Source organism: Triticum urartu, chromosome 4, assembly GCF_003073215.2.
Source record: "Triticum urartu cultivar G1812 chromosome 4, Tu2.1, whole genome shotgun sequence".
Lineage (NCBI taxonomy): Eukaryota > Viridiplantae > Streptophyta > Magnoliopsida > Poales > Poaceae > Triticum > Triticum urartu.
In genome coordinates, this window is record NC_053025.1 from 575,865,988 (window position 1) to 575,938,076 (window position 72,089).

General features: G+C 44.9%; 2 protein-coding genes across 2 annotated transcripts; both read left to right on the plus strand.

Moving 5' to 3' along the window:
- Positions 1–24,916: 24,916 nt before the first annotated feature.
- Positions 24,917–25,884, plus strand: LOC125552821. The gene has a single exon (XM_048716510.1). It carries the CDS (start codon positions 25,182–25,184, stop codon positions 25,569–25,571), a length of 390 nt encoding a protein of 129 aa, XP_048572467.1. The 5' UTR covers positions 24,917–25,181; the 3' UTR covers positions 25,572–25,884.
- A 22,026-nt stretch (positions 25,885–47,910) lies between these two features.
- Positions 47,911–50,198, plus strand: LOC125552822 (cation/calcium exchanger 4). Its single transcript, XM_048716511.1, has one exon. The coding sequence runs from the start codon at positions 48,095–48,097 to the stop codon at positions 50,003–50,005; it is 1,911 nt and encodes a 636-aa protein (XP_048572468.1). The 5' UTR covers positions 47,911–48,094; the 3' UTR covers positions 50,006–50,198.
- The last annotated feature ends 21,891 nt before the right edge of the window (positions 50,199–72,089 follow it).

The following is a 72,089-nucleotide window of genomic DNA, read 5'->3' on the forward strand; positions in this document are numbered from 1 at the left end:
AGAGAGCCAGTGATCATCCCAGAAAGAGGTCGTCCGCCAATCTCCGATGATCACCTAAGAGAGAGCGTAGTAAGTGGGGAGCAACGCCCACAGGTGCTCCCAGTGCACGCCATAGAGAACGGGTGCACGAGGAACGTCAGCAGGTGGCCACCAAGCGAGATCCACACCCAAGATGCCCAACGCGATGGAGACGCGTTGTGCAACCGGCTCAACATTTTCAGAAGAAAGCAGTCGTTCTGGACGGCGAGGTCACGCACCCGCAGCCCACCCTCCTATTGATAACAAGATGCACACAACATGAACAGTCTAACAGAAACAAGAAAAATAAATAAAGGGCATGGTATGACATTAAGAGAAGAAAACTAAAATCCTCGGGCCCTTGTCATCGCTTAGGTTCCAGGTTCGCTCTAGAGCTTCCCATTCGAGCCAAGGCCACCGAAGTGCACGGACGAATTTTTGGAGGGGCAAGATTCCAAGGCCGCCAAGGTTAGTGATTGTCACACCAAACTTTTGTTCAGGTTTGCTCTAGACCTGTTTCACGCCCTAACAAAGGTTACCACTGGTGATGGCGACATGGGTAGCTACTGGGATTCATCCATGAGCTTCAAGGACACGCTATGGAGAATCTGAGTACCACCTAAATGTAGATTTTTTTTTTTGCATGGTTGATCCTGCAGAACCAGGTATGGACAGCCAACCGCCTCACTAAACGTGGATGGCCCAATTGTGGAAATTGTCCCCTTTACAACAGAGTGCCCGAATCCACAACACACTTTCTCTTCCGGTGCATATTTTCCATTGCGGTATGTACCATGGTCAAAGATTGGATGCACATGCAGAGGTTTCACCCTGACACATGGCAAGGTTTGGAAGACATCAATTTTTTGTGGTTTGCCATCGTGCACGACGACCTTGGTAGCCAGAGGACCACGGCTTCTCTTACTATGCTTGTGACATGAGAACTTTCGAGCAAGTGCAACGCAAGAATATTCAACAACAAGGTCACTACGCAGGCCATCATCATGTCCAAGATCCAGTGTGGGGCCAAGACTCGGAGGCTAGCGGGTGCAACTCATTTGTGTAACTTGATGCTGTGAGAGTAGTTTTATGTTTTGTGTTTGATTACTAGCCCTCGGCCCCCAAAATTGGTCTAAACTCTCTCGCTTAATTAGTGAACGTGGCAAGCATTTTGCCCTTTGAAAAAAAGCCTAGGGCGTTGAAAGGCCCATCCGTACACTAAACCGTCGACCACACCGAGTAACAACATGCTCCAGCTAGATAGACACCGAATAAACAATGAGTGCAGCGATTCGATGCCTAGGTTCATCTACATCTGATCAGAAAAAAATTCGAAAAAAATGCTAGAAAAATTCAAAAAATTCCAAATTTTATTCCCATGGTAGACAATTTATTGTGTGAGGTTCGCTTCAAATATTAGCTCATTTGGACATCTGCGTAACTCTCAGCAAAAAAGACAAATCGAATCAAAACAGTATGTGAATAGTAAACTGTTTTACAAACCACAAATTTGTCTTTTTTGCCAAGAGTTGCTTAGTTGTCCAAATCATATGAAAAATTGGTCGGACCTCACACACCAAATTGTCTACCATGGAAAAAAATTGGATTTTTTTTAAATTTTTCTAGTATTTTTTTGAACTTTTAATTCAACACGGGTGCAAATGAGCACATGCTCAAAAAAGAATTTTTGATAAACAACTTCATATTTTCTCAACATCTACAGAGTAGACCAAGTAGTGAGCCAATGTGTGGAATAACCTACAAGAGACGAAACTTTCCGAGTGAAAACCACATCTAACCCCCCTAAAATCTAGAATGTCAAGTCCGAAAATAAATGAGATGACAGCAATGTATATAAAACCATCGTCACACATGTTGATGACATATTACTATGGTCCATATTAAGGGCATCTTCATGGGCAACCCAAAAAAACTCCCGCATCCGTCTACGGACAGTGGGGGGCCAGTCCATGGACACGGATACGGGAGGTAGCCAATCCAATGCTAGCCACATACATTTTTCACAACAAGTTAAACCAACCGGACGAAATTCGTGCAAATACGGTCGGATTTCATGCAAACATGACAGATTTCATATAAGAAACGCAGATTTTCATATAAATATGACGGATTTCAGTACATTTACATCGACGGTGCTAGTCCGACTCTGAAGGTATAATTAATATCTAATCTAAATCGCCGCCCGCGGATCCCTTTGTCTTCCCCATGTCCGGCAGCCCGATCACCGGACTGCCGGGACACCCAGAGGTATATGCTTCAGCGCAAAGGACGGCTCGTTTTTCCGCCACTTCTTGTAGTGGAACCCCCGGCTGATGCTTCAGCAGGAGGAGAAGGCGCTGGCTCTGCTTCCGTGAAGCCCGTGTGGGATCAACGAAGGTCCTCGAAAGAGAAGAACCGGGCAAGACACCGGTTGTGTTCGCCGGTGCCACCTAGGCAGTGGCCTTCGTGGGACCCAAGTGGCGGCGTACTCCCGTGTTGTACTTCTCCCCGATGATGGCGGCGGACGCGGAGGCGCCGGTCACCGACTCGTCGCTCTTCGCGCACCCAGCTTCTGCCTCTGGCTGCATGGCACGGTCGCAGGCACAGGAGGCGCAATCAACGACAGCAGCGATGATGCCCGTGCTGCAGTGCTCCCCGTTATGCCGTGATAACCCACAAGTATAGGGGATCAATTGTAGCCTCTTTTGATAAGTAAGAGTGTCAAACCCAATGAGGAGCTAAAGATAGAACAAATATTCCCTCAAGTTCTATCGACCACCGATACAACTCTACAGACACTTGACGTTCGCTTTACCAAAAACAAGTTTGAAACTAGAAGTACTTTGTAGGTGTTGTTGGATAGGTATGCAAGATAATAAAGAGCAAGTAAATATAAAGTAGGGGTTGTTTAGATGAAAACACAACTAAGTTAGTTTTATTAAAGAGCTTTTGTCAACAAGAAGGTTATTTGTCCCTAGGCAATCGATAACTAGACCGGTAATCATTATTGCAATTTTATATGAGGGAGAGGCATAAGCTAACATACTTTCTCTACTTGGATCATATGCACTTATGATTGGAACTCTAGCAAGCATCCGCAACTACTAAAGATTCATTAAGGTAAAACCCAACCATAACATTAAAGCATCAAATCCCCTTTATCCCATACGCAAATAACCTACTTACTCGGTTCTGTGCTTCTGTCACTCACGCCACCCACCTTAAGCAAATCATAAGCATATTGCAAACCCTATAGCGGGAATCCCTCACGCTTGCGCGACACGGAGAGCACCATAGGACAGCACTAATAATAAAACATACAACTCAAACCAATCACGATCATCAAATAGCCATTAGGACAAAACAGATCTACTCAAACATCATAGGATAGCCATACATCATTGGGAAATAATATATAGCGTTGAGCACCATGTTTAAGTAGAGATTACAGCGGGTAAGAGAGAGGTTACACCGCTGCATAGAGGAGGGAAGAGTTGGTGATGATGGCGGTGAAGTTGTTGGTGAAGATCGCGGTGATGATGATGGCCCCCGGTGGCACTCCGGTGCCACCGGAAGCGAGGGGGAGAGAGCCATCCTCCTTCTTCTACTTCTTCCTTGACCTCCTCCATAGATGGGAGAAGGGTTTCCCCTCTGGTCCATGGCCTCCATGGCATGGGAGGGGCGAGAGCCCCTCCGAGATTGGATCTGTCTCTCTGTCTCTCTCTGTTTCTGCGTTCTCTTCTGGCTCTGTTTCACCGTTTCGTGTATATATGGAGATCCGTAACTCCGATTGGCCTGAAACCTTCGCCGTGATTTCTTTTCCGAAAATTAGCTTTCTTGCGGCAAAAGAAGAGCGTCAACCGCCTTACGGGTGGCTCACGAGGGTAGGGGCGCGCCCAGGGGGTCAGGCGCGCCCCCCTACCTCGTGACCACCTCGGGCACCGTCTTGCATGGATTTTTCTTCCGGAATTTTCCAAATATTCCAAAAATAAGCTCCATCCGTTTTTATCCCGTTTGGATTCCGTTTGGTATGGATATTCTGCGAAACATAAAACATGCAACAAACAGGAACTGGTACTGGGCACTGGATCAATATGTTAGTCCCAAAAATAATATAAAAAGTTGCCAAAAAGTATATGAAAGTTGAATAATATTGGCATGGAACAATCAAATATTATAGATACGACGGAGACGTATCAGCATCCCCAAACTTAATTCCTGCTCGTCCTCGAGTAGGTAAATGATAAAAAAGATAATTTTTGATGTGGAATGCTACCTAGCATAATCTTGATCATATGTCTAATCATGGCATGAATATTAAGACACGAGTGATTCAAAACAATAATTTATCTTTTAACATAAAGACAATAATATTTCAATCATACCAACCAAGTAATTATGTCTTATTGAAATAACATAGCCAAAGAAATCTCATCCTTACAAAATCATATAGTCTGGCTATGCTCCATCTTCACCACACAAAATATTTAAATCATGCACAACCCCGATGACAAGCCAAGCAATTGTTTCATACTTTTGACGTTCTCAAACCTTTTCAACTTTCACGCAATACATGAGCGTGAGCCATGGACATAGCACTATAGGTGGAATAGAATATGATGGTGGAGGAGACAAAAAGGGAGAAGATAGTCTTACATCAACTAGGCGTATCAACGGGCTATGGAGATGCCAATCAATAGATATCAATGTGAGTGAGTAGGGATTGCCATGCAACGGATGCACTAGAGCTATAAGTGTATGAAATCTCAACAAAAGAAACTAGTGGGTGTACATCCAACTTGCTTGCTCACGAAGACCTAGGGCAATTTGAGGAAGCCCATCATCGGAATATACAAGCCAAGTTCTATAATGAAAATTCTCACTAGTATATGAAAGTGATAACTCAAGAGACTCTCTATATGAAGAACATGGTGCTACTTTGAAGCACAAGTGAGGAAAAAGGATAGTAGCATTGTCCCTTTTATTTTTTTTATTTTTTTATTTGGCCTTCCCTTTTTTTTTCTTTTTTTGGCCTTTCTTTTTTTTTCTGGCCTTTTTTTGGGATAATGCTCTATTAATGATGATCATCACACTTTTATTTACTTACAACTCAATATTACAACTCGATACTAGAACAAAGATATGACTCTATATGAATGCCTCCGGCGGTGTACCGGGATGTGCAATGATCTAGCGTAGCAATGACATAAAAAAACGGACAAGCCATGAAAACATCATGCTAGCTATCTTACGATCATGCAAAGCAATATGACAGTAAATGCTTAAGTCATGTATATGATGATGATGGAAGTTGCATGGCAATATATCTCGGAATGGCTATGTAAATGCCATAATAGGTAGGTATGGTGGCTCTTTTAAGGAAGGTATATGATGGGTTTATGGTACCGGTGAAAGTTGCGCGGTACTAGAGAGGCTAGCAATGGTGGAAGGGTGAGAGTGCGTATAATCCATGGACTCAACATTAGTCATAAAAAACTCACATACTTATTGCAAAAATCTATTAGTCATCGAAACAAAGTACTACGCGCATGCTCCTAGGGGGATAGATTGGTAGGAAAATACCATCGCTCGTCCCCGACCGCCACTCATAAGGAAGACAATCAATAAACACATCATGCTCCGACTTCGTTACATAACGGTTCACCATACATGCATGCTACGGGACTTGCAAACCTCAACACAAGTATTTCTCAATTTCACAATTACTCGACTAGCATGACTCTAATATCACCACCTTTATATCGCAAAATTATTGCAAGGAATCAAACATATCATATTCAGTGATCTACAAGTTTATGTAGGATTTTATGACTAACCATGTGAATGACCAGTTCCTGTCATCTCTCTAAATAGATATAAGTGAAGCAAGAGAGTTTACTTCTTTCTACAAAAGATATGCCCGTGCTCTAACAAATATAAGTGAAGCAAAAGAGCATTTTACAAATGGCGGTTGTCTATGTAAAGAGAAACAGGCAATCCAAACTTCAAATGATATAAGTGAAGCACATGAAGCATTCTATAAAGTCATACTTAAAAGATATAAGTGAAGTGCAAAGAGCATTCTATAAATCAACCAAGGAACATCTCATACCAGCATGGTGCATAAAAGAAAAGTAAAAACCTAAATGCAAAAGATGCTCCAAGACTTGCACATATCGCATGAACGAAATGAATCCGAAAACATACCGATACTTGTTGAAGAAAGAGGGGATGCCTCCCCAGCATCTCCAAGCTTAGACGCTTGAGTCTCCTTGAATATTTACTTGGGGTGCCTCGGGCATCCCCAAGCTTGAGCTCTTGCCTCTCTTCCTTCTTCTCACATCAAAACCTTCTCAATCATCGAACACTTCATCCACACAAAACTTCAACAGAAAACTCGGTAAGATCCGTTAGTATAATAAAGCAAATCACTACTCTAAATACTGTTGCAAACCAATTCATATTTTGTTTTTGCATTGAGTCTACTGTAATATAACTTTTTCATGGCTTAATCCATTGATATAAATTGATAGGTTCATCAAAACAAGCAAACTATGCATCAAAAACAGAATCTGTCTAAAACAGAATAGTCTGTAGCAATCTGAACATTCACCATACTTATGATACTTGAAAAATTCGCCAAAATTAGGAAAAATAAAAAAATTGTATAGGAATACAGTGCAAAAAGAATCAGAACCATTCGAGTTCCAGCTAAAAATATAAAACCACGCACTACAGCCAAAGTTTCTGTCCTGCACCGTACAAACCATCAAGCAAATGTAAACATCCTAAAGGCAAACCTTGGCACATTATTTTTATAATACAATGGAATTGTACAAGATTCACAAAGTTCCCATGGGCATGAACAAAGTTCAAGGACGTCCCCCACTTTCACAATGCTCGTCTCTCTCACTTTCACTTTTCTTTTAGAAAAAGTTTTGGGTTCCCCTCTTTATTTTTATAGTTTTTAAACTATATGAAAGCACTCAACAGAAATAAATGACTCTCTAAAACTTCCGGGTTGTCTCCCTGGCAGCGCTTTCTTTAAAGCCATTAGGCTAGGCATATAGTGCTCAAGTAGTGAATCCACCCGGATCCCAAGGTATATCAAAGCCAATTTTAATTAACAATGATTTGTAATTTAGTAGTGAGCACAAAGCAACATATATCAAGCAATGACGAAGTCTAACTCTCTTCCTATGCATCGGCATGTCATAAAAGAACAATTCATGCACACTTAGTAAAGGCCAATGCATAGTATAAACAGTTTCTTGCAATTTTATCATGTTGGAAACATAGAGAGGTGGAGATATAGTTCCTCTCTCATAATAATGCAAGTAGGAGCAGCAAGCACATGCATATTATATTTATCAAAATCATCATGTGCAACGGTAAAAGGCAACCCATCAATATAATCCTTAATAAGTGCAAACTTCTCCGATATAGTATAATCGGGAGAATTCAAAAAGATAATAGGACTATCATGCGTGGGTGCAATAGCAACAATTGCATGTTTAACATAAGGAACTAGAGCAAGTTCATCTCCATAAGCATAATTCATATTGGCATCTTGGCCACAAGCATAGCAAGCATCATCAAAAAGGGTTATTTCAAAAGAATCATGGGGATCATAACAGTCATCATAGCAATCATCTTTCGGTAAGCACGAAGGGGAATTAAACAATGTATGAGTTGAAGAGTTACTCTCATTAGAAGGTGGGCACGGGTGATCAATCCGCTCTTCCTCCTTTTGTTCTTCGCTCTCCTCCTCATCTTTTTCATCCAATGAGCTCACAGTGTCATCAACTTATTCTCCCATAGATTCCTGCAAAATATTAGTCTCTTCTTGGACAGCGGAGACTTTCTTAATAAGTGCATTAATTTCATAATTGTATTCATAATTCTCATAGCAATATTTGAGGATAGCTAAATTTTTAGATCTATAACAAGCATCATCAATATCATCAAACTCTTTAAACATAGATTCAATTTCATAAGCACCCATAAAAGCAACAAATTCTTCTATTTGTTCCACATCATAGTAATCATATATACCTCTAGCATAAGAAGCCAAGGTTTCATTATCATTAAATTTGCATGAAAAGGGGAGGTGTGGAGAATTCATCCTAGAGCAACAAGTATAATCATATTCTGAGCATAGTTGTCTAGCATACCACTTCAATATATAAATTTGATCCCATAATAGTTTCCCTTTTTGTGTCAAGCGCTAATCCCTAAAGTATTCACGTTGATCCAACGTTACTCCCATTAGATAACTGAATGGGGTTTTCTCAGGATTATTAAAGTAGTACATAATATCTTTCACATAACCAGCATCAAGGGTTTTAGGAGGTTCCCCATCTCCATGAGCAGAAAGTACATCTATTTTTTTGGTATTTCGTGTTCCATATCCATAACTAAAGATAGAGAACAACTAAGAACAGCAAATAAAAATTACTTAGTGATAAAGCAAACAAGCACACACGAGAATATTCACCCCACGCTATTGATCCCCGGCAACGGCGCCAGAAAAAGATCTTGATAACCCACAAGTATAGGGGATCAATTGTAGCCTCTTTCGATAAGTAAGAGTGTCGAACCCAACGAGGAGCTAAAGGTAGAACAAATATTCCCTCAAGTTCTATCGACCACCGATACAACTCTACGCACACTTGACGTTCTCTTTACCAGAAACAAGTTTGAAACTAGAAGTACTTTGTAGGTGTTGTTGGATAGGTATGCAAGATAATAAAGAGCAAGTAAATATAAAGTAGGGGTTGTTTAGATGAAGACACAACTAAATTAGTTTTAGTAAAGAGCTTTTGTCAACAAGAAGGTTATTTGTCCCTAGGCAATCGATAACTAGACCGGTAATCATTGTTGCAATTTTATATGAGGGAGAGGCATAAGCTAACATACTTTCTCTATTTGGATCATATGCACTTATGATTGGAACTCTAGCAAGCATCCGCAACTACTAAAGATTCATTAAGGTAAAACCCAACCATAGCATTAAAGCATCAAGTCCCCTTTATCCCATACACAAACAACCTACTTACTCGGTTCTGTGCTTCTGTCACTCACGCCACCCACCATAAGCAAATCATAAGCATATTGCAAACCCTATAGCGGGAATCCCTCACGCTTGCGCGACACGGAGAGCACCATAGTACAACACTAATAATAAAACATACAACTCAAACCAATCACGATCATCAAATAGCCATTAGGACAAAACAGATCTACTCAAACATCATAGGATAGCCATACTGTTGGGGATCGTAGCAGAATTTTAAAATTTTCTACGCATCACCAAGATCAATCTATGGAGTCATCTAGCAATGAGGGAGAGAGGAGTGCATCTACATACCCTTGTAGATCGCTAAGCGGAAGCGTTCAAGTGAACGGGGTTGATGGAGTCGTACTCGTCGTGATCCAAATCACCGATGATCCTAGCGCCGAACGGACGGCACCTCCGCGTTCAACACACGTACGGAACGGAGACGTCTCCCGCGCCTTGATCCAGCAAGGAGGAGGGAGAAGTTGAGGAAGAGGGCTCCAACAGCAGCACGACGGCGTGGTGGTGGTGGAGCTGCAGTACTCCGGCAGGGCTTCACCAAGCTCTTGCGGAGGAGGAGAAGTGTTGGGGAGGGGAGGGGCTGCGCCAGGGATGTCATCTGCAGCCCTCCCCTTGCCCCTCTATTTATAGGGGAAGGAGGAAGGGGGCCGGCCCCCTCTAGATGAGATCTAGAGGGGGGCGGCGGCCAAGGGGAGGGGGCTTGCTCCCCAAGCAAGGGGGGCGCCCCCTTTAGGGTTTCCCCCCCCCCCAACCCTAGGCGCATGGGCCCAAGGGGGGATGCGGACAGCCCATGTAGGGCTGGTTCCCTTTCCTCTACAGCCCATTAGGCCCTCCGAGAGAGGTGGCCCCTCCCGGTGGACCCCCGGAAACCCTTCGGTGGCCCCGGTACAATACCGATATGCCCCCGAACCTTTCCGGTGACCGTATGACAACTTCCTACATATAAATCTTCATCTCCGGACCATTCCGGAACTCCTCGTGACGTCCGGGATCTCATCCGGTACTCCGAACAACATTCTGTAATCACATACAAGTCTTCCTAACAACCCTAGCGTCACCGAACCTTAAGTGTGTAGACCCTACGGGTTCGAGAGACATGCAGACATGACCGAGACGACTCTCCGGACAATAACCAACAACGGGATCTGGATACCCATGTTGGCTCCCACATGTTCCACGATGATCTCATCGGATGAACCACGATGTTGAGGATTCAATCAATCCCGTATTCAATTCCCTTTGTCTAGCGGTACAATACTTGCCCGAGATTCGATCGTCGGTATCCCCATACCTTGTTCAATCTCGTTACTGGCAAGTCTCTTTACTCGTTCCGTAACACATCATCCCATGATCAACTCCTTGTTCACATTGTGCACATTATGATGATGTCCTACCGAGTGGGCCCAGAGATACCTCTCCGTTTACACAGAGTGACAAATCCCAGTCTCGATTCGTACCAACCCAACAGACACTTTTGGAGATACCTGTAGTGTACCTTTATAGCCACCCAGTTACGTTGTGACGTTTGGCACACCCAAAGCACATCTACGGTATCCGGGAGTTGCACAATTTCATGGTCTAAGGAAATGATACTTGACATTAGAAAAGCTTTAGCAAACGAACTACACGATCTTGTGCTAGGCTTAGGATTGGGTCTTGTCCATCACATCATTCTCCTAATGATGTGATCCCGTTATCAACGACATCCAATGTCCATGGTCAGTAAACCGTAACCATCTATTGATCAACGAGCTAGTCAACTAGAGGCTTACTAGGGACATGGTGTTGTCTATGTATCCACACATGTATCTGAGTTTCCTATCAATACAATTCTAGCATGGATAATAAACGATTATCATGAACAAGGAAATATAATAATAACCAATTTATTATTGCCTCTAGGGCATATTTCCAACAGTCTCCCACTTGCACTAGAGTCAATAATCTAGTTCACACCGCCATGTGATTAACACTCACAGGTCACATCGCCATGTGACCAACATCCAAGAGTCTACTAGACTCAATGATCTATTTCACATCACTATGTGATAAACACTCAAAGAGTTCTGGGTTTGATCATGTTATGCTTGTGAGAGAGGTTGTAGTCAACGGGTCTTGCCATATTCAAATCCCTATGTATTTCGCAAAACTTTATATCGTAGATGCTGCTACCACATTCCACTTGGAGCTATTCCAAATTATTGCTTCATTATACGTATCCGGTATCTCTACTCAGAGCTATCCGGATAGGTGTTAAGCTTGCATCGACGTAACTCTTTACGTCGAACTCTTTATCACCTCCATAACCGAGAAACATTTCCTTATTCCTCTAAGGATAATTGGACCGCTATCTGGTGATCCACTCCTAGATCACCTTTGTACCCTCTTGCCAGACATGTGGCAAGGCACACATCAGGTGTGGTACTCAGCATGGCATACCGTATAGAGCCTATGACAAAAGCATAGGGGACGACCTTCGTCCTTCCTCTTTCTTCTGCCGTGGTCAAGCTTTGAGTCTTACTCAGCTTCACACCTTACAACTCAGGCAAGAACCCCTTTTTTGACTGATCTATTTTGAACTCCTTCAAAAACATGTCAAGGTGTGCGTTCTTTGAAAGTATCATCAGGCGTTTTGATCTATCCCTATAGATCTTGATGCCCAATATGTAAGCAGCTTTATCCAGGTCTTCCTTTGAAAAACACTCTTCAAACAACCGTTTATGCTTTCCAGAAATTCTACATCATTTCGAATCAACAATATGTCATCCACATATACTTAACAAAAATGTTGTAGTGCTCCCACTCACTTTCTTGTAAATACAAATTTCTAACAAACATTGTATAAACCTAAAAGCTTTGATCACTCCATCAAAACATATATTCCGATTCCGAGATGCTTGCTCTAGTCCATAGAAGGATTGCTGGAGCTAGCATACCTTTTACCATCTTTAGGATCGACAAAACTTTGATTGCATCACATACAACTTTTCTTACGAAAACTAGTAAGAAAACTTGTTTTGACATCCATCTGCAAGATTTCATAATCGAAAAATACAGCTAATGCTAACATGATTCCGGCGGACTTAAGCATCGCTACGGGTGAGAAATTCTCATCGTAGTCAACTCCTTGAACTTGTGAAAAGACTCTTTCCCACAAGTCGAGCTTCATAGACGGTAACATTACCGCCCACGTCCGTCTTCTTCTTAAAGATCCATTTATCTCAATGGCTTGCCGATCATCGGGCAAGTCCACCAAAGTCCATACTTTGTTCTGATACATGGATCCTATCTCGGATTTCATGGCTTCTAACCATTTGTCGGAATACGGGCCCACCATCGCTTCTCCATGGCTCGTAGGTTCATTGTTGTCTAACAACATGATATCTAAGACAGGATTACCGTACCACTCAGGAGCAGTACATATCCTTGTCGACCTATGAGGTTCGATAGCAACTTGATCCGAAGCTTCATGATCACTATCATTAACTTCTTATTCAACAGACGTAGGCTCCACAGGAAACATATTTCTGTGTTGCATCACTCTCTGGTTGAAGTAAAGGTTCGACAACCTCATCAAGTTCTATCTTCCTCCCACTCAATTCTTTCGAGAAAAACTCCTTCTCGAGAAAGGACCCGTTCTTAGCGACAAACAATTTTCCCTCGGATTTGAGATAGAAGGTATACCCAACTATCACCCTTGGGTATCCTATGAAGATGTGTTTGTCCGCTTTGGGTTCGAGCTTCTCCGGCTGAAGCCCTAAGCATCGCATCCCCAAACATTAAGAAACGACAACTTTGGTTTCTTGCCATATGACGTCGTCTCAACGGACTTAGATGATGTCCTATCTAAAGTGAATGCAGCTGTCTCTAACGCATAACCTCAAAATGAAAACGGTAGATTGGTAAGAGACATCATAGATCGCACCATATCTCATAAGGTTCGATTACGACGTCCAGACACACCATAACCCAGTGGTGTTCCAGGTGGCTTCAACTGTGAAACAATTCCACAATGTCTTAAGTGTTTGCCAAACTCATAACTCAGATATTCTTATTGATCAGATCGTAGGAATTTGGTCTTCTTATTATGATGATTCTTAACTTCACTCTGAAATCACTTGAACTTTTCAAACGTTTCAGACTTGTACTTCATTAAGTAAATATACCCATATCTACTCAAATCGTCAGTGAAGATGAGAAAATAGTGATATCCACCGCACGCTTCAATTCTCATTGGATCACACGCATCAGCATGTATGATTTCCAACAAGTCACTTGCCCATTTCATTGTACCTGAAAGCGGGGCCTTAGTCATCCTGCCCATGAGGCATGGCTTGCATGTGTCAAGCGATTCAAAATCAAGTGACTCCAAACATCCATCGACATGGAGTTTCTTCATGCATCTTACGCCAATATGACCTAAGCGGCAGTGCCACGAGAAAGTGATACTATCATTATTAACTCTACATCTTTTGGCGTGAACATGTGTATTACCACGACCGAGATTCAATGAACCATTCACATAGGGTGCATGACCATGAAAGGTATTATTCATGTAAACAGAATAACCATTATTCTCTAACTTAAATGAATAACCGTATTGCAATGAACATGATCTAATCATATTCATGCTCAACGTAGACACCTGATAACATTTATCTAGGTTCAATACTAATCCCGAAGGCAGATGGAGCGTGCGATGGTGATCTCATCAACTTTGGAAACACTTCCAACACACATCGTCACCTCGCCCTTAGCCAGTCTCCGTTTAGTCCGTAGCTTTTGCTTCAAGTCACCAATAATAGTAACTAAACCGGTATCCGATACCCAGGTGCTACCAGGAGTACTAGTGAGGTACACATTAATAACACGTATAAATTTTGTTGAAGTTTCCAGCCTTCTTATCTACCATGCATTTGGGGTAATTCCGCTACTAGTGACCGTTCCCCTTACAATAGAAGCACTTAGTCTCGGGTTTGGGTTCAACCTTGGGTTCCTTCACTGGAGCGGCAACTGGTTTGCCATCCATGAAGTTTCCCTTCTAGCCCTTGCCTTTCTTGAAACCAGTGGTCTTGTTAAACCATCAACACTTGATGCTCCTTCTTGATTTCTACCTTTTTGCAGTCTTAAGCACCACGAACAGCTCCGGGATCGACTCCATCCCTTGCATGTCATAGTTCATCACGAAGATCATCCTTTCGAGTACTAAAATGCAAGAAATCTCGTCGTTGCTACTACTTCCCGAATTCCAGTTGGCAAATACAATTATAGTTTGGAAGATCGCCTGAAGGTGTTAACTCTGAACCTGAAGAAACAGAGCAGGCAAGTTCAGAAGCAGAGAAGAGTCAAAGTAGCTTAGTGATAGTGGCTAGAGAACTCTATCAATCACTATCTTACCTGGAAGTTTAACTCCCACTAGATTTAAGTGATTGTAGCACCCAGACATTCTGAGCACATGCTCACTAGCTGAGCTATTCTCCTCCATCTTGTTGGCAAAAGAACTTGTCAGAGGTCTCACACCTCTCAACACGGGCATGAGCCTGAAATCCCAATTTCAGCTCTTGGAACATCTCATATGTTCTATGGCGTTCAAAACGTCATTAGAATCCCGATTCTAAGCCGTAAAGTATGGTGCACTAAACTATCAAGTAGTCATCAGGACGTGTCTGTTAGGTGTTCACAACATCCACAGACGACGTTGTAGGGGTTTGCACATCGAGCGGTGCATCAAAGACGTAAGCCTTCTGTGTAGCAGTGAGGACACTCCTCGGACTACGGACCTAGTCCGCATCATTGCTTACATATCTTTCAACTTAATCTTTCTCTAGGAACGCATTGAAACAGAGAGCTACAACGTGAGCTATTTATCTACAACATATTTGCAAAAACAATTTAGACTATGTTCATGATAATTGAGTTCATCTAATCAAATTATATAATGAACTCCCACTCAGATAGGCATCCCTCTAGTCATCTAAGTGAAACATGATCCGAGTCAACTAGGCCGTGTCCGATCATCACGTGAGACGGACTAGTCAACATTGGTGGACATCTTCATGTTGATCGTATCTTCTATACGACTCATGCTCGACCTTTCAGTCTTCCGTGTTCCGAGGCCATGTCTGTACATGCTAGGCTCGTCAAGTCAACCTAAGTGTATCGCGTGTGTAAATCTGGCTTACACCCGTTGTATTCGAATGTTAGAATCTATCACACCCGATCATCACGTGGTGCTTCGAAACAACGAACCTTCGCAACGGTGCACAGTTAGGGGGAACACTTTTCTTGAAATTTTAGTGAGGGATCATCTTATTTAAGCTACCGTCGTTCTAAGCAAATAAGATGTAAAACATGATAAACATCACATGCAATCAAATAGTGACATGATATGGCCAATATCATTTGCTCCTTTTGATCTCCATCTTCGGGGCTTCATGATCATCGTTGTCACCGGCATGACACCATGATCTCCATCATCATGATCTCCATCATCATGTCTTCTTGAAGTTGTCTCGTCATCTATTACTTCTACTACTATGGCTAACGCTTTAGCAATAAAGTAAAGTAATTACATGACGTTTATGTTGACACGCAGGTCATAAATAAATAAAGACAACTCCTATGGCTCCTGCCGATTGTCATACTCATCGACATGCAAGTCGTGATTCTTATTACAAGAACATGATGAATCTCATACATCATATATATCATTCATCACATCCTTTTGGCCATATCACATCACAAGGCATATGCTGCAAAAACAAGTTAGACGTCCTCTAATTGTTGTTGCAAGTTTTTACGTGGCTGCTACAGGTTTCTAGCAAGAACGTTTCTTACCTACGCGAAAACCACAAAGTGATATGCCAATTTCTATTTACCCTTCATAAGGACCGTTTTCATCGAATCCGATCCGACTAAAGTGGCAGAGACAGACACCCGCTAGCCACCTTATGCAACTAGTGCATGTCAGTCGGTGGAACCAGTCTCACGTAAGCGTACGTGTAAGGTCGGTCCGGGCCGCTTCATCCCACGATGCCGCTGAATCAAGATAAGACTAGTAACGGCAAGTAAATTGACAATATCGACACCCACAACTGCTTTGTGTTCTACTCGTGCATAGAAACTACGCATAGACCTAGCTCATGATGCCACTGTTGGGGATCATAGCAGAATTTTAAAATTTTCTACGCATCACCAAGATCAATCTATGGAGTCATCTAGCAACGAGGGAGAGAGGAGTGCATCTACATACCCTTGTAGATCGCTAAGCGGAAGCGTTCAAGTGAACGGGGTTGATGGAGTCGTACTCATCGTGATCCAAATCACCGATGATCCTAGCGCCGAACGGACGGCACCTCCGCATTCAACACACGTACGGAACGGAGACGTCTCCCGCGCCTTGATCCAGCAAGGAGGAGGGAGAAGTTGAGGAAGAGGGCTCCAACAGCAGCACGACGGCGTGGTGGTGGTGGAGCTGCAGTACTCCGGCAGGGCTTCACCAAGCTCTTGCGGAGGAGGAGAAGTGTTGGGGAGGGGAGGGGCTGCGCCAGGGATGTCATCTGCAGCCCTCCCCTTGCCCCTCTATTTATAGGGGAAGGAGGAAGGGGGCCGGCCCCCTCTAGATGAGATCTAGAGGGGGGGCGGCGGCCAAGGGGAGGGGGCTTGCCCCCCAAGCAAGGGGGCGCCCCCTTTAGGGTTTCCCCCCAACCCTAGGCGCATGGGCCCAAGGGGGGATGCGGCCAGCCCATGTAGGGCTGGTTCCCTTTCCTCTACAGCCCATTAGGCCCTCCGAGAGAGGTGGCCCCTCCCGGTGGACCCCCGGAAACCCTTCTGTGGCCCCGGTACAATACCGATATGCCCCCGAACCTTTCCGGTGACCGTATGACAACTTCCTACATATAAATCTTCATCTCCGGACCATTTCGGAACTCCTCGTGACATCCGGGATCTCATCCAGGACTCCGAACAACATTCTGTAATCACATACAAGTCTTCCTAACAACCCTAGCGTCACCGAACCTTAAGTGTGTAGACCCTACGGGTTCGGGAGACATGCAGACATGACCGAGACGACTCTACGGTCAATAACCAACAGCGGGATCTAGATACCCATGTTGGCTCCCACATGTTCCACGATGATCTCATCGGATGAACCATGATGTCGAGGATTCAATCAATCCCATATTCAATTCCATTTGTCTAGCGGTACGATACTTGCCCGAGATTCGATCGTCGGTATCCCCATACCTTGTTCAATCTCGTTACCGGCAAGTCTCTTTACTCGTTCCGTAACACATCATCCCGTGATCAACTCCTTGGTCACATTGTGCACATTATGATGATGTCCTACCGAGTGGGCCCAGAGATACCTCTCCGTTTACACGGAGTGACAAATCCCAGTCTCGATTCGTGCCAACCCAACAGACACTTTCGGAGATACCTGTAGTGTACCTTTATAGCCACCCAGTTACATTGTGACGTTTGGCACACCCAAAGCACTCCTACGGTATCCGGGAGTTGCACAATCTCATGGTTTAAGGAAATGATACTTGACATTAGAAAAGCTTTAGCAAACGAACTACACGATCTTGTGCTAGGCTTAGGATTGGGTCTTGTCCATCACATCGTTCTCCTAATGATGTGATCCCGTTATCAACGACATCCAATTTCCATCGTCAGGCAACCGTAACCATCTATTGATCAACGAGCTAGTCAACTAGAGGCTTACTAGGGACATGGTGTTGTCTATGTATCCACACATGTATCTGAGTTTCCTATCAATACAATTCTAGCATGGATAATAAACGATTATCATGAACAAGGAAATATAATAATAACCAATTTATTATTGCCTCCAGGGCATATTTCCAACACATACATCATTGGGAAATAATATATAGCGTTGAGCACCATGTTTAAGTAGAGATTACAGCGGGTAAGAGAGAGGTTACACCGCTGCATAGAGGGGGGAAGAGTTGGTGATGATGGCGCTGAAGTTGTTGGTGAAGATCGCGGTGATGATGATGGCCCCCGGTGGCACTCCGGTGCCACCGGAAGCGAGGGGGAGAGAGCCCCCCTCCTTCTTCTTCTTCCTTGACCTCCTCCGTAGATGGGAGAAGGGTTTCCCCTCTGGTCCATGGCCTCCATGGCGTGGGAGGGGCGAGAGCCCCTCCGAGATTGGATTTGTCTCTCTGTCTCTCTCTGTTTCTGCGTTCTCTTCTGGCTCTGCTTCACCATTTCGTGTATATATGGAGATCCGTAACTCCGATTGGCCTGAAATCTTCGCCGTGATTTTTTTTCCGAAAATTAGCTTTCTTGCGGCAAAAGAAGAGCGTCAACCGCCTTACGGGTGGCTCACGAGGGTAGGGGGCGCGCCCCCCTACCTCGTGACCACCTCGGGCACCGTCTCGCGTGGATTTTTCTTCTGGAATTTTCCAAATATTCCAAAAATAAGCTCCGTCCGTTTTTATCCCATTTGGATTCCGTTTGGTATGGATATTCTGCGAAACATAAAACATGCAAGAAACAGGAACTGGCACTGGGCACTGGATCAATATGTTAGTCCCAAAAATAATATAAAAAGTTGTCAAAAAGTATATGAAAGTTGAATAATATTGGCATGGAACAATCAAAAATTATAGATACGATGGAGACGTATCATGTCGGAGTCGAGCAACTGGCCACTTCTCGTCGAGTGGGCCTGGAGCGGCGAGTTGTTGAACCACGCGGCGGTTTGGGGCGGCAACTTGCTCCCTCGGGTGAGGCTCGGGAGATGGAGTAGCAAGCTGCCTCGCTCGTATCCGGTCGGCTAGGCGGGCCACCCAGCCAGCTTGTATGCTGGAGAACTACTCTTTGGAAGCCATCGGAAGAGTGGTGGAGGAGGAGATTAGGGAAGCGGCGGAAGGGGTGTGGTTCTTGCCCGATGTCTGCCGTCGTTTAAATAGAGGGCGGACAATAGGAGCTCGACCGGCGTTGCGTTTAATGTCGGCCCGCTCATGAACGGACGTGTGGCCGGAGTAGGTTTCTCGGCTTTCACTCGGGGTTAATGGGGGTGTATGAATGCAGCGAGTAAGCGTATTCAGCCGAGCGTGCAGCAGGCGGCGCCATCGGTCGGCGCACCGCTTCAATGGCGGAGGCAGCGAGAGGTCGTGTCTGCCCTGAACCTTCTTCAATGTAGAGCGGCGCGCTCTACAATGGCATGAATGCAGGCAAGTGGCACCGGGCGGGAGCGTGCGCTGCAGGGGGGATTTTGGTGGGCCAGGGCGGTCAGAAGCAGGCTTGGGAGCGGTCCGGACTCCCGCAAAACTCCCTAACTTTTGTCTCCTGTTTGTAGGAGAAAACGCGTCCGAACCGCTCCGTGTATCGATACAGGTCGGCGTTAGATGGCTTCCGCGGTCCGAACGGTTGCAGGAGGTTTGCGGGTCTGCCTTGAAGATGCCCTAATGGGGACCAAAGTGTGGCATGTTAAATCCAGGCTCCCTGGAGCCTCATAAAAACAGTTTTGGAAGTTTAAACAATTTAGAATTTTTTTATCACATAATACATCAAGGTCTTCTCTATATAATGTAAAATTTATTAATACTCATCTATGCAAAAAAAAAAACATGAGTGATCCATAATACAAAATGGTATATCAATTATTATTATTATTATTTGTGGGGTGTGGTATATCAATTATATATATACACATATGTGAATTTACAATTAGGGTGATGAACAACTATACATACATGAAAAATTGGACTAACTTATTGAAACTCTCAAATGTGTTCTTCAAACTTTTCAAAAAGTGGGCTACAGTAGCCCGGGATCTATTCATGTTTTCCACAATTTATGGCTCTTTTAGAGCAGTATGTATATTGGCTTGGGAGCTCAGTGGTTTTTAACATTTCAGCTTTTTAGAACCAAAAAAAATGCATTTAGATTCTTTACTTTGGTATACTATTTCCTTTTTTCATATTAGTTATCGCTCAAGCAAATGCATTTAGTATTGAAATTACGTCTATAAAACGGATGGAGTACAATAGTTTCCTACGTGGGGCGGGAGGACAATATGAGTCTTCAAAGTTCTGCGGACTATTTGTGATAAAAATAACTTTATGGAAAACTCTCCAAGTTTTTGAAATTTCATAAATTGGGCTCCAAAGCCAGGCTCAATATCTTTGTGTGATTTGCACTATGAATTTCTCCAAGGACGGCCCGATCACCATCTTCTTCCTTCAAACGTTTTGTTTATCTTCTTTCTCGTATCCGATCAACGCGTGACCCACTACCTCTACTCTAGTAGCCACCATGAGCAGCGTCCTGTCCGAGTCCTCATTGGTGATGTTGTCGTATGGCTCCGTCTGATCTGACTGGAGATCAATAGTATACACTGGCACTATTAGGAAAATACTTATAGGTAGACATTTAGCAGTAGCGTTGGTTAGAGACTCCACGCTACTACTATTTAACAGTAGCGCCGGCCAGCACCAACGCTACAAGCGCACGTTAGCAGTAGCGCTGTATTTCACGGCCAGCGCTACTGCTAATGGACCACGCTCTCGGCCCCCTGTTGCAGCTTTAGCTATAGCGCTGGGCCTCCCTCCCCCCCCACGCTGTCGCTAGGCCCACCTCTGCTTCCTCTCCCTCGCCGGCCCGCGCGCGCACCCTTCTCCCCTCACTCACACTCACACGCTCACACCAGATCGAATCCCTCCCCCGATCCGGCCGCCGCCCCCGCGTCCTACTCCCGGCCGTCCTCCCCGCGTGGGCCCTCTTTCTCCATTGGCCGCCCTTCCCCGCGCCGGCCCTCCTCCACTTCCTCCTCCTCCCACCCTCCCTAGTTATAGTTATTAGAGAGTAGTTAATTATTTTGAATCCTAGTTAAAAAAATGTAGGTTCTTAGAATAATGTAGGTGTTTTAGTTGAATTTGTAGGTGTTTTAGTTAAATTTGTAGGCGTTTTAGTTAAAAATGTAGGTTTTTAGAATAATTTAGGTTATGCATGATCGAATCCTTGATTGGACAGATTAGGTATGAACCCTAGTTAATTCGTATGAACCCTATGTTTTTAAATGTAGCTAGGTTTTAAAGTTAGGATAGAAATTTAGCTAGGTTTTTAATTAGGTGTAGTTAATAGAATTTAGGTGTTTTAAGTGTATTTAAAAAAGTTTTAGGTGTTTTAGTTGTTTTAGGTGTAGTTAACAGAATTTTAGGTGTTTTAGTTGTTTTAGGTGTAGTTAATAGAATTCTGGGTATTTTTTAGTTAAAGCAATTGTTGTTATTTTTTTAGTTAAAGCAATTTTTCCTGTTAATATGCAAATTTGCAATGGACATGTCATGCATATTTTGAACATGTCACATTTTGGACATGTCATATTCTTTCGAGTGGCCTATGTTTTGCCAAAAATGTCAATTCGTTTACGTTCTGGCAAATTTCAGGCACTCGATATGTCCTGTTTTTAGTGAAGGTCATGCCAAATTTTGTTAAGTGTTTATTAATTTTGTTTTCATAATTAAGCATTTTGTTCTCGACGTCGACGATGCCTATCCCACATCCTCGTCGTCGACTCGGCGGAGGACTCCTGGTTGAGCCGAGGGGCCATGTCCGGGACTGGGCTCCGCCGGGCTGGTACTGGGTTGTGCTACCTTCTGGTGAGCGCAGCTTAGTGAGGAGCCAGCCCGTCGTCGACCCGGAGCTTCTTTGGTGGCGGTCACGTGGGGCTACATCGGTGGAGAGGCTTGAGTCCCCTGCGCAGGTGGTACAGCACCGTGTCATGGAGGAGAACGCACACGTCCAGCGCTACTTGGTTGCGTTGGCGAACGGCCGGTTCTCCAATACCTGGCAGATTCTTTGGGGATCTCATCGGAGCTATGATCCGGTGATGGTTCCTTCTCTTTGGGTGTCCACCGCAGCCCACTGAACCTAGAGGAGCTATTATTCGAGATGTATTAGTGATATTATATGATGATCTTTGCTACAAACTATTATATATGTATTCGATGATGGATTATTAATTACCTATTAGTTATTTGCTTATTGAATGCAAAAGATGAGCGCGGTTTGTGCTACAAACTACTATATATGTATTCATGATGGATTATATGATGATCTTTGCTACAAACTACAAATTTTAGGTGTTTTAGTTGTTATATGATGATCTTTGCTATAAACTACTATATATGTATTCAATGATGAATTATTGATTACCTATTAGGAAATGTCTGACGACGAAAGGGAATTTGCTATGTGCGACTACTGCAAAGATGAGCGCGGTCTGTGCGACAGGTCTCACTTGGTAGAAGGTCGGCGCTTCAGCATCAAGCTCCAAGAGACCTTCGATGTTGAAACGGTACGCAACGACGACAAGTGTTTTTCTGTTATTTTTTGCACGACTTCTCTGCTTCTTCAACGTGAAATTTCCGTCTTTTACAATTCGACTAGCTTATCCCATGCCATGCAAGACGCTATGTCTTGGAGAAGATGGGTTTTGAAGATCATGAAAGAATGGAGACAAAGATAATTCAACTAAGGACCCATCATGGTTATGATTTTGCTGTAAATCTATACAATTCTATGAACTCATCCAATTTTGGTTGCCTGAATTGGGAAGCCATTTGCAAGGCGTATGATTTTCATGAGGATATGCTTCTTACCTTCGATCTTGGTGATCCTGACATCGACGAAAATGATATGACCATTTGGGTCCTTGTTGACACGCTTCCAGTTCTACCGCTGTGTGAGTTTCTTAAACATATTTACTAAGTAATTTATATTGTTTATTTCAAAATATTTGACAGTTTATTTCCATTGACAGCTTATTTTTATTCTTCAAAAAATGTACAGAAAATGCTAGAGAGAACCTACTACTACAATGATGAAGCACAATTAACTTATAAGAAGCAAGATGGTCTTATCGCATTTTTTACTGATATTGAGAATTACAATAGCTATTATCAAACTTCTCCAGATTATGATCAATACGTGCCACTAGTGCACGTGTTGAACTACGGTAACATCAATGGAGATATCATGGTAAGATTTTCTACTATTACGACATCTGTGCATCTTTTGCATAAATTCTTCTAAAACTAAACTATATTGCTAACTACCAAGTTATTACTATGTTTTTGAACAGAAAATCCCGATGGATTGTGTGCCTCATCTGATGTTGATGAGAGGTCGCGTTAATGTTATGAGCTTACGGCCACCACGGCCAGGTCAGCCGCAGTATCCACATCACTCCTGTCCATACCGGATTTCTAAAAGCGAGGAAGCCACGATAATAGATGATTTCAAAAAAAAATTAAACCATCGTAGAGAGCTACTTGGAAGCAACATTGTGCATAGGCCAAGACTTGGAGACAAGATGATATCCGTTCTTTATTATGGAGAGTCAATTTTCCTTAATGCGGCGTCAATGCCTACCTTGTTTTATGATATTTTACCTAAGAGAGGGTAGAGTAGGTCCTATGAGAGGAGTAGGTCGTAGATAGAATGTGTTATTATGTACTACAATGTGTTAGAGTTGATGATGATGATGAGGAGGAGTTGTGATTATGACTAGTGACCAACTTGTTATATGATGTCTCATTGACGAACATTGTTTGATGGTGATGACAAGTGGTAATGAATATGCTATTTAAACAGACTAATTCATGATAAGTTATTATTGTATAAAAGATATATCTATTTAAACATGTACATCGCCAAAATGCTAAAAAAAAGCATAAATGTTAGCAGTAGCGCGGGCCTGAAAATGCACTACTAGTACTTGAACTTACCAGTAGCGCTGGCCTAAAAACGCGCTACTGCTACAAAATAGCTATAGCGCCGTAGCAGTAGCGCTGGTGCCCGCGTTACTGCTAGCTCAAAAACCAGCACTACTGGTAAGCATTTTTCTAATAGTGTGGTAACTCTTAAGCCTCGGAGTAGCCTCCGCATTTGACAATGTGATGAACCACAATGGTGGCGGCTCTGGCTCGTTCCCGGCTTAGCCTCTCTGCCGTCCTCATGCCTCGCCAGCGAGCACCACGACGCCCCCGATTTGGCTTTGGAGCTCCACCTTTCCTAAGTTTCTTCCCCATAAAATCAACTTATTCCAATTTATTTTTAGGAAACTTACCAATAGCAAATGCCCTAAAAAGGCTAATGTTAGCCAGCGAGCGTCAATTGAGAGGGCTGGCGAGCGAACTACATTTGATGGCAGTTTTAATTGTTAGGAAAGATCAAACGGCGGCGGTTTTAAAACAAAAAAAATCTTCTCTAAACAAACTGTCATGTGGCACTGAAGAAACTACCATCCCTTCACAACTACAAAACCACCTAAAACATTCGCAAATGTCACCCTCCCTGAGAACAAACGTTCGCCAGTTAACAGGGCCCTTCAAAAAAGAAATGGATGTGGTTAGATCTCAATTGACTAAGATTTAATCAAGTATCAGTCAAGTGACAAACATGTAAGAAAGAAAAAGAAAAAGAAATTGTACAAATCTCAATGTAAAATCTCACGAATGTAGCGTCGACCGAGACTTCGTTAAATCTCAGTCGACTGATATTTAGCAAGACTGAAAAGCAATTTAATACCTTACCAAAATATCCACCGGATTCTCGAACTTTATATCGTGGGCTAGATTAGCATCTCCCCGGAAGTGCTACGTAGATATCACTGCCAGCTTTTCTCAAAAACAAAAAAAAAAGATATCACTGCCAGCTAGACGAAGCACCGCATCGAACACCCAAAGCGATACCTCAATGATTTGGCTGGTGGGCCCACCCCACCTCACCCCGTCCCCGGCCCGCCATTTGAACCCGCACTACACGTCACACTCCCCCCCGTCCAGCTCGTCGCATACAAAAGACGCGTCGCGGAGCGAGCTGCTCCACCAGCCCGAGCTCCTCCGATGTCACCCACCTCCTCCACCTCGTCCATGGACGACCAGCCGCTCCTCCCCCTCGCCCGCGGCGACTACCGCCTCTTCGTCTTCCTCTAACGACACCGTCCAAGCACGAGAGGCGACAGGAATCAGCGTCAGGGCCTTGATCTAGAGCCGCCCTCGACCAAGATCCAAGAAGAGGGAGGTTTTATTTCCACCGTGGTGGCATGTCGGCGGTGGTTGCGCAGGACGTCGCGCCGCCCATCGAGGCTGCCTCGGCGGCCGAGGTGGAGTGGGCGGCCTGCGCGTGCTGCGGGCTCAGGGAGGAGTGCACTGCGGCGTACGCGGCCGGCGTGCGCGCGCAGTACGCCGGGCGGTGGCTGTGCGGCCTCTGCGCCGACGCCGTGGGCGAGGAGCTCGCCGCCTGCGGTGTAGTGGAAGGAGGATCGGCGTCGGCTACGGCGGAGGTAGAGGCAGCGATCGCGAGGCATGCCGCCTTCTGCCGGTCGTCACCCGCAGCGGCCGAGCGGCTCATCGCCGCGGTGCGGCGGCTGCTCCGCAGCCAGAGCGGGAGCAAGCCGAAGGCCGTGGTGGTGCTGGAGTTCCAGGACGCCTGAACCTGAAGCAGATCGAAGATCTGTTCGTCCAGAAGCTAGCTTAAAAGTCTCTTCATCTACAGTACAATTCAGTATGCTCTCGTAATTTATATACATATATTTAGTTTGTGAATACTATCTAGACGCTTAATTTGGAGACCGATTCTGCAACATCTTCATCTTTGTGTAAACCTGATGACATGATGGAAGTGAAAACCACATTGTAGATGACACGAGAAAAATGTATAAACGGGGCTGAGATCGAATAATTCCAATTTAAGAAGCGTCAAACTATTGAATCAAATAATGGCAAAAGTATTGCATTATGGATTTCTTTGACCTGGCACTTTGGGACTTCAGACTTTGCGGAATCTGGCATATGCCAGGGGCATTCAGACAAGCATGCCAGAGCATTTTAATAGCAGCTGTCTTTTTCTCACCCGTAGTTCTAAAATTTACAAGCAACAATAATGCAAGATTATATATGCATATATAGTCTCGAAGGGTATCATTCACGACAAACGAGTAGACCCTTTCCAGATCACGCGGGCAGATCGATGCATCTATCTATCCAACGGAGTCACTGTTGTGCTTCCTTATACGGTAGCATCATATATAGTGCAACTTGCAGGTGTGCCAGCGACTTGAAGTAGAAAGCAATACAGTAACAAGTTGTTCATTGCAGTGAAGTTACTTAAAGTGGAAAATGTATCCACCTGAGATTGTTGTAAGCTCTTGATCGGAATGCAAAGTGTGTCCAGCTAAGTTACTTGAAGTGGAAAACAAGAACTAACTTGCACACTGTAAAGGAAGAAGACATGAAGTGTGAAGCAAGAACAGATGTGCAATTTTGCCAATTGCAGCAAGTAAGCAAGATGTGTTCTTATCTGCTAGCTGGCCTGCCAATGGGAACCATGCATGTTCTGATGCTCCCTCTCAATTGTTTGATTAATCATGAAACAGGAGACCTAATTTTGCCGATCGAAGTCAACTTTTGCTCACAAACAAAATGCAAAGCTTGCAACAGATTGGAAGCCACCGGCCAATAATTGCAAGTTTGCAACTACTGTAAGGTGCTTTCGACCTGATGTTGATCAGGGTGGTTGTGTTGATTGTAGTCGTGGAGATGCCAATCTTCCACCAGTGATTTGGTATGACGTACGCACGTTGATCCTTCGCCGGAGCGAACATCAACTCCGGCGCGCCCAACGCCAGAATGAACTGAAAAATATCATCCCCGATCGGGCTTGGTCCTGCCACATGAAATTGTCACCATCACTACACGCATGCAATCGAGTGAGTGTTGAAAAACTGTCGAATATTTTTGCTGCATATATCATGCACCAGGTTTCACTTTCGCTCGACAGTAGTGGGAGGCTAATCGAGTGTAATCAACTCAGCACCGGCGAAAGATTAGCTAGCTAACAGCCAAGAACTGCCCTCGGTTGCGCCCGAATCTTCCTCGCGCGACGTAATCATCGCCTCTTCCATTTCCTAATTAGCCGCCAATCATGTCCCCTATAATTTTATAAACGGCATGTTTTAGGGGAAAGGGGCACAAAGGCACCGGCTCCACTGCACTGATCAATGAAACCAAGTTTTTGTTAATGAAAAATACAAGTAGGCCAGAGTAATAGAGGAGGGTCCCGATCTAGTTGCTCCAGCTCCTTCATCACACCCAACAGGTGTTCTTTGGCAAGCCCTGAGAATGTGACCTCCCACTGAGACAGAATAGAGGCAAAATTTATGGACGTGGATTTTTGGCTCTGGGAGCGTATGCTCTCTAATGAATAGTAAAATTGAAATAAATAGTAAATACATTTTAAATATTCTGATTTTTTTTGGTAAATGTTCATGTTAGGGCATCTCCAAGGCAGACCCGCAAACCGCCCGCATACGTCCGGACCGCACTGTCCGGACTGCGGAAGCCATCCAACACAGTCCTGTATCAATGCACGGCGCGTTTTGGACGTACTTTCCTGCAAAGCAGAGACAAATGTTGGAGCTTTGCGGGAGTCCGGACAGCAGACACATAGACTCCGACACCCCCGGCCCACCCAAAACCCTTGCCAGCCCCGCGCCTTCATCCTTCTCAGTTTCTCTCCATCCTTCTTTCTCTCTTGCCTTCACCGCCGCTCCACCAACCCGGCACACTGTAACACCCTCGATGCGACTATATCTCCCATGTGTCGAGGCACGACTTAGAGGCATAATCGCATTGAAGGCATATGTCGCAAGTGAGGTAATCTTCACACAACCCATGTAATATAATAAGGGAAAGAGATACATAGTTGGCTTACAATCGCCACTTCACACAATTACAGGAATAAAGCATTACAACAACCAAATACAATCAGGGCCCGACTACGGAGCCAAAATAAAAGAAGAACCCCAAATGCGACAAAGGTCCCCGATCGACCCCAACTGGGCTCCACTACTGATCAACTAGAACGAAACAACACAAAGGATAAGATCTTCGTCGAGCTCCTCCTGAGCTTGGTTGCGTCATCTGCACGGACTCATCGGCACCTGCAAGCTGGTTTTGGAAGTATCTGTGAGCCACGGGGACTCAGCAATCTCGCACCCTCGCGATCAAGACTATTTAAGCTTATGGGTAAGGTAAATGTATGAGGTGGAGCTGCAGCAAGCGACTAGCATATATGGTGGCTAACATACGCAAATGAGAGCGAGAAGAGAAGGCAAAGCACGGTCGATGAAGGTATGATCAAGAAGTGATCCTGGACTACCTACGTCAAGCATAACTCCAACAACCGTGTTCACTTCCCGGACTCCGCCGGAAAGAGACCATCACGGTTACACACGCGGTTGATTCATTTTAATTAAGGTCGACTTCAGGTTTTCTACAATCGGACGCTAACAAATTTCCATCTGCCCATAACCGCGGGCACAGCTTTCGAAAGTTCAAATCCCTGCAGGGGTGTCCCAACTTAGCCCATGACAAGCTCTCACGGTCAACGAAGGAATAGACCTCCACCCGAGACGTTCCGATCAGACTCGGTATCCCGGTACAACAAGACATTTCGACAGGGTAAAACTAAACCAGCAACACCGCCCGATGTGCCGACATCCTGATGGGAGCTGCACATATCTCGTTCTCAGGGCAACACCGGATGAGACATCCTACAAGTAAAACCAGCCCTCAAGTTTCCCCGAGGTGGCCCCGCAGTCTACTCAGTTCGGACCAACACTTAGACAAGCACTGGCCCGGGGGGGTTAAAATAAGATGACCCTCGGGATGCGCGACTCCCAAGGGAAAAAAAGGCTAGGTGGCGAATGGTAAAACCAATGTTGGGCATTGCTGGAAGAGCTTTACTTAAGGCGAACTGTCAAGGGGTTCCCATAATAGCCCAACCGCGTAAGGGACGCAAAATCCGGGAACATAACATCGATATGACGAAAACTAGGGCGGCAAGAGTGGAACAAAACACCAGGCATAAGGCCGAGCCTTCCACCCTTTACCAAGTATATAGATGCATTAATTAAATAAGATATATTGTGATATCCCAACAAGTAAATAAATATTCCAACAAGGAACGGCCTCCAATCTTCACCTGCAACTAGCAACGCTATAAGAGGGGCTGAGCAAAGCGGTAATATAGCCAATCAACGGTTTGCTAGGACATGGTGGGTTAGAGGTTTGACATGGCAATTGGGAGGCTGACAAGCAAAAGGTAGGCATCAAAGCATTGGCATAGCAAAAGAGCGAGCATCTAGCATAGCAAAGATAGTAGTGATTTCGAGGGTATGATCATCTTGCCTGAAATCCCGCAAGGAAGAAGAACGAGTCCATGAAGAAGACAAACGGAACGTAGACGAACGAATCCTCACAACACGACGTTATCGGAACCAACCCGAAGAAGCACACCGGAAAGAAGCAAACAATCATGGTAAACAACCTTCACATAATCATGGCATGATGCACAAACAAGGATGATGCATGTCCGGTTTAATGATACATGTCATGGCAAAGTGCACAAGCAATCCTACAAATTAAGTGGAGCTCAATATGCATCGGGATGCATATTGACAAAACACCACATCAATTATTTAGTTCGATCTCGTTTATGTACCCAACAATATTAAATGTTGATTAACATGGCAAGGGGTGAAACAAATGAAAACTACCTATCTAGGCAAATTTAAATGAGGCCGGAAGCAACGAACAACAATTCCGGAAACTCCCCATGAGCATGTTATAGATTTGGTACTGTTCTGCCCTAAACACAATTTTAGAGTTGTTAAACATGCAATATGAGTGCACCATGTTAAACTAGGCATTTTTCTACCCCATTTACATATAAAGTTTATTAAAATCGGAGTTACGGTTATTTAGTTATGAATTAAATCATTTTAGCATGGCATAGGAGCAAATTAATGCAAACAGCATTTTAAATATTTTAAACATAGATGAAAGTTGGATATTATTAATCTACACAAAATTCTGAGCAAGTTTCATATATAAATCATTTTAATCCGATGCACGGTTCATGGGTTATTAAATGCATGAACATGAGGGTCTAATCTGTAAAACTGACAAACTGAGGATAATAGACAAATTTGCAGGCCCCGAAAAAAACATATCGGGCCGAATCTGGGGCGAGCCCACAGCAGGAAGGGAAAAAGAAAAAAAAAAGAGACGGGCGCTGGGGGACTGCTCACCCTGGGCTCGGCCCGGCAGAGGAGGAAGGAGGCCGAGGCGGTGGGAGATGGGCCGGATCGGAGGAGGTTGGCCCAGGCGAGCGAGGCCCTCGTGCTCCCGCCCGAGCACGAGGCCATGGCGGCGACAGGTGGCGCAGGGACGCCGGCGGGAAGGTTGTAAGGCGCGGGGAGGTGCCGGGACGGCGCTGCTGCAGCGGATCCGGACGGATCTGGCCGCGGGGCTCCGTTCCCGGTGACGGCGAGGTCAGCGGGGCTCGGCGACGAGGGGTTGGAGCAGGGGACGAGCAGGAGGCGGGGCTTGACTCCGGCGAAGGTTGCAGGCGACGGTGGAGTACGGCAACGGAGGAGCGGCGTAGTCAGACGGCGCGGAAGCATCTGATGGTGGCGGCGAGGCGTCTCAGGTGGCGCGCTGGCGCGGGGCAGCTCGGGCCGGGGAGGGCCGGATCTGGGCGCCTCGGGCCCGGCGGCGAAGTGGGGCAGCGCGGTGCCATGTGGCGCGCGGTGAGTGGAGGGGAAGCGGCGGCGGGGAGACGTGGCGGCTTCTGATTGGCTGGAGTGAGGTGGCGCGCGGGGGCGGACATGTCCGGTGCAGCACGGACGCGTCCGGTGGCGCGGGGAGGAGTGGATCTAGGGTTTAGACTGCGAAATGATCCGAAATTTCGGGGGGGGGGGTGCTCTTTTATAGGTAGAGGGAGCTAGAAGAGTCCAAATGAGGTGCGGTTTTCGGCCACGCGATCGTGATCGAACGACCGAGATGATGGAGCAGAGTTAGGTGGGTTTTGGGCCAAATTGGAAGGGTGTTGGGCTGCAACACACACGAGGCCTTCTCGGTCCCTCGGTTAACCGTTGGAGTAACAAACGAAGTCCAAATGGTACGAAACTTGACAGGCGGTCTACCGGTAGTAAACCAAGGCCGCATGACAAGTCTCGGTCCAATCCGGAAATGTTTAATCCCCACACAAGAAAGAAAGGTAGAAATGACCACCGGAGGAGAACGAAGCGCCGGATTGCAAAACGGACAACGGGGAAAATGCTCGGATGCATGAGACGAACACGTATGCAAATGAAATGCGCATGATGACATGATATGCAATGCATGACACGCAAGCAAAGACAACGCAACAACAGCGAATAACTGAACGACACCTGGCACATCGGTCTCGGGGCGTTACACACACCCATGCTGAAATTCTAGGTCTCCGTCACCTCCAGCATTCCAGCCCGGCTCCACCTTGCTTCTCCCCCGTCGTCGTTTAACCCCTGTCCTCCGACCGTCCCGCCAGGCACCATCCGCTATTGTTATACTCACCATGCCTGGCAACACTGTTCGATGAATCGCCGATGCTAAAAACAGTTTTCCTTCTTATTTTTAGCAATGAATTCTGATTTAGAATACATATACGAGCACTATGATGAGTCGTCCGACAAATTCGACATCAACAAACGCATCAACAAATTCGGTATCGACCAACTCGCGAGCAGCTAAAAGAAAATTTGATTAAGCATCAATGGGCGGTTAAACGGGACAATAATGTTGGGATGTAATATTTAAATTTCTTAAATTTGAACTAGTGTTGCATGCGGCTATTTGAACGTCTCTACTCTATGTATGCAGCTATTTGATCATGCGGACTTGAAAAAATGAGGGAAGCGGGATGTAAGAGGACAACGTTGGATGACGGCCTCCTGCATCTGTGTCCACGAACTGGTCCCCCCTGTCCGCGGACGGATGCGCGAGAAAACCTGCGGGTCACCACTGGAGATGCCCTTAGTGTACCGAGTGTGCTTGACAATTTTCATGCCATATTGTTGAGGAACGTAGTAATTTCAAAAAAATTCATACGCACACGCAAGATCATGGTGATGCATAGCAACGAGAGGGGAGAGTGTCGTCCACGTACCCTCGTAGACAGTTAAGCAGAAGCGTTATAACAACGCGGTTGATGTAGTCGTACGTCTTCACGATCGACTGATCCTCATCACCGAATATACGGCACCTCCGTGTTCAGCACACGTTCAGCTCGGTGACGTCCCGCGAACTCACGATCCAGTAGAGCTCGGAGAAGAGTTTCATCAGTACGACGGCGTGGTGGCGATGTTGATGAAGCTACCAACGCGGGGCTTCACCTAAGCACCGCTACGATATAACCGAGGTGGATTATGGTGGAGGAGGGCACCGCACACGGCTAAGAGATCAACAGATCAATTGTTGTGTCTTTGGGGTGCCCCCTACCCCCGTATATAAAGGGGGGAGGAGGAGAGGGCCGACCAAGGGAGAGGTGCGCCCAAGGGGGGGCAATCCTACTCCAAGGTTTGCCCCCCCCCCCCTTCCTATTCCAAGAAGGAGAAGGGGGAGGAGGAGGTGGAGAGAAGGAACGAGAGGGGGGCCGCCGCCCCTTCCCCTTGTCCAATTCGGATTGGGGCAAGGGGGCCGCGCGCCACCTCCTGGCTTCCTCTCTCTTCTCCACTAAGGCCCATAAGGCCCAATAGCTTCCTGGGGGGGTTCCGCTAACCCCCGGTACTCCGGTATATGTCTGAAACCTCCCGGAACCCTTCCGGCGTCCGAACATAGTCATCCAATATATTGATCTTTGCGTCTCGGCCATTTCGAGACTCCTCGTCATGTCTGTGATCATATCCGGGACTCCGAACTACCTTCGGCACATCAAAACACAAAAACTCATAATATCGATTGTCACAGAACTTTAAGCGTGCGGACCCGACGGGTTCGAGAACTATGTAGACATGACCGAGACACGTCTCCAGTCAATAACCAATAGCAGAACCTGGATGCCTATATTGGTTCCTACATATTCTACGAAGATCTTTATCGGTCAAACCGCATAACAATATACATTGTTCCCTTTGTCATCGGTATGTTACTTGCCCGAGATTCGATCGTCGGTATCTCAATACCCAGTTCAATCTCGTTACCGGCAAGTCTCTTTACTCATTCTGTTATGTATCATCCCGTAACTAACTCATTAGTTGCATTGCTTGCAAGGCTTATAGTGATGTGCATTACCAGAGGGCCCAAAGATACCTCTCCGACAATCGGAGTGACAAATCCTATTCTTGATCTATGCCAACTCCACGAACACCATTGGAGACACCTGTAGAGCACCTTTATAATCACACAGTTACGTTGTGACGTTTGTAGCACACAAAGTGTTCCTCCGGTATTCGGGAGTTGCACAATCTCATAGTCATAGAAACATGTATAAGTCGTGAAGAAAGCAATAGCAGTAAACTTAAATGATCAAGTGCTAAGCTAACGAAATGGGTCAAGTCAATCACATCATTCTCCTAATGATGTGATCCCGTTGATCAAATGACAACTCATGTCTATGGCTAGGAAACTCAACCATCTTTGATCAACGAGCTAGTCAAGTAGAGGCATACTAGTGACACTATGTTTGTCTATGTATTCACACATGTATTATGTTTCCGGTTAATACAATTCTAGCATGAATAATAAACATTTATCATGATATGAGGAAATAAATAATAACTTTATTATTGCCTCTGGGGCATATTTCCTTCAGTCTCCCACTTGCACTAGAGTCAATAATCTATATTACATAGTAATGATTCTAACACCCATGGAGTCTTGGTGTTGATCATGTTTTTCTCGTGGAAGAGGCTTAGTCAACGGGTCTGCAACATTCAGATCCGTATGTATCTTGCAAATCTCTATGTCTCCCACCTAGACTTGATCCCGGATGGAATTGAAGCGTCTCTTGATGTGCTTGATTCTCTTGTGAAATCTGGATTCCTTTGCCAAGGCAATTGCACCAGTATTGTCACAAAAGATTTTCATTGGACCCGATGCACTAGGTATGACACCTAGATTGGATATGAACTCCTTCATCCAGACTCCTTCATTTGCTACTTCTGAAGCAGCTATGTACTCCGCTTCACACGTAGATCCCGCCACAACGCTTTGTTTAGAACTGCACCAACTGACAGCTCCACCGTTCAATATAAACATGTATCCGGTTTGGATTTAGAATCGTCTGGATCAGTGTCAAAGCTTGCATCGACGTAACCATTTACGACGAGCTCTTTGTCACCTCCATAAATGAGAAACATATCCTTAGTCCTCTTTAGGTACTTCAGGATGTTCTTGACCGCTGTCCAGTGATCTACTCCTGGATTACTTTGGTACCTCCCTGCTAAACTAATAGCAAGGCACACATCAGGTTTGGTACACAGCATTGCATATATGATAGAGCCTATGGCTGAAGCATAGGGTACACTTTTTATTTTCTCTCTATCTTCTACAGTGGTCGGGCATTGAGTCTGACTCAACTTCACACCTTGTAACACAAGCAAGAACCCTTTCTTTGCTTGATCCATTTTTAACTTTTTCAAAATCTTGTCAAGGTATGTACTTTGTGAAAGTCCAATTAAGCATCTTGATCTATCTCTATAGATCTTGATGCCCAATATGTAAGCAGCTTCACCGAGGTCTTTCATTGTAAAACTCTTATTCAAGTATCCTTTTATGCTATCCAGAAATTCTATATCATTTCCAATCAACAATATGTCATCCACATATAATATTAGAAATGTTACAGAGCTCCCACTCACTTTCTTGTAAATACAGGCTTCTCCAAAAGTCTGTATAAAACCATATGCTTTGATCACACTATCAAAACGTTTATTCCAACTCTGAGAGGCTTGCACCAGTCCATAAATGGATCGCTGGAGCTTGCACACTTTGTTAGTACCCTTTGGATCGATAAAACCTTCAAGTTGCATCACATACAACTCTTCTTCCAGAAATCCATTCACGAATGCAATCTTGACATCCATTTGCCAAATTTCATAATCATAAAATACGGCAATTGCTAACATGATTCAGATAGACTTAAGCATTCCTACGGGTGAGAAGGTCTCATCGTAGTCAACTCCTTGAACTTGTCGAAAACCTTTTGCAACAAGTCGAGCTTTGTAGACAGTAATGTTACCGTCAGTGTCAGTCTTCTTCTTAAAGATCCATTTATTCTCAATGGCTTGCCGATCATCGGGCAAGTCAACCAAAGTCCACACTTTGTTCTCGTGCATGGATCCCATCTCAAATTTCATGGCTTCAAGCCATTTTGTGGAATCTGGGCTCATTGTCGCTTCCTCATAGTTCGTAGGCTCGTCATGGTCAAGTAACATGACCTTCAGAACAGGATTACCATACCACTCTGGTGCGGATCTTACTATGGTTGACCTACAAGGTTCGGTAGTAACTTGATCTGAAGTTTCATCATCAACATCATTAGCTTCCTCACTAATTGGTGTAGGTGTCACAGGAACCAGTTTCTGTGATGAACTACTTTCCAATAAGGGAGCAGGTACAGTTATCTCATCAAGTTCTACTTTCCTCCCACTCACTTCTTTCGAGAGAAACTCCTTCTCTAGAAAGGATCCATTCTTAGCAATGAATGTCTTGCCTTCGGACCTGTGATAGAAGGTGTACCCAACAGTTTCCTTGGGTATCCTATGAAGACACATTTCTCTGATTTGGGTTCGAGCTTATCAGGTTGAAGCTTTTTCACATAAGCATCGCAGCCGCAAGCTTTAAGAAACGACAACTTTGGTTTCTTGCCAAACCACAGTTCATAAGACGTCGTCTCAACGGATTTCGATGGTGCCCTATTTAACGTGAATGCAGTTGTCTCAAAAGCATAACCCCAAAATGATAGCGGTAAATCAGTAAGAGACATCATAGATCGCACCATATCTAGTAAAGTACGATTACGACGTTCGGACACACCATTATGCTGTGGTGTTCCGGATGGCATGAGTTGCGAAACTATTCCACATTGTTTCAAATGTAGACCAAACTCGTAACTCAAATATTCTCCTCCACGATCAGATCGTAGAAACTTTATTTTCTTGTTACGATGATTTTCCACTTCACTCTGAAATTCTTTGAACTTTTCAAATGTTTCAGACTTATGTTTCATTAAGTAGATATACCCATATCTGATCAAATCATCTATGAAGGTGAGAAAATAACGATACCCGCCACGAGCCTCAATATTCATTGGACCACATACATCAGTATGTATGATTTCCAACAAATCCGTTGCTCGCTCCATTGTTCCGGAGAACGGCGTTTTAGTCATCTTGCCCATGAGGTATCGTTCACAAGTACCAAGTGATTCCAGAAGTCCATCAGTTGGAGTTTCATCATGCATTTTACACCAATATGACCCAAACGGCAGTGCCACAAATAAGTTGCACTATCATTATCAACTCTACATCTTTTGGCTTCAACATTAAGAATATGGGTATCACTACTATCGAGATTCGGCACAAATAGACCACTCTTCAAGGGTGCATGACTGTAAAAGATATTACTCATATAAATAGAACAACCATTATTCTCAGATTTAAATGAATAACCGTCTCGCATCAAACAAGATCCAGATATAATGTTCATGCTTAACGCTGGCACCAAATAACAATTATTTAGGTATAAAACTAATCCCGAAGGTAGATGTAGACGTAGCGTGCCGACGGCGATCACATCGACTTTGGAACCATTTCCCACACGCATCGTCACCTCGTTCTAAGCCAGTCTTCGCTTAATCCGTAGTCCCTGTTTCGAGTTTCAAATATTAGCAACAGAACCAGTATCAAATACCCAGGTGCTACTGCGAGCTTTAGTAAGGTACACATCAATAACATGCATATCACATATACAATTGTTCACCTTGCCATCCTTCTTATCCTCCAAATACTTGGGGCAGTTCCGCTTCCAGTGACCAATCCCTTTGCAGTAGAAGTACTCAGTCTCAGGCTTAGGTCCAGACTTGGGTTTCTTCTCTTGAGTAGCAACCTGTTTGCCGTTCTTCTTGAAGTTCCCTTTCTTCTTCCCTTTATCCTTTTTCTTGAAACTGGTGGTCTTGTTGACCATTAACACTTGATGCTCCTTCTTGATTTCTACCTCCGCAGCCTTTAGCATTGCGACGAGCTTGGGAATCGTCTTATCCATCCCTTGCATATTATAGTTCATCACGAAGCTATTGTAAATTGGTGGCAGTGATTGAAGAACTCTGTCAATGACACTATCAACTGGAAGATTAACTCACAGCTGAGTCAAGTGGTTATGGTACCCAGACATTCTGAGTATATGTTCACTGACAGAACTATTCTTCTCCATCTTGCAGCTGTAGAACTTATTGGAGACTTCATATCTCTCAATTCGGACATTTGCTTGAAATATTAACTTCAACTCCTGGAACATCTCATATGCTCCATGACGTTTAAAACATCGTTGAAGTCTCGGTTCTAAGCCGTAAAGCATGGCACACTGAACTATTGAGTAGTCATCAGCTTTGCTCTGCCAGACGTTCATAACATCTGGCGTTGCTCCTGCAACGGGTTTGGCACCTAGCGGTGCTTCCAGGACGTAATTCTTCTATGCAGCAATGAGGATAATCCTCAAGTTACGGACCCAGTCCGTATAATTGCTACCATCATCTTTCAACTTTGCTTTCTCAAGGAACGCGTTAAAATTCAACGAAACAACAGCACGGGCCATTTATCTACAATAACATAGACAGGTAAAATACTATCAGGTACTAAGTTCATGATAAATTTAAATTCAATTAATCATATTACTTAAGGACTCCCACTTAGATAGACATCCCTCTAATTATCTAAGTTATCACGTGATCCCTATCAACTAAATCATAACTGATCATCACGTCAAATGGAGTAGTTTTCAATGGTGAACATCACTATGTTGTCATATCTACTATATGATTCACGCTCGACCTTTCGGTCTCAGTGTTCCGAGGCCATATCTGCATATGCTAGGCTCGTCAAGTTTAACCCGAGTATTCTGCGTGTGTAAAACTGTCTTACACCCGTTGTAGATGAACGTTGAGCTTATCACACCCGATCATCACATGGTGTCTCGGCATGACGAACTTTGGCAACGATGCATATTCAGGGAGAACACTTTTACCTTGAAATTTAGTGAGAGATCATCTTATAATGCTACCGTCAAACAAAGCAGAATAAGATGCATAAAGGATAAAACATCACATGCAATCAATATAAGTGATATGATATGGCCATCATCATCTTGTGCCTTCGATCTCCATCTCCAAAGCACTGTTATGATCACCATCGTCACCGGGGCGACACCTTGATCTCCATCGTAGCATCATTGTCGTCTCGCCAACTATTGCTTCTACGACTATCGCTACCGCTTAGTGATAAAGTAATGCAATTATAGGGCGATTGCATTGCATACAATAAAGTGACAACCATATGGCTCCTGCCAGTTGCTGATAACTCCGTTACAAAACATGATCATCTCATACAATAAATATAGCATCATGTCTTGACCATATCACATCACAACATGCCCTGCAAAAACAAGTTAGACGTCCTCTACTTTGTTGTTGCAAGTTTTACGTGGCTGCTACGGGCTGAGCAAGAACCGTTCTTACCTATGCATCAAAACCACAACGATAGTTCGTCAAGTTAGTGATGTTTTAACCTTCTCAAGGACCGGGCATAACCACACTCGGTTCAACTAAAGTTGGAGAAACTGACACCCGCCAGCCACCTGTGTGCAAAGCACATTGGCAGAACCAGTCTCGCGTAAGCGTATGCGTAATGTCGGTCCGGTCCACTTCATCCAACAATACCGCCGAACCAAAGTATGACATGCTGGTAAGCAGTATGACTTGTATCGCCCACAACTCACTTGTGTTCTACTCGTGCATATAACATCTACGCATAAACCTGGCTCGGATGCCACTGTTGGGGAACATAGTAATTTAAGAAAAAATCCTACGCACACGCAAGATCATGGTGACGTCCCGCGAACTCACGATCTAGTAGAGCTCGGGGAAGAGTTTTGTCAGCATGACGGCGTGGTCTCGATGTCAATGAAGCTACCAACGCAGGGCTTTGCCTAAGCACCGCTACGATATAACCGAGGTGCATTATAATGGAGGGGGCACCGCACACGGCTAAGAAATCAACAGATCAAATGTTGTGTCTTTGGGGTGCCCCCTACCCCCGTATATAAAGGGGGAGGAGGAGAGGGCCGGCCAAGGGAGAGGCACGCCCAAGGAGGGGCAATCCTACTCCAAGATTCGATCGGTATGTTACTTGCCCGAGATTCGATCGTCGGTATCTCAATACCCAGTTCAATCTCGTTACCGGCAAGTCTCTTTACTCATTCTGTAATGTATCATCCCGTAACTAACTCATTAGTTGCATTGCTTGCAAGGCTTATAGTGATGTGCATTACCAGAGGGCCCAAATATACATCTCCGACAATCGGAGTGACAAATCCTATTCTTGATCTATGCCAACTCCACGAACACCATTGGAGACACATGTAGAGCACCTTTATAATCACCTAGTTACGTTGTGACGTTTGGTAGCACACAAAGTGTTCCTCCGGTATTTGGGAGTTGCACAATCTCATAGTCATAGGAACATGTATAAGTCATGAAAAAGCAATAGCAGTAAACTTAAACGATCAAGTGCTAAGCTAACGAAATAGGTCAAGTCAATCACATCATTCTCCTAATGATGTGATCCCGTTGATCAAATGACAACTCATGTCTATGGCTAGGAAACTCAACCATCTTCGATCAACGAGCTAGTCAAGTAGTGGCATACTAGTGACACTATGTTTGTCTATGTATTCACACATGTATTATGTTTCCGGTTAATACAATTCTAGCATGAATAATAAAAAATTATCATGATATAAGGAAATAAATAATAACTTTATTATTGCCTATAGGACATATTTCCTTCACATATAGGATAGCATGCATGGGATAGTAGTGCTTCGTCGGTGAAAAAATAAAACTAAATTTAACATTTTGCATTTGACTTGTTTTTTTCTTTTGCACAGGCCAAAATGCTGAAGTGTTTCCCCTAAAAATTTGCAGGTAGGATTTGGATGTGACAATAAACACATTCATTTTCTACAATTTTTTATATTTTTAAAATTCATTTTTGACACGCAGGAGCATGTGCTCCCGAGAGCCAAATTGAATATCTGCAAAATTTCTCCCATATGATCACTCGACGGTACTAGAGTACTGACAGCTGAGCGATCAAGCGTTATCAATTCAGCACCGCTTCATTCTGTGGTTGGATGGTTAGAGGGACAGTGATATCTTTAGCCCAGCAGGGTTTAAGTCATAGTGCTCACATTATTCTTGGATTTATTTTAGAATTTCCGGCTATGCGCTTCCAGTAGAAAAGGACGTTAGGGATAGGATGAGTGTATGCGCGTATGTATGAGCGCTTTGCGTCTCTAATGTGTTAAAAAAAACACCGCTTCATCAACTAAGAATATACTACTCCCTTCAATCCAAATAAACAGCCAAGAACTACGCCAAATCCTCCTCCCGCGATGTAATCATCGCCAAACATGTCCTTCCCTTTATCCCAAACAATTTTTAACGCCATTTCATTGGTAGTATACTGTGCGAGATTAGCTTTGTTCACATAGTAATTTAACCGGCGGTCCTTCCAAGGATCAGCAGGTACTATATACTGTGGCCTTTTATTCTGTCAACGAATCATGTAAAGCTGCCTGCGCCATGAGACCGCCGGAGCGCTTTGATGAGCTCGCCACGACGCCCCAGCCACCCCCACCCGTATCGTCGGAGCTCCGGGACTGGGGTAACCTCCCGGACTTGGTGCTCACCGACGTCCTCGACCGCCTCTTCCCATGCCTCCGCTCGCTCTCCGCCTTCGCCGGGACCTGCCCGCCATGGCGGCGCTTCTTCCTCTCCACCGTCGCCCCGCGCATCCCGCCTCTCATGCTCAGAGCCACAAGGTACTCCGACCAGTCCGCCCGCCTGATCGGCCTCTCCCCTGCCCTGATCGGCGACCCCGTGGCCGTGCCACTGCCCGCCTTCTCATCCAAGCTCCTCTCCGCGTCCCGCGGCCACCTCATCCTCCTCAAAAGGGGGTATGGCGGAGACCGCAGCACGCTCCTTGTCGTCGACGCCTTCACCGGCGCCGAGCGCCTCGCCGTCCCGCTGCCTAACGGCTTCGCTTACCACTACGCATCCCTCACCCCAACCCACCTGCTGCTCTTCCACACCCGCGACCACAGATTCGACTCACTCCGCTTCCCGACCCTAAACCCCGACCCTCAATGGACGACCCACCGCCTTCCCCGTGGTGCCTCCTTCCTCTCAACCGTGATCGAGTTCCATGGCCGCGTCCTCGGCATCACCGACCGAGTGGAGCTGTTAGAGTTTCGCCTCCATGTTGTCAACGCTCCACGCCTTTCGTGTCATGCGGTCCGGTTGCTGCCCACGACCGGCCTCCCGGACCCGGACGCCGCCGCCACGTTCGACCGTTTACGGTACGGGCCCCGCCTGGTAGCCGCCGGCGAGCGGCTGCTCCTCCTGCTGATTATGACAGATCCTCCGACCCCCCTCGAGACCCGCACGGGAATCGGGCCGAGAGTGCAGAAGGTGAGCGTGCATGCCCTCAACATGGCAACGATGACGTGGGAGGAGCAGCACGACATCGGGGAGTACAGCTTGTTCGTGGATTGCCCCGGGAGAAGCTCGATGGCGTGCGCCGATGCGGCACGCTGCGGGGTGGTGGCCAACCGAGTCTACTTCCTCGTGTCGCCCATGTATTACGACTTCGGAAGACAGCCGCCGTTCCACGCGTTTGCACCAGGGTCCGGCCGCGACAAGTGCTATGATTCGCCGTGGTCTGCGCTCATCTCCCATGACCGTGACTGCCCGCCGTTACACATTTGGGTCTACCCGAGCCTCTTCTATCAATCATGTGCATCACTATTTATCAAATTAGAGGATACCTCAAACATTGCCGCGAGAACCGATTATTGCAATATACTTTGAGTTATTTAATCGTATGAAACATAAATAGTTAAATTGATAACATATGAACTAAAATTTTACATATACATTGTATATTGTATTTTATATATATTGTGTATTTAGAATATTGTTGCAATATAAGTGACATAATATAATTAAAAACCCGGTTTCATGCATGTTGAATGGAGTTTTGATGAGGTGGCATGCATGATGAGATGGGATTTGTGCATGAGATAAGGCTGGTCATAGTGGGGAGTAACTTATACTAGTGTCATGCATATGACACTAGTCTAAGTTACTACCTTCATAGTGCAAAGTATCTTAGTAGTAGTGTCATAGATTGTTTCATTTATTGCCTTATAGACTCATTCTACCTCGAGAAGCGCTATGTTACAGTAACATATTAGAGCAAGTACAATAGAGCTGAGTCAGCGGGCTATAAGGAATAAACTAGTATATTTATGCTTAGTTGGAGAAAAGAGAAGAGGAGAGAGAAGGTAAGCAGGCTCTTCGTGAAGAGCCAGCTCTAGCACGTGCTCCTAGGCACTTTGTGAGAATGAAATGTGGGCCACATAATAAAAAAGTAGTACACTCTTTTAATCTACTATTGTACATGTTGGCTATAAGATGGACTCTAGATGACATGTCACTGGCTTATAGCCAGCAGCTGGCTATACTATTAACCATGCTCTTATGTTACTCCAAACACCTCTCTCATTAAATACTTGCCACATAAACAAAAAAAAATTAGGGTGTGTTAAGTTACTACTTAAGTTACCCCCACTATGGCTAGCCTAAACTAACATTTTTTTTCATGTGCGCATTAAGTGGGGCCTTTGATGAGATGGCATATACACGTGTTAAGATAACAAAAATAGTGAAGATCAACTATGTATGTACATATATATCGGATCCATTATTTCATTGTGAACTAGAGGAGGCAGTGCCATGGTTCAGGCATGAATTATCAAATTCTTGTTATATAAGCAATCCAAACTTCTTAAAAAAACATACACATGCAAGTGTTCAGTACTACTCCCTCCGTTCCTAAATATAAGTCTTTCTAGTGATTTCACTAGGTGGATTACATATGAAGTAAAATAAATAAATCTACACTTAAAATACATCTATATACATCTGTATGTGGTTCATAATGAAATCTTTACAAAGACTTGTATTTAAAAATGGATGGAGTAATAAAGATGCATACACCACGTCTCTCTTTCACTCTCGACAATTGCAGTGTTCAGCGATGGTCGAGTGTCATCAGTTCAAGCGATTTTCAAATCCAAAGACTGGGTCAGTTGCGCGGTCACACTCATGATCGATCAGCGCGTTAATTAAGTATTAGTCCGGCCGAATCTGCCTCGCGCGCGACGTAATCATCGCCTCTCTTTGTCTAATCAACCCCACTAGACGATCATATGCACCGCATTAGTATCATAGTTTTAAATAGCCGGCTATAGCTGTTTGAGAATGTTGCCGCTAAATGATTTCATGTACAATTTGTCGCTATAGCCCCGCTATAGCTGTTTTTAAGGGTCGCCGCTAAATACTATAGCCCGTTATTTAAAACATTGATTAGTATACGTGGAGCTCGTCCCTCGTGACCTGGCCGCCGTTCCCCACTAATCAAATCACCTCATTTCGATCTTTCCCTTACGATTTTAAACCCCTTTTTTACACGAATTTTGGCCGTATCCGGATAATTTACCGAACATCGTAGTACATGGACCGTGAGGAATCATCAAATATGTACTCGCTGTATATATCTCAATCCGATGGTGCGTTCGAAGATCCTTTCCGGCATATTCACCTGCGCTCCGTGCGCGATGGCTATCGGCTCGCGTCAACGACGAGATTTGATCCCCAGGATCATGCGCCAGAGCGTACGCGAGCTAGTGCGTTGGAATGGTAACACTGACTGGACAATTTGCTCTTTCTTAATTATGGAGTGCATATATAGGTCATGGATCTGCCTAAAGCAGTGGCGTTGTAAATGATGTGCTGTACAAACATTGACCTGGCTTGTTGTTTATCGCCCGAATGTTCTACAACACTTCATGGGCCGTGCATCGTGGTTTGTTAATCCAAAGTATGGAGCCGGGTGGTCATCAGTAATCACATGGCACCGCTGTTGTTTTCCTTGCAGTACGTGGAAGGAAGTTAAGGAAGCGATCAACCACTGCTGTGTGTCGTCTCCAGCTTCACTTCACTGATAAGATGTTTTTTTGCAACAACTTTGTGTACAAGACGAGGACAGTCGCTAGAAATTAATCAAGGACGACAAAATCACTCGAAAAATAATTCGCTTAGGACCCATCATTTTCAACTTTAAAGCATCTGCTAGGGACAGCAAGGGTGAGGCCATTTCTGCTTCATGTCGGCTGTTGTTATTTTGCAACAATGCTTTTGAAGTGGAGAATATTCGTGCAATAATGAGGAATGTCGCTAGCCCTTCAATGGTCCAGTCCTCCTGTTTGTAGTGTAGTCGGACTCGATGGGTGCTCCCTCTTCTATGCGGATGCTTCTCTCGACAAATCGCCATATCTGGTCAACGGAATTAAGAACCACATGCTAGAACGGGAGTTTAAACCAATTAAGATAGCCAGGTCTCAAGATATGATTTCACATTGTCTCGCTAATTGCGCTCGCACGGCTCATACCACCGCCTGTTGGTTGCAGCGAGGCCCCCCTTTCACCCATGATCTTGTTTTAGCATATTGTAACCATGTTGATATGCAATAAAACTTCCCGATCACCCCCAAACACCACCACGGCAGAGCAGGGCAATCAAATCAAGGTCCTTGCCGAGGCGGTTGCCGTTGTGCACCTACAGTAAAGCATTATCAAATGTAAATTCAAACTTGGTGTTAATCTTCTAACATAAGTATAATTTGCTAAAACTGATTTGTTTTTTATGCCAGTGATTTGATTCACAGATTGAAGCAAAGATTATTTTTTCGAGTGGTCTGATTCACAGGTGAAACATGATTAGTTGGCTTCTTAAGTTTCATGTCTTCGGAGCAAAACTTGAGATGATTAAATCTGTTTTCTCTCCACTTTCAACTATTTGTATGATGGATCTAAACTCTTAAGGAGGATGGGGAGTGCTCAATTTTATTTGCTCTTACCAAATACTTTGCTAGACAAAAATCTCCACAACTTATACAGCAAAGTAAACCTCCCATGGTTGAAACCCACTCAAGAAAATTACTATATCACGTGACGACCCCTCCCCCCCAAGGGGGCTATAGATTCTCTGACATACGTCACCTGCCTTTATAATGGCTGATGTGTGGGTCTGGCAACAAGCTGGCCCACAATTCCCATGTCACAGAAGAGAAAATTGCTCTCACGTCTAGTAATTGTCATTCTGGTAGATAAAAGATTACCATGTTAACAAAATATTTGCCATGGAACAATAGAAAAAGTTTTCGCGGGTGTCCAGAAAATGACATGGTACAACGGAAGAAGAAAAATGCCATGCCACACTAGAATATGCCACATATTTTTTGATAACTTCCATGCTACTTGGAGAAGTTGGCATGCTCTAGAGCTTGCAGATAGAGGTATCATTCAATCCAAGGGTGGATGGAGCTAAGGTTCGCGTCCTTCGCTCTAGGAGGCTCAAACGAGCGAATGATACACCCACATGAATTGCCGCATGTCACCAAGTTGAGATTCGCATGCGGGATCGGACGCACCACAAAGGTTCACTAAAAAAGCCTTCTCAGAGCATGTTCGCTCTATAACATTTCTAAACAACTCGCTTTTTTTCAGACGAGCTAGCGATCAGTTTTGTGTCTTACTCCCTAGCTTTGTCCTAAGTCAAACCACTTTAGCTTGAGCAAGTCTATCAATAAATATATCAACATTGACAACACAAAATTAGTTCCATTAGATTCATTATTAAAAAAGAATGATATTGTAGAACTTACCAAAAGACAAGTTGATTCACACCCTATTTCTGAGAGTAAACACCATCTCATCATGCATGTGCATTTGCGGCATAAATATGGAAATGTATTTAGAAATAAGTAGGTCTAATTGTATAAAATTTACATCAGAAAACTCTCCCACCCATTTATTTTTCAAAACTGTTTTGGCCAAATCGTAAGTGGGTTTTTCTTTTAGTGTTAGCTGAAAGTGGTTGTACATGAAACTGTATGGTCATCAGCCACGTAAAATTGGTGAAAAGCAACTCAAGAAGTAGGGTGTCACCATGGGGACCTCCTAATTGGCGCTTTAGCACCGGTTAGGGGATGTGGCGCTCGTGTGGTTCGCTTGCCACGCACGCCTCAGTGGCCCACTGACAGTTGACAGCGAGGAGTTGAATGCTGATGTGGCATTGACCATTGACTTTTAAACCACATGAATTATAAGAAAAGAAAAGATTTAAAAAAATTGCAAGAAGGGCAAAGTTTGTAAATTCAAAAATATTCAAGGATATTTAAAAAAGTTCACAAACTTCAATAAAATTCACACATTTAAAAAACATATATTTTGAAAAAAGTTCATAAAATTAGAAAAAAGTTCATCAATTTTTAAAAAGTTTAGAAATTTTAAATAAAGTACTGTAATTTCCTTTAAAATAATAAAATTCGAAAAAGGTTAATTGACTTTGAAAAAAATCACAAATTTGACAAAATGCAGCGAATTTGAAAAAAGTTCATGCATAAAACCAGAACAAAAACCCATAAGAAAGTTTAGGCAAAAGAATTTGAAAGAGAAATCATAAAAAAATGGAAAAGGGAAAAAGAAATAAGAAAAGAAAAGAACCAAATAAACCGCCCAAAAACCGGCCTAAAAAGGACAGGAAAAAAAATGTGGGAAGACAAAGACTGCCGTTACAGTGGTAAACTGCCCAGGCCATTTCGGTCGGCGGTGTGCGCCGCGTAGATCGAACGTGCCATGGCCTCGAAAAACTTGCAACTTCGAAAATAATGCATCACATATAAAAATGTCTGTACCATTTAAAAAGTTGTTCCTAACCCTTAAAAATATTCCTACATATAAAGATGTCCATGAAAATGTAAAAATAATCGCCTAAATTTTGAAAAATGTTTATTGCATGTAAAAGGAAATATTCGTATACCAAAATTGGCAGATTACAAAAGTTCATCAATTTGAAGAAGAAACAATGAAGGAAAAGAAGGTAAAAACCAGTAAATAAAAAGAGAGATAAGAAAAAGACCGAACTAAATCTTCCCAAAATTGGTGGAAGGTTTCCGAAGCGAGTACCATGTTTCGAAAACTGCTTGGGTACAAACGCTCTATTGAGATGGCCCACCGTGAGGAATGTCATAGTCCAGAGCTCCATACATTGTGCATCCTATTTGCCCCTCATTGCGTCGCACTATCGACGCTTCACACAGAGTTGGCGAGAGAGTGATCTAACTGGGTCGCCCCGTTAAGGTGTTCCACCGATCCCGATTTTGGGAACCTTCTAGGTGGTTTCTCACCCAGTCCAGGTGCCTTTTTTCGTTTCCCCCTATTTTTTAAATTGCCTTTTTTATTTTTAAAAAGTTTAATGTTAAAAAAGTTAGAAATTCAAAAATGTCTGGAATTTCCAAAAAAGTTAGTTTTTTTGATAAATCTCCAAAAGAGTTATTTTTTCTAAAAAATAGTATTTATAAAAAAAATACTTTTTTTTGAGACAATCCAAAAAAGTTAGGTTTTTTTTTGAGAAAGTTCAAAAAGTTAGTGTTTCTAAAAGCCGAGGCGGCTCTGTCAGGAAACGGGTAGCCCAAGGAGATCGAGGCCTAATCCAATCCGGCCCACTTAACAACGACCGTTCCGTTTGCTTCTTGGCGCGGCACGCGACCGGGGCAACACGCCGTCTCCTTCCCCACATCGTCGTCAATCCCCAATTCCCAAACCACGCGCTCCGACGACCAAACCCTAACCCCGGATCCCCCGGAAGCACGCCAAATTCCCCAACCCTCCCCTCAGATTCGGCATGCCAGCCGCCCGAAACTCCAGCCCGTGACCTCGCCGTACACGATGGCCTCGCGGCCGCCGCATCCCCGCCGGATTAGGCCCATCGCCGCGGCCTCCCTGGTGCTGTTCCTCCTCTTCCTCTACACCCGCCCGGATGGGAACCGTCCGCGGCTCCCGGGCTCCGATTCGCGCCCGCTCCGCCGCGGGCTCCTCTCCGGCGCCGATCCCGCCAGCCCCGCCGCGTCCAGAGGCGGGAACCTCTCGGAGGTCACCGGCCTGAACGGCGAGCAGCTGGAGAACCCCTCCACCGCGTGCGCCGGCATCGCGCGCCACGAGGGTTTCGGGTCCCAGTGCGAGTTCCTCCGAGCGCACCCGCAGTGCAGCTCCGGCGGGTTCGTCGACTACCTGGATTTCTTTTACTGTCGGTGCGAGAGGTTCAGGCTGCTTGGCTATGCCGTCCTGGCCGTGTGCCTGGCGGCGCTGTTCTACATGCTCGGTAACACGGCCGCGGACTACTTCTGCTGCAGCCTCGAGAAGATGTCCGCCCTGCTGCGGCTCCCGCCGACCGTGGCTGGTGTTACCTTGCTCCCCTTTGGTAATGGTGCTCCTGATGTGTTTGCCAGTATTGCAGCGTTTATGGGGTCTGGCGCCGGGGATGTGGGGCTGAACAGCGTGCTGGGCGGAGCGGTGTTTGTTACCTGCGTTGTTGTTGGGGCAGTGTCATTGTCCGTCGCGGAGAAGAATGTGCAGATTGATTGGAGGTGCTTTGTGAGGGATGTTGGATTCTTCCTGATCACTTTGGTGGCACTGTCTATTATGTTGATTGTCGGGAAGGTGACCGTTTGGGGAGCTATGCTGTTTGTATCGATTTATGTGGTTTATGCATTTGTGGTGGCCGCAAATGAGTTATTAAGGAAGCACGCACGGATGCTGAAGTTTGATGTAGTCACACCATTGCTTCCTGTGAGGGGAAGTATCTTCTCACACGGGCTAGAGGAGGATGATTCTGTGTACAGTTCACTTCTTGAGGAGGATACAAGTGATGAGGCGGCCCAGGTAAACACATCATTGCCGCAGTGGATGTGGGCTTCTCATGTGGCTATCTACTCAAATCAGGGGAGAGATGGTTCGCCTGACAGGCCTTTGTGGGGTTGGAATGAAGAAGGCAGAGTGGATACGTCCACGCTTAACTACTCCAAAATGTTTCTGTTTTTGGAGCTACCCTTGACAATACCAAGAAAGTTGACGATTCCAATAGTTGAGGAAGACCGCTGGTCACAAGAATATGCTGTTGCCAGTGCTGGCTTGGCACCTCTACTCTTAGCATTTCTGTGGAACAGCCAGGATGGAGTATCCACGGGTGCCAGGGTAGCAGCATATGTGATAGCTGGTATTTTTGGGATTGCACTTGCAGGTCTTGCTTTTACATTCACCAGTCCCGACCGCCCTCCAAGGAGATACTTACTCCCATGGGTGTTTGGAGGGTTTGTGATGAGCATCGTTTGGTTCTACATCATTGCCAATGAGCTGGTTGCACTGTTGGTTGCATTTGGGGTGATACTTGGGATTAATCCTTCAATCCTTGGCTTAACGGTGCTAGCATGGGGCAATTCGATGGGTGACTTGATGTCAAATGTGGCCTTGGCAATGAATGGAGGAGACGGTGTACAGATTGCTATGTCTGGCTGTTATGCAGGGCCTATGTTCAACACACTTGCCGGCTTAGGAATATCAATGCTGCTTGGAGCTTGGTCAACAGCACCCAACTCTTACGTTCTTCCACAGGACCGCTCTCTTATTTACACGATGAGCTTCCTGGTTGCTGGATTGGTCTGGGCGCTTGTCACGCTGCCACGGAGCGGCATGCGGCCTAACAAGACGCTTGGGGTTGGCCTCATTGCTCTTTACTCAGTTTTCCTTTTCATTAGAGTAAGCAGTGCTATGGGGATATTGCCACTCCCGGGCTTGAATTAGTTGTTTGTGTCTATTGTACATGAATGTTGTTTATACAAATGAAATGAGTTCCTCTGTTCTGTTGTTGTCATGCCTCAAATTTAGTTGTAGGCTGTCAGGTGTTGGAGACAATAAACCAGAGCTTGCCTGCAACTGGTGTACTTATCTGTAAACTTATCACCTTGCATGCTGATAGCAATAATTTTATACTTCAGATGTTGACTTACCTAAGGTACAAAAATAACACTGTACTCCATTTCTGCGCAGCAGTGTGACCTTTTGGTTTAGTTGCTGTAGAGGCGGTGCTTCTGCGTGAGGGCGCGATCTGTTTTGCAGGCTATTTGACAGAAGTATAGTGACCTGTATTCATGTTAGCTTATCTAGTACTCCCTTCCAAAATAATTGTCGTGGTTTTAGTTCAAACTTTAAAATTTAAGTTGTTGTAGAGGCGGTGCTTCTGCGTGAGGGCGCGATCTGTTTTGCAGGCTATTTGACAGAAGCATAGTGACCTGTATTCATGTTAGCTTGTTATCTAGTACTCCCTTCCAAAATAATTGTCGTGGTTTTAGTTCAAACTTTAAAATTTAAAGTAAAACCATAACACTTATTTTGGATCGGAGGAAGTACTCCATAAGATGGTCCCTCGAGGCTATTTGTCCAGCAAACTGGCACTCTCCCTTGTTTAAAGAGTACCGGCATCAGGTCATGTTAGCTTGTCATGCAGAGGATGTTTTCCCGCTTTGCTGCATGAGAAGGCTTTGCACGATTTTCGCTGTGCGCCTGAAAGCCCTTAGGCCCTGCTTGGATTGAGTGTAAAATGTGTGCTCCACGGTATTTTAACTCAAGTTTGAACTAAATACTGGGCATCACACAAAAACACATCCAGTCCAAACAGGGTCTTACTAGTCGTTCATCAGCGTGCAGAATCTATATTTAATAATATGGTTGCATGCTTCATTTTGATGCATAGGTCGGGGATCCTCCTTTACAAAAAAAATCTAAATTAACCGGAGGACGGGGCACGCCTCGGCACGACGCTTGGCTCACTGTAATAGTTGAAATGCCTAATATGTTTTTCTTGGGAAGAACACAGCCAACACAAGATTACGTCGGTGCCTGTCATTTCCATTAAGAGAGAAAGGGGTCAGATACAAGCAATGGTAAAACAAGAACATACTCTTGTTATACCACACCATCATTGTCACAAACAAACGCGTGAACAAGGCATACTCCTCCCTAATCTTGGCCACTGCCTGTCTAGCCTTTTTTCATCACAAGTGCTATTCCATCGCAAGCACGACCACCCTCTGAACAGATATCGATTTTCCTTCAAGAACTGTAGCTTTGCGCTTCAGCCAAAGGTTGCAAAGACCGGCAACCATAATCATCGCCTTCTCCTTGGCACTAACCTATGGAATTCTCCTATCCATCGAGCACCACCATTCTTTGACTTTGGCATCCATGTTAGGAGTCATCCGTCGAAGCCCAAAGCTATATAGGAAAAGAAACCAAAACTGCCACGCAAACGAACACCACGCCAAAATATGATCAAACGCGTCGAGCGCCTGTTCACAACATGTGCAGCAAGGACGATGCTGCATACCACGGTTTTAGAGGCGGTCCGTCATCCAACAACAATTCCTCATAACCAGCCAAGTGAATGACCTTTGGTTGGGAGGAGCCTCGTTTTCCACAGGAGGTTGGTGTACTCCGCAAGCTCAGTGTCGTGAAAATAGGCCTCATAGGCCAAACTGGCCGAATAAGCTCAATCCGCCATGAGTCTCCATGAGAAACAATCCTCCTCATTGTTCAGTGATGGCGCTTGCTATATTTGTCACCAAAGATCCATGAACTCGATGGTCGCCTCTATCAATAGCATTCCACGAATGTCACCAAATCTACTTATTATCCACCAAAGCTTTTGCCACAGTTCTCCTCTTCCCTCCTCTAGCCTCGATAAATGGGTACAATTTGGGAGCAATATTGAACGGACTCCGTCCCTCGATCCACTTGCCGTGCCAGAAGTCACTCGCCCGCCCCTTCCTATCGAACACTTCGACGCAACGAGGAATAATTGTGTGACCTCTCTAGATACCACTAGAGAAAGGCCATATCACGCCCTTAGTAGACCCGTCCTCTGAAGCCATAACCACTGCATTTATAAAGTGTTGTTAAGAAAATCCAAGTGATAAGCACCGAGCCCGCCAAACCGCGGAGGCTTGCAAATTTGCTCCTATGCCACCAAAAAGTGCCACCCTTCGCCTCGTCGGAAACTCTCTAGAAAAAAATCCGAGAAATCTTTGTGATGGCCTTGAAAACCCATGAAGGGAGATTGAGAGAGAACATGTGATAAATACTAATAGTCGTAAGCATCACCTTGATCAAAGTCAGCCTGCCAGTCGTAAGCAGCATCGAGGTCTTCCAAGTCGCCCATCTATCTGCCACATGATCAACAAGAGGTTGCAGATCCGCTTTAGTGAAGGCCACCGGTTAGAAGGAGCCCAGATAAGTGCACAAAAACTGGGCCACCCAACATAGAAGAGATGGCACGAATAGCTCCAAATCGACACCCTTGCATCTCATGGCGAGATCACACATTTTTGAAGATTAGCTATAAGCCCAGAAGCATCACCAAACAACGCCAGAATCTCCTTCATCACGAATAGCTCACACTTCTTTGGGTTTGAGAAAAATGGGACATATCCGTGTAAAGCGATAGCATGCGGCACCACTCCCCATCTATCAAGGGGTTCTAACAACCCAGCCACCTCCGTCTTATCCACCATAGCATCAAGGACATCCATGATCAGGAGGAATAAGAGGGGATAGGGGTCTCCCTACCTCAACCCCCGCGCGTGCCAAATACATTCACCAGACTGTCATTGATCAGCGCTTTATAACTTGCCGAGGTGAGGCGCAAAGATACCCACAAGCACCAGTTCTGGCTAAATCCCCTCTTCTTTATGACTTGTAGCAAAAAAGGCAACACAACTGAATCAAAGGTGTGCAGTATCCGATTTGAGAAAGATGAGGGGACCTTGAGATTATGGAATTTTTTTATAGATTGGTTGACAAGCATATAGTTATCATGAATCAACCGCCCTCGGATAAAGGCACTTTGGTTCACCGTAATAAGCATATTCAACATGGGACCAACCCGCAGTGTGAGGTCTTTGGAAAAAAAAATCTCCGCAAGGCCATGAATCATGCTAATGGGACAGATATCCCTAATGTCGGAAGCACCATCCTTCTTTGGTAACAATGTTAATAGTGGTTGATTGAACATATAAAAGCTTCGACTATCCACTGTTGTGGTATGATTAATTATCGATGTAACCTTGGTCTTTAAATATCCAAGGCAGTCGGAGGGGCGAAGGTGTGAATGCGAGCAACCAAAGTTGGCTTCTTGATTACCACACCAGCGTGAATGCAGGTAGGTGGACGAACGGCCAATCTGTTGTGAATGCGTGGTGGGTTCTAGAACTGAAGGCGGGATAAGGTTTCTAGGATGGGTCAGGGATATCAGAGTCTAGAGTAGCGGATGTCCGGACTCCATGAGAGTGCTCTTGGTTTTGGGCCCCACTTGTGGAATTTCATATGTTCAGAATGATCCGGCCCAATTTGGTATTCCGTGTTGGAGACATAAAAGTGTTTGTGCGGCCCAATCCGGTCATTTTGCAGGCAATTGGGTGATCCACATTGAAGATACCCTAATTGGTACAAATGACTATGAGCCTTGCTTTTGGAGAAAGATGTAAAAATTTAGAGCCATGTTTTCAGTTTGAAGCGAGTACTTCTTTACATAGAGGAAGGAGGACGAGGAGGCGGAATTACTAATTGAGGGGCACCCCTTGCAGAAGTTACCTCCATTTCTTCTGGTGGTGACAAGTGGCATACCTAATGTGTGTCACTTGTCACAAGCTGGGAGTTTGGATAAAATTTTCTTCCCACGGGCCAGAGGGGTAGGTGGGTTTGTTTGTAATTTTTGATTTGATAAAAAGTATATCTCTTAAATCGTGAGTCTAAATTATGAACCGTTTTCATCATTGCATTCCTTGCGTCAAGATCTTAAAAATTAGATCTCGTGTTGATAGGTTTTAACGAATTTGTTTTGGGCAAAATATGTGCTGCCAACCACACTATCATGTGCTTCCAACGTGAACTAACCCAATTGTTCCACCTAGTACTAAGTCGTGCTTCCTAACTTTTGCTTTCAACTAGTAGTAACATTTGTGCTCTTCACTACACTAACATGTGCTCGAACTAACCCGTGCTTCTACATGGAATTAACTTGTTCTACCCAACTTGTCCAACTAGTACTAATATGTGTGCTCTCAATTACACTAACCCCTGCTCCCGAACTAATCTGTGCTCCCACCTAGCGCTAACTTGTGCTTTCCAAAATGTGCTTTCAACTAGCACCCGTATGTGTGCTTCCAACGTGTGCTCCCAATCAACATTAACTTGTGCTCCCAATGTGTACTAATATGTGCCTAAATAAATTAATTTGTGTTTTTAGGGGTGAATGTCCTCCTGCGTAAAGCATCCCGTGCTTCACCAAAAGAAAACAAAAAAGCCAAAAAAAATCAAGAAAACCAAGAAGAAAAAACGTTCTATGGGAGTGATCTTTTTTTTTGCAGGTGAAATAATGTATTACTCAATCACGAGGTCCATACAATCAATCACTGCAAAGTCTAATGCCTCTGAAGGCCCCGAACCTATCCAAGTCATGGTTCTGCCTTCTAGACGAGCAAACTTAGTTAGACTATCACTAACCTTATTTTAACTACAATTGATATGAGTAATACAAGAATCACGAAGAGACATAAGGTAACGGATCTTCTTAATGAGCGACGCGTAAACATATCTGTCCACCTCCTTAGCTTGTATCAGCTTCACTGCAACAATGGAATCCATTTCGATCATGATAGGTAGGACACTCCTCTGGATAGCAAATGACAAACCCTCCATGCAAGCACACAATTCAGTGGGAGTGATCTAATGATGCGGTTGTCCAACTATACATGTCCTCCATGATCTAATGATAAGAAATGTCTAGTCAGATTGTGTGCATCTAAATTTGAAGCTCTATTTTTTTATAAGCATAAACACAAGAATCGAAAAAATTCATCCAAGATGTAATCTCCTTGAGATCCTTCCAGCTCCTGCATGAATATATGCAATTTCGATCTTGCAATGCCAAGCGACAAAAAGGTTAGCGATGCCAAGATCCTCCGCTAAGGATAATGCTTCATGACAAGTGCAAGCTTGTAATGATGTTGAATCAGATGGTCCATGAACGAAGATCCCTATAACTCTAGATATTTGCCATCATGATCACGGTAGACCGTCACCACTGCACCCAAGTTTCCTCCTATTTTCCATGAACGACGATCCCTATAACTCTAGATATTTGTCATCATGATCACGGTAGACCGCCACAATTGCACCCAAGTTCCTCCCCCCTTTTTTCTAAAAGGCAAGTTCTCCCAATTAGTTGCTCCCATGAGGAGCATACAACGTTTACCTGCTGTCATGGGTTAGACAGCTGGTGTCTCTTTGTCCTGCTTCTTGTGTGTCATTTTCTTTCTTTCTTGAACACAGTACAATCGAAATCGCTCGCATCATTTGGGCGAGCGCAGACGGGAAGAGAGGACCTCCTCCCGCGCTGCCCGCCACGCCCTTCGCCGCCGGAGCCGCCCTTCGCCGCCGGAGCCGCCCTTCGCCGCGGGAGCTGCCGCCGAGCCCGTCTGTCGCGCCCGAGACGCCGTCGGAGCCGTCCTTCGCCACGGGAGCCACCGCCGAGTCTGCCCTTCGCCGCGGGAGTAGAAGCAGCCTTGCCGGGCGCAAGGTGCGGACCGAAGCAGCCTTGCCGGGCCAACACGGCGGCGAGCGCGCGGGAGTGCGGCCACGCAGGGTTGTCGCGTGACGCGGCCTCGCGGAACATGGCCGCCGATGAGTGGGGTGAGTTGAGGGATGGAGCAGGGAGGGAATCGCCGAGATTTGGGAGATTTTGGTGGAACCAGGTGGATGATTCTGACGAGGAGGTGGAGAGGGAGTTGGAGGAGACGATCGAATTGAAGACGGAGAAGCGAGGCGGCACACCGGCGAGGGTGCAGCTGCCCTTTGTGCATCCGATCCCGACCGCGGGAGAGCGTAGGCGCTTTCGAACGAAGCCATGGTCATCGGGTGCGGTTGTCGACGCGCCGATGCCGCGGCCTCCGCCTTTCAGGTTTGTGCCGACCCGATTACCTTATATTCCTAATCCCCTGGGATCGCGGACTTTATTTTGCAGGAATTTCGTTGTCGGGGATCCACCATTGATGACGTCACTATGGATGCGGGGGAAGAGAGGCCTTCAAAATTATGTGGGACGTGCTTTCCACCTGCCAGTTGGGCCTCCAGAGAAGCCACCCCCGCACCTTTGGACTCGATCTTATCTCTACTTCAGGGGGTGTGGCTGGGACCTGCATCTAGGGTTCGGGAAAAAGCTAGCTCAGAAGACACGGTGAGACAGGGGAGAGAGGCTTGCAGAGGAAGTCGGAGCAGAGCAGATGGCGAGCGGAGGGAGAGGGGACTCGCATGCGCGCCGTGGAGCCTTCGATGGGGGGCGAACAAACTGGAGGGGGCGGGGTGAGCCATGGAGCGAGGAGAGGGGCGGCAACTTCGGGCCGCCGGCTGGCTACCTCCCCACGCGCCGCCGTCCGGGAGCTTCCCACCACCTGGTGGTTTTGCACCGCCGCCGGGAGGTTTCGTTCCTCCGCATGGCTACCATGGGGGTCCTCCATCCTTCAACAACTTCAAATCCAACCAGTCATTTCCGCCATACCACTTCCCGCAGACAAATCCTCAAGGTGCGTTCATATCTGGTGCGCAACAGTGGGGTGGTCCAAGATTAGAGCAAGATCAGGTTAGAAGGAAAGGGGATGAGCATAGGGAAGGGGCTCTGCTAGGTTTGAGGGTCGTTGAGGGAGGGAAAAACTCTGGCAAAATGATGCAGAAAGAAGTGGTGCAAAAATCTAACAGTGCTGGGTCTGATGGGAGTTCGCTAGGAGGTAAAAATGATCCTAAACCTGCTGAACAAGCTAAATCAAAAAGCCAAGAATGCTTTAGGTGTGGGAGTACAAATCATTTGGTCAGAGATTGTAAGGCGCATCTGTCCTGCATCAATTGTGGATTCAACAATTTGTCTGATAGATGTGTGATGCTCAATAGACCGCATCCAGTGCTGAAGATGGCAGGTTGTGGAGCTAATGGTCTGCAGATGGTGATTTCACAAACAGGCAAGAAAAAGAAGTTTGACAAAGGGGCGCAAAATGTGGGGCTGGTGCAGATCCTGAAAGGGGAAATTAATTGCAATGCGCTTGTAGTGGCTTTTGGTGCTTAATTTCCTTGGGGAGGTGACTGGAAAATCAAGGAATATGGAGATAATGCTTTTCTGGTTAAGTTTCCTTCTGCTGCAAGATTGCAAGAAATGATAGAGTATCCTCAGTTTGGTTTGAAAGGGACTAGAGTGACAGTGAAGGTAAGCAAATGGAATTCTGCCTCGGCGGCCAAGTTTAAGTCGTTCTCTGTGTGGGTGAAGATATTTGGTATTCCTGAGACTCTGTTGCATAAAGATGGGTTTGAGGAGATAGCATCTTTCCTTGGGACTGTTCAGGATGTAGACATGCAGGGGTACAAAGATACATATATTGTTAGAGCAAAGGTTGGAGTGGGAGACCCAAGTAAGATACCTGAAGTGGTGGAGTTGACTGTAGATCCCTACATTTACTATATCTTTTTTGAGATGGAGGAGATAGTGGAGTGTGGAGGTGCTTTGAGAGATGGGATACTGATTGAAGAAAATTTTGAGTCATACCAGATAGATAGACAAGACGATAGAGGGCGAAAAAAAGCAGAAATAACACGGCTGAAAAGGGACAAGGATCTGGTGGAAATAGAGATATGCAAAAATAGAACAGTGTGGAAATGCAAGGAGCTGATTTGGAAAAGGAGGTTGAAATGAGAAAAAAACATGTTGGAAAGGAAGCGAGCACAGGAGGAAGCAGAAAAAATAGCAAAGTCAAAAGGGCTTGAGGAAATCGACAGAGAATTTGCTGCTGATGCTGAAAGGATGCATTTCACAAGTGATGGATACTCTCAACAGCAAGTGGACTTCGAAGAGGATATGGTGGAAAGTACACAAGTTATACAAGAAAGGGTGCTTAAGGAATATAGCGGATGTGACGAGGAGGTCTTTGACTCTCAACATGAAAGAGTTGCTGGGGTGGTTTTGATTATATCTGACTCAAGACAGGTTAACAAGCAGATCCTTGGAGAGAGCCTAAAAGATATAAACAAGAACAAAAATGGAGTGGTGGATGAAGAAAGAATGAGGACTCAAAGAAATGTTAGGGATATGAACTCAATGGATAAGGCCATTGTAAGGGCATATTTATCCCTAAGGTGTTTTGGTGATTGATGACAATGCGTTTGCGGACTAATCGTGTGCCTTGAGTATCCCAGACGTTTCATCGCTAGGCACAATACGGTTTGGTGCCCCTCGAAGACTGTTGAAGACGGCGTCTTTTCTACGTTTCTTTTTGGTGGATTTGAGTCGTAGGAAAGCCGTACTATTAAGAGGAGGTCCGCGTCGGAAAGGTTTGGGTGGAATCATCACGTACACGTTTCTTTCTAGTCCCCTCCTTTCCCCTGCACCTTGGAGCATCCTTCGTTGATTTTTCTTCACCTTGTTCTGGCTGCCGTGTTGGCTTGCGGTAGTACTGCTCCCAGGTGAGTGGTAGTACCGTAGGCACCAGCGGTAGTACCGTGCTGTGGCGCGGTAGTACCGTAGGTGCCCACGGTAGTACCGCTTCTCTGGAGCCGCACTACCGTGGCCCCCAGGCCAAGTACCGCTCCCTCACGGTAGAGGTGGAGGATGTAATTTTTTACATCTGCGCTACCACGGTAGTACCGCAACCCTTCCGCGCTAGTACTGTGCTCAGCTGCCAGGCGGTAGTACCGCCCCTCTGCGGTAGTACTGTGTCGGGTTTTTGCTTCTTCCGTTTACCAGCGGAAGTAGGCACGGATGTATCCTTATCCGCGCTCTTCTCGGGATAGGGGCTTCCTGCCTTGCGGTAGTACCGCAAGGGGGAGCGGTAGTACCGCGCCCGTGGCAGTACCGCCCTCAGCACTTGTGCTACAAGTCTGCCCTAGCTGCTGCTGGTGCTGCGGTAGTATCGCGGGCCTGCACGGTAGTACCGCATGGCCTTGCGGTAGTACCGCTTGTCAGCAAGCGGAAGTACCGCGTGGACCTGCGGTAGTACCGCTGGTCTGGGGCGGTAGTACCGCTGGTCGCGGGCTGGTAGGTGGATAACGGTTGGATCTTTGTCCTAAGCTGTAAAAGGGGTGTCTTCTTCCTCGAGTTGACTATCTCTTCCAACCCTAAGCTCCATTGTTGCTCTAAGCTCCATTTTCGCCCGATCTCACTCTCTAGCCAATCAAACTTGTTGATTTGCTCGGGAGTGGTTGAGAAGGCCCCGATCTACACTTCCACCAAGAGAAATTTGATTCCCCCACTAATCCCTTGCGAATCTTGTTACTCTTGGGTGTTTGAGCATCCTAGACGGTTGAGGTCACCGCGGAGCCATAGTCCATTGTGGTGAAGCTTCGTGGTGTCGTTGGGAGCCTCCAATTGAGTTGTGGAGATTGCCCCAACTTTGTTTGTAAAGGTTCGGTCGCTGCCTCCAAGGGCACCAATAGTGGAATCACGGCATCTCGCATTGTGTGAGGGCGTGAGGAGAATACGGTGGCCCTAGTGGCTTCTTGGGGAGCATTGTGCCCCACACCGCTCCAAAGGAGACGTACTTCCCCTCAAAGGGAAGGAATTTCGGTAACACATCCTCGTCTCCACCGGCTCCACTCTTGGTTATCTCGTGTCTTTACTTGTGCAAGCTAATTTGTGCTATATCTCTTGCTTGCTTGTGTTCCTATCTTTGTTGCATCATATAGGTTGCCCACCTAGTTGCATATCTAGACAACCTACTTTGATACAAAGTTTAAATTGTTAAAGAAAAGCTAAAAATTGTTAGTTGCCTATTCACCCCCCTCTAGTCAACCATATCGATCCTTTCAATTGGTATCATAGCCTCGTCTCTTTATTAAGGACTTTACCGTCCGAAGAGTATGGTTGATACCGTAGACGGTGTGGAGGAACACTCTGGTGTGAATCCGATCTCGTCTACGGGCAATGGGGGGACCTCGGTCTCTCGTGAGGAGTTCAATGTGGCCTTGGAGACATTGAAAACCTCCATGACGACCGAGGTTGAAAGCATGTTTACTAAATTCCTTGAAGGGCTTAAACTATCCACCGCACTGTTGAAAGTGGGTAATCCACCGACAAGGTGACGGATGCTACCTCCGATAAGGGGGAAGCTAGTAGTGAAAAGGCTCCTTCTTCTAGTGGTAAGAATGGAACCGGCATCTTTGCTCATGTGGAACCACCACTTGCTTATGGTGGACAGGGTCCTTCCACTCATTTGAATCATGCCGGTCCTCCCCCTAAGATTGTGAAAATTGAGGACTTTGATTCTTGGGTTTACCGCTTTAAACGTCATTTAAATCATGTGAACACTAATCTTTGGAGAATCGTTGAAGAAGGTTTCTATCCGCATGATCCAAGCAATTTCACTCCTCGAGAAGCCGCGGATAATCAATTCAATGAGAATGCTCTCTTCATCATTCAAGATGCAATCCCACCCGAAGTTCTACCTCATCTTCGGCCCTTCGCCTTGGCCAAAGACGCATGGCTTTGTTTTGTCTCACTCTACCGGGGAAGCGCAAGCATTCAACGCTCCAACTATGAAGTGGTGCAAGATGAGGCCGATGAGTTTGCAATGAAAGAAGGTGAAGAGCCTCGTGAGCTTTATCAGAGAGTAACCAAACTCATAGTCTCACTCCGAGATTACGGGAGCAAGGACACGGATGACAATTGGATCAAGCGCAAATTTCTCAAGGCAATGATGCCCTACCACAAGGCCATGTCCTCCGTCATTCGTCAAAGGCCGGACTTCCACACTTTGACCTCAAGCGAAGTGTTGGATGAGTTTGTGGCCATGAACATTTTCGACAAGACCACCGACAATGCGGTGCTTCGTTCTCAAAGGGCAAAGAAGCCCAACCTTGCATTAAAGGCCAAGCTTTGCGTTGAAGAAGAAGAAGAGGAAGAAGAGGAGAGCAACCCCGAAGATACAAAGTATGCATATCATGAACATATGGCACTTGCTTCAAGGCAATTTTGGAGCAAGAAAAACTCAAGGCCAAACTTTAACAAAAACAACTCAAGTGGCACGAAGAGCAAGCAACGTGGAAGGACTTGCTACAATTGTGGCAATGTGGGTCATTTTGTTGCGGAGTGCCCGTATGAGAAGAGGGAAGACCATGGTGGCAAGCTCATCCGAAAGGACAAGGCCAAGTCGTTCCCCAACAAGAGAAAATTCACCAAGAAGACTCCTCCCAAGGCTTTGGTGGTACAAGAAGAGTACAATGAGGAGATGACGATGATGAAGATGGTGAGTCAGTTGCCATGGCCTTAGTTGCCATTGCGACGACTCCACGGGTGTCTCTCTTCGACTCACCCAATGAGAGCATCACCGCCAAGTGCCTCATGGCTAAAGCCACCAACAAGGCAACCTCCAACATCAAAACTACCATCATTAATCATCCTTCTTCGACGGATAGTATTGATGAACATGAGGGAGCTAATGTGGAGGTGAATGAGTTTGATGCCTTTATGGGCAAACTTAAGGGTAAATCCAAGAAGCACTTTGTTGCTCTCTTGGAACAACTTGGTGAAGCCAATGACATGATCGAGGCTCACGAAGATACCATCTCTAAGATGGAAGGGCATAGTCATGACTATGCCGATGAGATCTCGGATCTTTCCAATGCTCTTGAGGAAGAGCGTGGTCTTCGTTTGGCTCTTTAGGAGTCACACAATGTTGATCATGCTAAGTTAAAGAAAGATTTTGATCATGTTCTCATTGTTTCTCGTGTGCTAAACTCCGAGAAGGCCGAACTTGAAGTTGATCTTGCTAGACTCAAAGAGGAGTTTGATCTACTTGGCAAGGCTCACAAGGTCTTGAAGGGTGCTCATGCTAGCCTCAAAGAGTCTCATGATCAACTTCAAGTAAAGCTAACCAAGGAAAAAGCCACTTTTCCTCGTATGATGTTAATTGATAATGCAAATGCTACTAACCCATGTTGTGAGCATGTGCATCTTGTTGAGGAGAACGCTAAGCTAAAGGTGCAACTTGAGAAAAGGTCTTGTGACTTGCATACAATGCAAGAAGAACCTCAACGACCTCTTGACCAACCAAAAGGGAGTTGTGGCCAAGGAAGGGGTTGGGTACGTGCCCGAGTCCAAGAACAAGAAGAAGAATGACAAGACCAAACGATATCCTCCTCTCATGCAAACCTTTGTGAAGGAGGGAGAGAGTGCTTCCAAGGAGAAGAAGAACAATGCGAAGGGTGGCGGTGTCAAAAAGGGCAATGCCACCCCTTCCATCAAAGCTGACTACTTTAATCCTTCTTATGTGTTATGTCGTGCTAGTGATGGGCATGTTTATGCCAAATTTGTTGGTTCTCCTCATGAGTACATTGAATGGTCTATTTGGGTTCCAAAGACCCTTGTTACTAACATCAAAGGACCCATTACAAAATGGGTACCTAAAACCAAGCATTGATCTCTTGTAGGTGTTTGCTTCCGGTGGGGGATCATGGTTTGCTCGATAGGGAGCTACAAATCATATGACCGGAAGCAGGGACTTGGTGGTGGACGTGCACAAGATTCCATCTATGCCCACCAATGTCGAGTGGGGTGACGCCTCATCTTCTAAGGTATTGGGATTTGGCAAGTGCTTGTATCGAGGGAAAGCTACATGAGAAGGCTCACCCTCCCACGACTATCATTTACTCAAAGAGGCCTTTGGAGCTCCTTCACTTGGATCTCTTTGGGCCTCCATCCTTCGATAGTCTTGAGGGTAGGAAGTATTGCTTGATGATTGTGGATGACTACTCAAGATACACTTGGGTGTATTTCTTCAAGAGGAAGAGCGAGACCCAACAAACCGTCATTGACTTTGCAAATGAAGCACAACGTCAACACAATGCAAAGATATTGACAATAAGAACTGACAACGGCACCGAGTTCAAGAACTACACCTTGGATGAGTTTCTTAGTGATGAGGGGGTCAAGCATCAATATTCCGCACCTTACACCCCTCAACAAAACAGTGTTGCGGAGAGGAAGAACCGGACGTTGATGGATGCGGCAAGGACCATGATGGCGGAGTTCAAGTCTCCATACAACTTTTGGGCCGAAGCCATCAACACCGCGTGTCATGCATCCAATCGGCTATACCTCCGCAAGGGCTTGAACAAGACTCCGTATGAGATACTCACCGGTAACAAGCCCAACCTCAAGTACTTTCGGGTGTTCGGGTGTAAGTGTTTCATTCTCAAGAAAGGTGTTCGGTTGTCTAAATTTGAGGCTAGAGCTTTTGAGGGCATATTTGTTGGTTATGCTACAAACTCTCATGCTTACCGTGTCCTCAATAAATCCACGGGACTTATTGAGGAGACGTGTAACGTGGAGTTTGATGAGAATAACGGCTCCCAAGTGGAGCAAAGTGGCACTTGTGATGTAGGTGATGAAATTCCTCCTCAAGCCATAAGAAGAATGGGTGTTGGTTTTATCCTACCCATTGAGGAACCCCTTGTGGCCGAAGGAGAAGGACAATGCTCCACCCAAGTGGAGCCATCACCAACCCAAGGCCCACACGCTTCCGAAGAACAACATGAAGGCCCTCATCCTCAAGAACAAGACCAAGGGCAAGATCACGCTCAAGACGGTGTTGACACACCAAGTGATGCCCAAGGTCAAGTTCTCTCCTCCGAGCAAGTTCATGAACGAGAACAAGCTCAAGACGATGCCCAAGATGATCAAGTGACCACTCCTCGTCTCACCCCTGAGGAGGAATTGGAGCGTCGTGCCGCCAAGGTTGCTTCCAAGCTCTCCACCAAGGATCATCCTCATGACAAATGTGCTTGGAAGCTTAAGAAAGGGGGTAAGCACTCGTAGACAATTAGCAAACTATTGTGAACATCACGCGTTTGTCTCTTGTGTCGAACCCCACAAGGTCTATGAGGCGCTCGAAGATCCAGATTGGCTCAATGCCATGCATGAAGAACTCAACAACTTCGAGTGCAACAAAGTGTGGAGATTGGTGCCAAGACCGACGGGGAACCACAATGTCATTGGAACCAAGTGGATATTTAAGAACAAGCAAGATGCCCATGGGATTATCATTCGCAACAAGGCTCGCTTGGTAGCACAAGGCTACTCCCAAGTCGAGGGTATCGACTACGGTGAAACCTTTTCTCCAGTTGCTCGTCTTGAATCCATTCGCATGTTGATTGCATATGCTTCTCATCATAACTTTAAGTTGCAACAAATGGATGTGAAGAGTGCTTTTCTTAATGGTCCTATTAATGAATTGGTTTATGTCAAGCAACCCCCCGGGTTCGAGGATCCCTACTTTCCCCATCATGTGTATCAACTCGATAAGGCACTCTATGGCCTTAAACAAGCCCCATGTGCGTGGTATGACCACCTTACCGAGTTGTTACAAGACCGTGGTTTTGAAGTTGGGCTAATCGACCCCACTCTTTTTACTAAGAAGGTCAAAGGGGAGTTGTTTGTATGCCAATTATATGTTGATGATATTATCTTTGGTTCCCCTAACAAATATTTCAATGAGGAATTTGCTGCTCTCGTGACCTCAAAGTTCGAGATGTCTTCCATGGGAGAGTTGAAGTTCTTTCTAGGGTTTGAAGTGAAGCAAAGAAGAGAAGGAACCTTCATCAACCAAGCCAAATACACTCAAGACATGCTCAAGAGATTCAAGCTAAGTGATGTCAAGCCGGCTTCCACTCCAATGCCCACCAAGTGCCAACTTGACATAGATCCCAATGGTAAAGCGGTGGATCAAAAGGTATATCGCTCCATGATTGGATCCTTGCTTTACCTTTGTGCATCTAGATTGGATATCATGTTGAGTGTGGGAATTTGTGCACGATTTCAAGCCGCACCTAAGGTAAGTCACTATGTGGCGATCAAACGAATCTTTCGATATTTGCCTCATACCCCAAACTTTGGCTTATGGTACCCAAGAGGAGCAAACTTCAAGCTTGTAGGGTATTCGGATTCCGATTGGGTGGGAGACAAAGTGGATAGGAATTCCACTTCCGGAGGGTGCCAATTCCTTGGTTGCTCTTTGGTAAGTTGGTCTTCCAAAAAGCAAAGTTGTGTGTCTCTCTCGTCCACCGAAGCGGAGTATGTAGCGGCCGGTAGTTGTTGTGCACAACTCTTATGGATGAGGCAAACTTTAAAGGATTACGGTGTCATTTGTGACAAAGCGCCTCTTTGGTGTGACAATGAAAGTGCCATCAAGATTTGTCTCAACCCGGTGCAACACTTCAAGATGAAGCATATTGAGATTCGGTATCACTTCATCCGGGATCACATTAGGTGAGGGGAGATCGAGCTCAACTATGTCAACACTCATGATAACAGATATTTTCATGAAGCCGTTGGATGAAGCAAGATTTCATGAGTTAAGGCATGAGCTAAATATCATTGATTCGAGCAATGTTGCTTGAACCCTTGCACACCCCACCATACTCAACTTGTTGTCTTGTTTAGATGTAGGCATGGACATAGGGGGAGTGTTGTTCTCTCAATGAACTCTCCCTCCCCCCATTATGCATAAATTGATCAAGTCTTTCACTTTAGCCATGTTTGATGGTACTTGTGCTTCAAAGACGAGTTTTGGTCATGGGCCCAAGGATAATTCTTTGTGGTGCCATACCAATTGACTCAAACATAGGTGGCTCCGGCCACCGCCCTCTCTTTGGAGAGGTGGTGTCTCATGGTTGTTTTGTGTTGTCATTTGCCTTTCTGCCTTCGTGTGTCGCGTGGTCTTGTGGTGTCGTGTTGCCTCGAAGTTTTCGTGCAAAGACCTCCTTTTCCTGTGCTTGAAACTTGCAACTTATTGAGCCCACGGTACTACGGCGGCTAGCCACGGTACTACCGCGTTGAGAGGGCACGGTACTACCGCACCTGTTCGGTAGTAATTTTACCGCCGCCCCGGAGAGCGGTACTACCGCTCAAGTGCAGTACTTCCGCCGAGAGGTACTACTGCGATGATGCATGGTACTACCGTGCCGTCGAGTGGGCGTGGGGGTTATGACTCGGGCAGGGGAGTTCCAACTCCCCATACCCATTCACTTGTCTCTCTCCCCACGTCTCTCTCTCGCTCAATAACGGCGCCGGAGGTCCTCGACGGATCTCCTTCTCCGGCCACTCTCCTCGGATTCCGACCGGTGGGATCGTTCCCCACCACTTCCTCTTGCCATGGAACAAGGTTTTTCCCCAAATCCCTCTCTTTCTTGGTTGTTCTTTCGCTTCTAGGTTTTTGGGGAGATGCATGTTATTCTTGAGATTTTAGGCCAAATCTATGCAAGAGTAGGATGTAGGAGAGTCGTGTTGCGTAGGAATTATTCTTGATATGTTGTCATGTGATAGATTTGATAAACCGTAATACCACCGTGGTTTCGCGGTCTTTCTCAGATTTGAACTGGTTCGGATCTGTCGCGGTGCGGTACTACCGCGTCTCATGTGCGGTGCTACGTCTTGAGCCTGCGTTGGTTTTCCCCGAAGAAGAAGGGATGATGCAACAGAGTAGCGTAAGTATTTCCCTCAGTTTTTGAGAACCAAGGTATCAATCCAGAAGGAGGCCACGCTCAAGTCCCTCGTACCTGCACAAAATGATAGCTACTCGCAACCAACGTGATTAGGGGTTGTCAATCCCTTCACGGTCACTTACGAGAGTGAGATCTGATAGATATAATATTTTTTGGTATTTTTGGTATAAAGATGCAAAGTAAAAAGTAAAAGCAAAGCAAGATTAAAGTGATGGAGATTGATATGATGAGAATAGACCCGGGGGCCATAGGTTTCACTAGTGGCTTCTCTCAAGAGCATAAGTATTCTACGGTGGGTGAACAAATTACTGTTGAGCAATTGACAGAATTGAGCATAGTTATGAGAATATCTAAGTATGATCATGTATATAGGCATCACGTCCGTGACAAGTAGATCGAAACGATTTTGCATCTACTACTATTACTCCACTCATCGACCGCTATCCAGCATGCATCTAGAGTATTAAGTTAAAAACAGAGTAACGCCTTAAGCAAGATGACATGATGTAGAGAGATAAATTCATGCAATATGAAATAACCCCCATCTTGTTATCCTCGATGGCAACGATGCAATACATGCCTTGCTGCCCCTTCTGTCACTGGGTAAGGACACCGCAAGATCGAACCCAAAGCTAAGCACTTCTCCCATGGCAAGAACTACCAATCTAGTTGGCCAAACCAAACAGATAATTCGGAGAGACTTGCAAAGATAACCAATCATACATAAAAGAATTCATAGAAGATTCAAATATTATTCATAGATAGACTTGATCATAAACCCACAATTCATCGGTCTCAACAAACACACCGCAAAAAGAAGATTACATCAAATAGATCTCCACAAGAGAGGGGGAGAACTTTGTATTGAGATTCAAAGAGAGAGAAGAAGCCATCTAGCTACTAACTATGGACCCGAAGGTCTGAGGTAAACTACTCACACTTCATCGGAGGGGCTAGGATGATGTAGAAGCCCTCCGTGATGACGGCCCTCTTTCGGCGGAGCTCCGGAATAGGCCCCAAGATGGGATCTCGTGGATACAGAAAGTTGAGGCGGTGGAATTAGGTTTTTGGCTCCTGTTCTGATCGTTTGGGGGTACGTGTGTATATATAGGAGGAAGAAGTACGCCGGAGGAGCAACAAGGGGCCCACGAGGCAGGGGGCGCGCCCCCCACCCTGGTGACCGCCTCTTTTGTTCCTTGGAGCAGGGTCCAAGTCTCCTGGATCACGTTTGGTGAGAAAATCACGTTCCCGAAGATTTTATTCCGTTTGGAGTCCGTTTGATATTCCGTTTCTTCGAAACACTGAAATAGGCAAAAAAAATAGCAATTCTAGGCTGGGCCTCCGATTAATAGGTTAGTCCCAAAAATAATATAAAAGTGGAAAATAAAGCCCAATATAGTCCAAAACAGTAGATAATATATCATGGAGCAATCAAAAATTATAGATACGTTGGAGACGTATCAGGCATCCCCAAGCTTAATTCCTACTCGTCCTCGAGTAGGTAATGATAAAAAGAGAATTTTTGATGCGGAGTGCTACTTGGCATAATTTCAATGCAAATCTTCTTAATTGTGGTATGAATATTCAGATTTGAAAGATTCAAGACAAAAGTTTATATTGACATAAAAATAAGAATACTTCAAGCATACTAACAAAGCAATTATGTCTTCTCAAAATAACATGGCCAAAGAAAGTTATCCCTACAAAATCATATAGTCTGGCTATGCTCCATCTTCACCACACAAAGTATTTAAATCAGGCACAACCCCGATGACAAGCCAAGCAATTGTTTCATACTCTAACTTTTTCAAAACTTTTTCAATCTTCACGCAATACATGAGCGTGAGCCATGGATATAGCACTATAGGTGGAATAGAACGGTGGTTGTGGAGAAGACAAAAAGGAGGGGAATATAGTCTCACATCAACTAGGCGTATCAACGGGCTATGGAGATGCCCATCAATAGATATCAATGTGAGTGAGTAGGGATTGCCATGCAACAGATGCACTAGAGCTATAAATGTATGAAAACTCAACAAAAGAAACTAGTAGGTGTGCATCCAACTTGCTTTCTCACGAAGACCTAGGGAAATTTTGAGGAAGCCCATCATAGGAATATACAAGCCAAGTTATATAATGTAAAATTCCCACTAGTATATGAAAGTGACAACATATGAGACTATCTATATGAAGAACATGGTGCTACTTTGAAGCACAATATATGAGACTCGCTATATCATGGTGCTACTTTGAAGCACAAGTGTGGAAAAAAGGATAGTAGCATTGCCCCTTTTTATTTATTTTCTTTTTTTGGGCCTTCTTTTTTTCTTTGGCCTTTCTCCTGTTTTTTTATTGGGACAATGCTCTATTGAATGATGATCATCACACTTTTATTTATTTACAACTCAATGATTACAACTCGATTCTAAAACAAAGTATGACTCTATATGGATGCCTCTGGCGGTGTACCGGGATATGCAATGAATCAAGAGTGACAAGTATGAAAAATTATGAACGGTGGCTTTGCCACAAATACTATGTCAACTACATGATCATGCTAAGCAATATGACAGTGACAAATGTGTCATGATGAACTAGGTGGTGGGAAGTTGCATGGCAATATATCTCGGAATGGCTATGGAAATGCCATAATAGGTAGGTATGGTGGCTGTTTTGAGGAAGGTATATGGTAGGTGTATGATACCGGCGAAAGGTGCCTGGTATTAGAGAGGCTGGCAAAGGTGGAAGGGTGAGAGTGCGTATAATCCATGGACTCAACATTAGTCATAAAGAACTCATATACTTATTGCAAAAATCTAGAAGTTATCAAAGCAAAGTATTACGCGCATGCTCCTAGGGGGATAGATTGGTAGGAAAAGACCATCGCTCGTCCCCGACCGCCACTCATAAGGAAGACAATCAATAAATAAATCATGCTCCGACTTCGTCACATAACGGTTCACCATACATGCATGCTACGTGAATCATAAACTTTAACACAAGTATTCTTTAAATTCACAACTACTCAACTAGCATGACTTTAATATTATCACCTCCATATCTCAAAACAATTATCATGCTTCAATCTTTTCTTAGTATTCAACACACTCAAAAGAAAGTTTCACAAATCTTGAATACCAAGCATATTATTATTAAGCAAGTTTCCATGCTATTAAGAGACTCTCAAAATAATTTAAGTGAAGCGTGAGAGATCAATAGTTTCTTTAAAACAAATCCACCACCGTGCTCTAAAAGATCTAAGTGAAGCACATAGAGCAAAATTATAACGCTCAAAAGATATAAGTGAAGCACATAGAGCAAAACTACTACGCTCAAAAGATATAAGTGAAGCACATAGAGCAAAACTACTTAGCTCAAAAGATATAAGTGAAGCACATAGAGTATTCTTATCAAATTTTAATTCATGTATGGCTCTCTCAAAAGGTGTGTACAGCAAGGATGATTGTGGCATACTAAGACACAAAGACACAAATAATACAAGACGCTCCAAGCAAAACACATATCATGTTGGTGAATAAAAATATAGCTCCAAGTAAATTACCGATGGAAGTGGACGAAAGAGGGGATGCCTTCCAGGGCATCCCCAAGCTTTGACTTTTTAGTGTCCTTGGATTATCTTGGGGGTGCCATGGGCATCCCCAAGCTTAGGCTCTTGCCACTCCTTGTTCCATGATCCATCAAAAGAATTCACCCAAAACTTGAAAACTTCACAACACAAAACTCAAAATAGAAAACTCGTGAGCTCCGTTAGCGAAAGAAAACAAAAGACCACTTCAAGGTACTGTAATTAACTCATTATTTATTTATATTGGTGTTAAACCTACTGTATTCCAACTTCTCTATGGATTATAAACTATTTTACTAGCCATAGATTCATCAAAATAAGCAAACAACACACGAAAAACAGAATCTGTCAAAAACAGAACAGTCTGTAGTAATCTGTAGCTAGCGCAATATCTGGAACCCCAAAAATTCTAAAATAAATTGCTGGACGTGAGGAATTTATCTATTAATCATCTGAAAAAATAATTAACTAAATATCACTCTCCAAATAAAAATTACAGAAGTTCTCGTGAGCGCTAAAGTTTCTGTTTTTTACAGCAAGTTCAACAAGACTTTCCCCAAGTCTTCCCAACGGTTCTACTTGGCACAAACACTAATTAAACACAAAAAACACAACCAAAACAGAGGATAAATAATTTATTTATTACTAAGCAGTAGCAAAAAGCAAGGAATAAAAATAAAATTGGGTTGCCTCCCAACAAGCGCTATCGTTTAACGCCCCTAGCTAGGCATAAAAGCGAGGATAGATCTAGGTATTGCCATCTTTGGTAGGCAATCCATAAGTGGCTCTCATGATAGTTTCATATGGTAATTTTATTTTCTTTCTTGGAAAGTGTTCCATGCCCTTTTTTAATGGAAATTGAAATCTAATATTCCCTTCCTTCATATCAATAATCGCACCAACCGTTCTAAGGAAAGGTCTACCAAGAATAATAGGGCAAGAAGGATTGCAATCTATATCAAGAACAATGAAATCTACGGGGCACATAATTCCTATTTGCAACAATAAGAACATCATTAATCCTTCCCATAGGTTTCTTAATAGTGGAATCCGCAAGATGCAAGTTTAGAGAGCAATCATCAAAATTACGGAAATCTAGCAAATCACACAAAGTCTTGGGAATAGTAGAGACACTAGCACCCAAATCACACAAAGCATAAAACTCATGATCTTTAATTTTAATTTTAATAGTTGGTTCCCACTCATCATAGAGTTTTCTAGGGATAGAAACTTTCAACTCAAGTTTTTCTTCATAGGATTGCATCAAGGCATCAACAATATGTTTGGTGAAGGCTTTATTTTGACTATAAGCATGTGGAGAATTTAGCACGGATTGCAACAAGGAAATACAATCAATTAAAGAGCAACTTATATAATTAAATTCCTTGGAATCCAATATAGTGGGTTTAGCAACATCTAGATTTTTATTTCTTTCAATCCCACTTTCATCAATTTCATCATTAAGATCTAAATACTTCGAATTTTTAGAACGCCTTCTAGGCAAAGGAAGATCATATTTAGTTTCATCAAGATTCATATTGCAAAACAAAGATTTAATAGGTGACACATCAATAACTTTTAGATCTTCATCTTGATTTTCATAGGAATTGGAGGAACACGCTTTAATAAAGGCATCTTTGGAAGCACGCATCCTAGCGGTTCTTTCCTTGCACTCATCAATCGAAATTCTCATGGTTTTGAGAGACTCGTTGA

Coding starts and splice junctions, on each gene's coding strand:
- LOC125552821 (XM_048716510.1), top strand. CDS start 25,182: ATGTCGGCGGTGGTTGCGCAGGACGTCGCGCCGCCCATCGAGGCTGCC.
- LOC125552822 (XM_048716511.1), top strand. CDS start 48,095: ATGGCCTCGCGGCCGCCGCATCCCCGCCGGATTAGGCCCATCGCCGCG.